Below are 71,227 nucleotides of genomic sequence, written 5' to 3'. Positions count from 1 at the left end.
TCAGTGAGGCGATGAGCCAACTTAACGACTTGCTGTATAGTGCCAAGGTTAGCTGAGGTTACGTGGCTTTGAATTTCTGGCACCAAGCCCTTAAGGTATAGCTCAATGCGTTTGTAGGGAGGGTCCACCATAGTAGGACACAGGATGGCCAGCTCGTTCGACCTCTTCGTGTATGCCTCGATCTCAGACCCCGTCATCTTCAGATTGAAAAATTCCACTTCCAGCTTGTGGATGTCGTCACGACTGCAGTACTCTTCTCTAATCAGTTCTTTGAAACCGTTCCACGGGATGGCATTAGCAACCGCCAACCCAAGCAGTTGAACCTGTGCTTTCCACCAGGTTAACGCAGCACCCTCGAGTGTTCCAGTAGCATACTTCACCCTGCGATCTTCAGGGCATTCACACATTTCGAAAACAGACTCGAGCTTCTCAAACCAGTGAAGAAGGCCTACAGCTCCTTCTGTGCCACTGAAAGTGCTAGGTCGACAATCCATGAAGGTTTTGAATGTGCACACAGGAGGCTGAGCATGTTGACTTCCTGCAGGAACAGCTGCGAGTGCCTCAGCAACTCGTTCGTTGATCAAAGCCGTCAACTGGGCTTGAGTGAGGTTGATACGTCCTCCGCGTCCGCTCACGATCTTCATAATGAAGCAACGTAAGTGAGGAAGTGTCGTGAAAGTGCATAAGTGTGGGACGACAATAGAGAGTAAGCACACAAGGTTCAAATAGCAATTATCACATTATCCAATGCACAGTGTGAACTATCTAACCGAAAGTATAACATATATCATACCACCTATGGTGTCGAGTCTTGCACGTGGAGCGATGCGTCGTTGTGGATCGTTGAGCACTGTACAGGTTATAGTCTGGTTTTATCAAAAAGCTTTTCCCCTTTTTAAAACCAAGTTCACTATAACCAATGGCTCTGATACCAATCTGTCACACCCCCAAAATCCACCATGCGGAGAACCACCGCTTGGAGATGTGACGTGACCAGGATCGAGCCACCAATCATATTGAACAACATAATCAAGTAAATAAAACCAAACACAATACGATTGGTGACCAATAGGAAGTAATCCGATTTTAGTTTAACAGCGGAAGCATAAAACATAAAGTTCAAAACATAAGTTCGCAGTTCATAAGTTTAAAGTCCAAAACGTAGGTTTAATAAGTTCATAAAGTTTATTTATTAAATACGAGACATATCAGTTCGCATCCCACAACAACCACCTCCATATGCAAGCTCCATAGCATTTAATGACCTGCAAAGCATGTAATAACGAGTCAACAACAAAGTTGAGTGAGTTCACGGTTGGTTGTCCATTTTAGCGTTGTTTCCAAAAACATAGTTTAATCTCATTCGGCTATCCAGCCGTGGGGGTTACCCCATAGTTCGAAAACGTTTATTTGTTAACCATCCCATGTCCACCTTCCCTGGCTATCCAGCCCGGCTCTTTGGCCGTGGGGAGCTACCCCAGTATTTTAAACTACCAGACTCGTTTATCATATCGACTACTAACAAAAATCAGTTGTGCCCTAGCGTCGGTGTTCTATCACCACCGACGTGCCATAGTCCATTAGTACACGCCCGTCCGACTGGCACGGTGTGAGTTTTGTTAAACCTAATAGCGCTATTAACTAATGACCCGCTCGCCATAGCCTCGGCGATTAAGTCGATACAGAAAGGGAGGGACTTCGCAGATAGAGTTCTAGTCCAGTAAGTCTAATACATCCCAACAGGACGAGGAATTTACATTCCTGAACACGTCTCAAGGACGAGGAATTCACATTCCTGAACGCGTCCCAAAGGACGAGGAATCCCTATTCCTATACCCATTCCCATTCCCACCGGGAAATTACCATGCTTTGTAGAAAAGTGTGAACTCACCTCGGTTTGCTCGGTTAGATTCTCAAATATCGCTAACAGTCAAGGTTGGTCAATCACGTCCTAATTAGGTACGGATAACAATCAGTTTCTCATGCATAACACGTATCCTACGTATGGTTTATTTGCACATTACTTCGACCACATAACAGGTACACACTTTAACGATTTGTGCTTATATAAACTTCCCATCCATTCCCCACTCATAAACAAACATAGGATATTGCACGTAACACATATAACATGTTAGATCATTCACCGATAGCATACTCGACATTTAGACACGCAAGTCACAACTTATGTCAATTCAGCATTAATATTCAAAACCGGCTGTTTTCGGACATTTTAATAAAATAGTTAAATTATTCCAAAAATTCCCAAATTTTTACAGGATATCTTAAAAGTTCCATATTTTATTTTGTAAAAATATAGGGGTCCGGTTAATTACCAATATTTTATAAAAATTCATGTTCCGGACTGAACTCAGATTTGTGTATTTCTGACCACAGTCCACGGAACAATTTATTAAAAATTCATCGAGTGTCCGATTTACGAAATTCCAGTGGGGTAATTACAATTGCATCGGTTGTCATCTACTGTACAAATTTCATGGTCCGATTCATCACAAAACTCAGGTTATGACTGAAAGTATGACACCCATTTATTGCTGTCAAAATTCAGCTTAAGTTGCTGTTACAAATTAACACTTTAAAAATAGTAAACGGAGTCCAAAAATTACGATTCCGGTGCCATTAGAACCGTATTTCATAATAACATATTTTAGATTCAAAATATCGGTTTTTCGTTAAGTTTATGACCTGTTTACAGCCAACTGAAGTTGGCTGTAAAGTATGGACAAATTGCTGTTTTTGGTCTCTAGCTTACTAGTTTGTGTTCGGTTGATCCCGTTGATCATGTTTAGTGATCATAACAACATCACACATCAATAATAATCAGAAAAACATCAAATAATCCACCAATAATCATAATCACACAAGATCTACATGAGTTACACACCTATCTTCCCTTTATTCATCTTATTCATCTTTTATCCAAGACTAATGTAAGTTCTTTTAGAGTTTCATAAGTTTTTAACCATTAATCATCTATTAACCATCATAAATATGTAGATCAAGAGTGTTAGAGTGTCTTACTACTAGCACAAGGCTAGGGAAGAAACAAGTCGGAAATGTGGAGGATAATAGCACACAAGAGAGGTCCTTCGAGTTCCAAGCACACCGGGCTTCCTACTTCACCTCCTAGCACCTTGCTATCACCTTGGATTGGATTGAAGTTGCAAGAAAATGGGTGATGTGTGGGTGGTGTATGGTGGCCGGTTGTGGGTGGCCGAGAGGAGAGAGGAGAGAGGTGAGGGAGTTGGTTTTTGTGAAGATATGATGGAGTGATCTAGTGTGCATACTTATAGAATCTTTCAAATATCATGTCCAAGATTACAAGTAAGAAATCCAATAAAATATAGGATGTAATATTTAAGAGATATGGTGATGATTTTGTGGGATTTTATAATGATTGCACCATACTTTTCAAGATTTCTATAATATCTTGGCAAAGATATCAAACAACATATCTAATCATATCTACACAAAATATATGGGGAAATCTAGTAGGATTTATGGAGTATGGAGGTGATGATTTGTGGGTCCCTTGGGGACGGTTGCACATGGGGGGGGGGTCTTGATGTAAGTTTTTGTAACTAAATTGCAAAGGTTAGTTTATTGTCAAGTATAAACTTACATATACTAGTTAGTTGATATTTAACGGGTGTTATGGTAAACAAGGATCATGACTAGCCAAAAATAATTAAACAATGGGTTTGACAAATATCTGGTGTCCCGGGTAATGTCTGGTTGTTCGGTTGGATACTGTTCCGTTTGTGACAACCGGTAATTAACGCATCTTAATTTCGCGATTAACAAACGTTTAAGGCGATAATAAGTAGTGTTTAAGGCACAAATTAACTTAATTAGGCTCTTGGAATGCCTCAGAACGCTGATCGGACGTTCAATGCGCGCATGGTGATTTTTGGGAAATCTGCTGAGCTTTAAACGATAACGAACTGAAACCGTACAAAATACTGACAACGCCGACAAATACGAAGTTTATACGTATAACTTATAGCTATGAATGTAGTTTTGCAAAATATTATCCTATCGAAAGACACAAAGTGCAAATATGAACGGATAACACGAAAACAGTAACGCACCAACAATCAACGACGAAACGAAGTACCTGACTCGAATTCCGTCACGATATTAATATATTATGATATATTTAGCTTCGTTTTTAAATTTAATTACATGTAGTTGAAAACAGATCGAAAACCGAGTTAGAAACGACAGACGGAACATTTTATGCGTTTTAACGTGACAACGATCAAACGCACCTAAATACGATATACAACACAATTTTTAGCGCTTCGGTTGCAAAAACTCTATTTTACGACACTCGGGTGTGGAAACGGGCTTCGGAGATACGATCGGGCCTTTCAAAACATTGGTAACGGGCTTGTGGGCCTGGGGCCCAAGCCCATTTAAAATCCCTAAATATAAATACCCTTGTGATAAGAAGTTCAAAACCCTAGTCTCATTTCTCTCATTTTCAGCGCACACCACACACCAGACCCCTTCACCTCTGCTCTTCCCCTCGACATCCTGATCGGAGACCGGAACCGGAGATGCCGGCCGGTGCTGGCCGTTCTTGTTCCTGCAATCACACCCACGCACCCCCCCCTCCACAACCATCCCTCTCTCTCTCGGCTCTGGAGGGTCTCCGGCGAATCGACAGTGAATCGATGCATCAGCGGCTGAGAGATGTTTCCGCTGATGTGATAAGATGAATGTGATGACGATGTGATGATGTTGTGGTCATTTTTCAGGCAACGACGTGTCGACAACGACATACTTTTCCGTTTCCTGTATTAAATGATGAGCGATGATGATTAAGCTGCCACCGTTACTGATGATGTTGATAATGGGGATGGCTGACGAGGATGTCGGTGGTGGCGGTGGTGTGCTGACGGCGGTAGGGCCGTCGGAGCTTCACTTACCGGCCGGCGACGGCGGCAGAACCAGTGATGGCACAACTTCAGTTGGGTTCTTAGTTCGATTCATATGTAGTTTTGGTTTGGTTCAGTTCGATTCATGATTGGTGCAAGTCAGGTCTCGGCTCGGGTTCGAGTCGACTCAGTCAACGGGTCAGCCGGGTCAACCCGATTGACTTGGTCAACACCCGAGTCAACTCGGGTCAACAGCGGTCAAACAGGTCAACTGTCGGGCAAGTCAACACTGGTCAACACAAGACCCGGTAAAGTTTTAACGATGCGTTAAACTTTATATAAAGATCCGTTAGAATTATAGTTATACGCGACCGAGCTCGACCCACTTTGACTAGATATTAGTTACGTTTTGGATACGTTTGACGAAAACTTATTATATATTGGTTTGTTTGATTGAATTATTGTTGCGTTTTGATTTAAAACATCGACACTTTTATTGTCGGGACCGTCCAAAAACAGACGAAACTCTGCCCGATTTTCGTTAAAAATCGGTTTACAAAACGTATATTGTTATAAAGACGACACTTTATAACTCACAAATAGCGTTTATAACCTTTCGAAAAAAATTACAAGTCAACGAAAAGACATTGAAACTCATAACACTTTTATAAAATAAATATAATTAGTCATATTTATTTAGAACGTCGAAAAATATATTTTATAAAATAAATATAATGTCTTATATTTATTCCTAACGTCAACGACTCGGAAATCGTATTTCAAAAGTCTAGTATTCAGAAAATATATAAGATAAATATAATTATTTATATTTATTTCGAGTGTCGAAACTTCGAATACTCTTATAAGATTATTCGTTTCAAACATCTAACCGATCACGGCACGTATCGCACAATTATAACAACTTACTAACCGAGTTCGTTGATAACAAGTATATATATTATATATGCTTACACGTTACGAAAACTACGACTAGTCGTATTACTATATCATATACGCCTTCTATTCGCGACTACTAGCACGACTTCGTAAGTATTATATTTTTATATATATAAATATATATCTTAAATCTTTTGGAAAACTAAGTCATTTATTATCCCGATTATAAACGGGATCAAACAACCATAGACTGGTAAATCTAAGTCAAGATAACACTACCATAGAGTCGTTTAGTTAACGACTCGGTAGAGCTCGGACACGTAGTTTAGCTACGTCAATTTAGTTAGAAACTTATAATTATTCCTTGATTAGGAATGCTTTAGTTGCACGCTAGCGAGTTCACATTCGTGGGATGACACTACGGAATCACATTTAGCTAGCTATGCACAGGAATATACAGGTGAGTTCATAACCCCCACTTTTTACTGTTTTACATTTTTATAAAATGTTTTCGGGGGTGGAAAGACATGCAAGTTTTGCAAAATCACACAAGGTTTCGATAAATGAATATTGCATATTTATAAACCATTTTGCGACATGATTTTAACAAACTCAAATGGTTTACGAAAAGATTATGCTAAACATACCGGTTTATAAAAACATTAGTGTTTTTCGAAACATGCATGAGTTTTAATAACGCGAATGGCGTGGGCAAAGGCCCAAGGACATGGGCAGAGGCCCAAGGACATGAATAACTCTCACATTATACGTTAACTAGGGTATGGTTAAGCTAGGGAATGAACTGTTAGATCAGGTGAGCGAATAGTAATCTCTCTTAAGTGCCATTAATCTTGTATAAGACCGAGGGCAAAAGTGGTAGATCTATCAGGTGTAGCGAGCCCCACTCTTGGGTCCTTGTGTGGCCCATGTAGTGCTTTTGTTGTTCTAACCGGGTGGACCGGGGGAAATCCGCTAGGGTTGAGTGCTTCCTATGTCGCCACACATATTAATGTCCTTGCAAAACATTAATGATCTGTTCATAGACGCTTACATACCAGTTTTAATACTCAGATTTTCAAATGTTTTTAAGATTCATTTGAAGTAAACTCACAAATACATGGATTTACAAACTTTGGTAACGTTTTTCAAACTATACCTAAGTAAGAGGACACGCTGATCCTGCTTACAAAGGTTCGTTTGGGCTCGGCCCATTCTCTCTCGTGCAATGCACAAAGACTCTCGTGGGCTAGACTCACAGTTTTCATATATCATGCCAAGAAAATGATTTTACTATATTTTCTCAGCAACTTCAAAACCGGTTATCAAAAAGATTTATTTTAAATCTTTTCAAAACAAACTATGAACTCGCTCAACTTTATGTGGACTTTTTCGCATGTTCTTTCTCAGGTTGCATTTTCAAAACTATGGAACGGTTGGAATAGGAGAACCCATGGGAATTCAAGTACTTAGCGGCGTTCATTTTCTAGAAGTCTTAGCTAATTGCTTCCGCTGTGCAATGAAGATACCGGTCCAGTCACGCCAAGCTCTGATATTTCGGGGTGTGACAGATTGGTATCAGAGCTATAGGTTTCAGCGAATTAGGTTTCTGTAGAGATACCTAGGCTCTAACCTCACTTTCCTCGGGGACATAGATTTCTAAGACTATGAACATATACAGAACGCCTAGGACTTGAATATGGGTTCCAACCGTTGCCGAAAACAATGAGTCCACAATATTGGTTTAAACATACACAAGTGTTGTGTTGATAGACGGTTCATGAAACAAATTCATACATTAAGCAAAACTTTGAGAGTTTTGAATAACATGCATTTAGGACCTTTGGGAACCTATTTCGAAACTCATTAAAAGTCCTCACTTAGAAACCGTGACTAACAACTCGAGCAAACACCATTATGTTATGTCTTCTATGCTATTTCACTTACCCGAGCAGGTAACCTACGTGGAACGAAACGCTAGTGCACAATGATACATGAAACTCAAACTATACGTCAACGGATGTCAGAGCACATCACATTCTACGCGGAACGAAACGCAAGTGCGCGAATATACGTGAAACTTAAACTATACGTCAGCGGACGTCGAAGTACATCACACACGACTTTCGAGGCAAGGCCTTGGGAAAACACAAACGATCACGACAACAACGATGCTAATCTCGATAGCGAGAGAACAACAACCGAAATGCAGTACTTTGCCACGTGATCCTGCAAATGACACGAGTCACGCTGAGGTACGTTAAAACAAGATTTCACAACAATCGATGCTTAGTCTAAAGAGACTCACAACTATTGGCGCTGCAAAAGAAGTCACATGTCTTCGCATTCCCCCTATTTCATTTATGGCGATTAGGCTATGTTCGACATTCCATGGTAATGTCATTCAACAACCGGTCATCGCACCAAAATTCCAGGTAAAGTCCTTAAATTTCTTTTGTTGAAATTTCAACTTCTTGCATATAGTGAGTAGATTTTTGCATTTATACTCCCCCTAATGATCGTTGCACCACAAAGATTTTCTTGCATGATAGCAAACACTCAATTGTTTTATTTTTGATGAATTCATAACTTACACATGCGTTGTTTGTTACGCATGTGGTTTCACTTAAAATTGTTGTTTTATCAAAGCTCAAATATCATTTCGCTATACTTGATCTTTGCATTGTAATCTAGACGACCCGCCTTATTGCAAAGTGTTGACTTTTTGATATCGAGTCAACGAACTAGTTGAAACTCTTTTATTTTGAATACATTACATGGTTTGTTCATTGTAGCCATGTCGAAATCTCTCTTTAACACATGCATTCATCGTTGGAATGTGACTAAACCAAGTTCAATTGTTGAACTTGCTCGTAATATATATTTGATTCAAGATTCCATATGATTGATTGAGGCCATCATATTTGAAATAATCCCAACAAGCACTTCATTTGCTTTGAACCATAACATGCTTGTTTGGTCTTCGACTTCATTGAATCGTTTCCTTGATCACGATCACCTTGTGGTGATGTGCTCACAAGTTTGAAGCTTGCGCTAATCTTGTTGCTCACATCACGTATGGATTTAATTATTTATTTATTTGTTTGTTGATATTAAATCCATTTTGTTGAATTGTCACATTAAAGCAATCTTAACACAATCGTGTGTTAAGATAATGGTACACAAATTCATGTCATATTCTGGTGTACCTCTTAACGGTTCTTTCATCATCGATCAAACATTCTGTGATATTTATTGCTTTCCAACTTTGATCGAAAACATTATTTATTTGTTTCATTTTCAATTAAAAATCCTATGAGATTTGTTTGAAATAAACATTCAGATTTACTTCGTTGAACCTTCATTTGATTTCAAACATGGTGATATTTGTTTGATCACCGCTATTATTGAAATATTTCAATCACTACGACACCTTGTGGTGTCGGTATAAACTTGTAGCTTGGGCTAATCATAATGGAACGTTTCACGCAAAACACAGGTGATACTTGTTCGATCACCGCTATTATTGAATTGTTTCACTCACTACGACACCTTGTGGCGTCGGTATAAACTTGAAGCTTGTGCTAATCACGTTCAGTCGTCTCATGCGAAATTGTATATGCTTTTCGTTTGACACATCATTTAAGTAGTCTTAATGCAACTATGTATTAAGATGATGATACACCAGGTTCGGTTGTATTTCATTTTGGTGTATCCTTGCAACTCAACAATGTCAACACGTTAATTTTATTCATTTAATGGTTCGATTGATGAACATTTTCATGTCTCTATGTCAAATGATTTTGTTGAATTCGAGTTTCATTCATACAACAACCAACGCTAGATTCCGTTGGTAGTAAATTCTATTGTTTCAAAAATTGATTTGCAGTTAGTGAACGTTCATTTGGAATTCCACTGGTTGAATTTCCTCTTTTGTTGAACCCAGTAAACCTAGTCACATTGGTGATAGTATCACAACATCTCGTTCACTTGACATCGATTTATGGAACAAACTCAGTTGAACCGTTGGGTTCTTATTGATGCAAAACGACCTTGAATTCACAATAATTCGAATAAGTCTTGATTCGATTACGGTCATTCACTTTGTTATTATTCGGATTTACCTGCGAACAACACAACTTTGAGGAGATAACATAGACTAAATTTCGAGGACGAAATTTCTGCAACAGGGGGAGAATGTGACAACCGGTAATTAACGCATCTTAATTTCGCGATTAACAAACGTTTAAGGCGATAATAAGTAGTGTTTAAGGCACAAATTAACTTAATTAGGCTCTTGGAATGCCTCAGAACGCTGATCGGACGTTCAATGCGCGCATGGTGATTTTTGGGAAATCTGCTGAGCTTTAAACGATAACGAACTGAAACCGTACAAAATACTGACAGCGCCGACAAATACGAAGTTTATACGTATAACTTATAGCTATGAATGTAGTTTTGCAAAATATTATCCTATCGAACGACACAAAGCGCAAATATGAACGGATAACACGAAAACAGTAACGCACCAACAATCAACGACGAAACGAAGTACCTGACTCGGATTCCGTCCCGATATTAATATATTATGATATATTTAGCTTCGTTTTTAAATTTAATTACATGTAGTTGAAAACAGATCGAAAACCGAGTTAGAAACGACAGACGGAACATTTTACGCGTTTTAACGTGACGACGATCAGACGCACCTAAATACGATATACAACACAATTTTTAGCGCTTCGGTTGCAAAAACTCTATTTTACGACACTCGGGTGTGGAAACGGGCTTCGGAGATACGATCGGGCCTTTCAAAACATTGGTAACGGGCTTGTGGGCCTGGGGCCCAAGCCCATTTAAAATCCCTAAATATAAATACCCTTGTTATAAGAAGTTCAAAACCCTAGTCTCATTTCTCTCATTTTCAGCGCACACCACACACCAGACCCTTTCACCTCTGCTCTTCCCCTCGACATCCTGATCGGAGACCGGAACCGGAGATGCCGTCCGGTGCTGGCCGTTCTTGTTCCTGCAATCACACCCACGCACCCCCCACTCCACAACCATCCCTCTCTCTCTCGGCTCTGGAGGGTCTCCGGCGAATCGACAGTGAATCGATGCATCAGCGGCTGAGAGATGTTTCCGCTGATGTGATAAGATGAATGTGATGACGATGTGATGATGTTGTGGTCATTTTTCAGGCAACGACGTGTCGACAACGACATACTTTTCCGTTTCCTGTATTAAATGATGAGCGATGATGATTAAGCTGCCACCGTTACTGATGATGTTGATAATGGGGATGGCTGACGAGGATGTCGGTGGTGGCGGTGGTGTGCTGACTGCGGTAGAGGCCGTCGGAGCTTCACTTACCGGCCGGCGACGGCGGCAGAACCAGTGATGGCACAACTTCAGTTGGGTTCTTAGTTCGATTCATATGTAGTTTTGGTTTGGTTCAGTTCGATTCATGATTGGTGCAAGTCAGGTCTCGGCTCGGGTTCGAGTCGACTCAGTCAACGGGTCAGCCGGGTCAACCCGATTGACTCGGTCAACACCCGAGTCAACTCGGGTCAACAGCGGTCAAACAGGTCAACTGTCGGGCAAGTCAACACTGGTCAACACAAGACCCGGTAAAGTTTTAACGATGCGTTAAACTTTATATAAAGATCCGTTAGAATTATAGTTATACGCGACCGAGCTCGACCCACTTTGACTAGATATTAGTTACGTTTTGGATACGTTTGACGAAAACTTATTATATATTGGTTTGTTTGATTGAATTATTGTTGCGTTTTGATTTAAAACATCGACACTTTTATTGTCGGGACCGTCCAAAAACAGACGAAACTCTGCCCGATTTTCGTTAAAAACCGGTTTACAAAACGTATATTGTTATAAAGACGACACTTTATAACTCACAAATAGCGTTTATAACCTTTCGAAAAAAATTACAAGTCAACGAAAAGACATTGAAACTCATAACACTTTTATAAAATAAATATAATTAGTCATATTTATTTAGAACGTCGAAAAATATATTTTATAAAATAAATATAATGTCTTATATTTATTCCTAACGTCAACGACTCGGAAATCGTATTTCAAAAGTCTAGTATTCGGAAAATATATAAGATAAATATAATTATTTATATTTATTTCGAGTGTCGAAACTTCGAATACTCTTATAAGATTATTCGTTTCAAACATCTAACCGATCACGGCACGTATCGCACAATTATAACAACTTACTAACCGAGTTCGTTGATAACAAGTATATATATTATATATGCTTACACGTTACGAAAACTACGACTAGTCGTATTACTATATCATATACGCCTTCTATTCGCGACTACTAGCACGACTTCGTAAGTATTATATTTTTATATATATAAATATATATCTTAAATCTTTTGGAAAACTAAGTCATTTATTATCCCGATTATAAACGAGATCAAACAACCATAGACTGGTAAATCTAAGTCAAGATAACACTACCATAGAGTCGTTTAGTTAACGACTCGGTAGAGCTCGGACACGTAGTTTAGCTACGTCAATTTAGTTAGAAACTTATAATTATTCCTTGATTAGGAATGCTTTAGTTGCACGCTAGCGAGTTCATATTCGTGGGATGACACTACGGAATCACATTTAGCTAGCTATGCACAGGAATATACAGGTGAGTTCATAACCCCCACTTTTTACTGTTTTACATTTTTATAAAATGTTTTCGGGGGTGGAAAGACATGCAAGTTTTGCAAAATCACACAAGGTTTCGATAAATGAATATTGCATATTTATAAACCATTTTGCGACATGATTTTAACAAACTCAAATGGTTTACGAAAAGATTATGCTAAACATACCGGTTTATAAAAACATTAGTGTTTTTCGAAACATGCATGAGTTTTAATAACGCGAATGGCGTGGGCAAAGGCCCAAGGACATGGGCAGAGGCCCAAGGACATGAATAACTCTCACATTATACGTTAACTAAGGTATGGTTAAGCTAGGGAATGAACTGTTAGATTAGGTGAGCGAATAGTAATCTCTCTTAAGTGCCATTAATCTTGTATAAGACCGAGGGCAAAAGTGGTAGATCTATCGGGTGTAGCGAGCCCCACTCTTGGGTCCTTGTGTGGCCCATGTAGTGCTTTTGTTGTTCTAACCGGGTGGACCGGGGGAAATCCGCTAGGGTTGAGTGCTTCCTATGTCGCCACACATATTAATGTCCTTGCAAAACATTAATGATCTGTTCATAGACGCTTACATACCAGTTTTAATACTCAGATTTTCAAATGTTTTTAAGATTCATTTGAAGTAAACTCACAAATACATGGATTTACAAACTTTGGTAACGTTTTTCAAACTATACCTAAGTAAGAGGACACGTTGATCCTGCTTACAAAGGTTCGTTTGGGCTCGGCCCATTCTCTCTCGTGCAATGCACAAAGACTCTCGTGGGCTAGACTCACAGTTTTCATATATCATGCCAAGAAAATGATTTTACTATATTTTCTCAGCAACTTCAAAACCGGTTATCAAAAAGATTTATTTTAAATCTTTTCAAAACAAACTATGAACTCGCTCAACTTTATGTGGACTTTTTCGCATGTTCTTTCTCAGGTTGCATTTTCAAAACTATGGAACGGTTGGAATAGGAGAACCCATGGGAATTCAAGTACTTAGCGGCGTTCATTTTCTAGAAGTCTTAGCTAATTGCTTCCGCTGTGCAATGAAGATACCGGTCCAGTCACGCCAAGCTCTGATATTTCGGGGTGTGACACCGTTAAGTTGTTTAATTGTTCCGTAAGGCGTCTTATACATATATTTTTGTAATGAAATTTATTCCTAACACATAGGAAAACATACCGGACTATTTAGTAACTTTTCTGTATACTACTAGTATGCTAACACGCACATGTACGTATAACACAGTAATCAGAGAGCAGTTAAATGATTCAGCACAGTCATCAAGCACTTTAATTAACACTAATAAATTGTACGGAATACATGTAAATTGAGGGTTGTCACATTTTATTGGTTCTGTATATCCATATTTTAATTTTAGCCAGCTTTCAGGAGCGAAAGCTTTTACCCAACCCTCAAACTGATTTTCCACCAGTTATAATCTTCAATCTTCATTAGTTTCGGTGGTTTCTGTTGGCTTCCATACAGATTATCATACTTCAAATGATCAGAAATCTCTTTCGAATAATTTCTTGTTTCAGATCTTCTCTCGGATGAGTCTGAAGTGAAAGCATTGTAAAACGTGTTGTAGAATTCTTCGCTGCTACTCGACATCTTCAGATAATTTCTTGGAATTTGTGCTTTGTAAATCTTCTGCAAAAATTCACACAAATGATCAGATAATTTTGAAAATATTGCTTCAATTATAGGTGCAATGATTTTTGATTAAACGAGAAATGGATGAACTAATGATAAACCCAAACGGATGGACCAGATATACTAGAATCGGTTGGGATTAATCTGTTCGAACGGTTAGCCTTATTCTTGTTCGATCGGTTAGGACTTCCTGGCCGATCGGGTGTGTTGTTCGATCGAACAGACCTTATGCTGGCCCATCGAGTGAATTGTTCGATCGAACAGGATTTATGCTAGCCGAACGAGTAGGTAATTCGATCGAACGGGAGAATGCTAGCCGATTGAGTAGGTAGTTCGATCGAGTGGTATTTATGCTGTTCGATTGGACATAACTTTTCTAGCCGATCGGGTGAGAAGTTCCTGTTCGATTGAATGAAACAAATGCTAGCCGATCGAGTGAGATATATGCGCCGATCGATCGAAATTAGCGCGCCGATCGAGTGAGACAAATGCATCGATCGATCGAGATTAGCGCGCCGATCGATTGAACCTTTGCTAGCCGAACGACTTTGTTGTTCGATCGGACAGCACCAGAAGCTGTTCGATTGGACAGGTGCTAGCCGAACGCTTTGGACCCAGACGCTGTCCGATCGGTTAGCCAATGTTAGCCGATCGGTTGGAATGCTACTGTTCGATCGGTTAGCCTATGCTAGCCGATCGGTTACCCTGTTCGATCGGACTAGTCCGATCGGCTGGTGACGAACAGTTTCATCAACGACGATCATAAAAATGCAGATTTCTCCCAAACGGCTTTGAATTTTGACCTGAAAATTTGTAGGGTTATAGATCAGCTAATTCTGCACAACATATCAAAAAATTAGCTAATTTGAACCGTAAAAACCCTGTCAATTTCGCAAAATTCATAGAAAAACGTGAAGAACAAGAAAAATAAGAAAAAATTGACAAATTTGGATGTTTTTGGCTCTGAATCTGATCGGATCTTGTACGAATCTATGCGTTTGATCTTCGCAACCGAGCTGCTGCTCTGATACCACTTGTAGGTCCCGGTTTTCACTCTGAATCGATTGCGAAACGACCGTGCGACATGCGGAATCCGTGCACGAACGAGACCGAAACACACGAAACGTAATATAATCGGTGATTCTATTGATAATATGAAAACGTACAATGAACCGTGAATCACCTTGCCACTTTCTCTCTCTAGTTTCTCTATCTAACCTTCAAAGCTCCAAGTTTCACAAATGGCAAAAGTCTTTAATCCTAACCCTAAGGATTCTATTTATAGGCACAAGGAATAAGAGATTTCCCCTTATTTACAATAATGTAACCTTGCCATTTTTCTCTAATTATTACATTATAAAGTCTATTTTACTTCTGAATCTGCTACGAACTTCATTGACGGAGGTGATAGACATACTCACTAACATAAAACAATAAAAAGAAATTTTTGGTGTTATATAAAAAAAACTAACGTAAAGTAAACTAAAAGAAATGACTATCATTTTAACCTAAAGAAATAAGTTTAGAAATTAAAATATATATTAAATACTAAGGGTATAAAATATAGCTATACAAATAGAATAAGACAGCAAGTAGGATGACTTGTGTTTACTTTCACTTACATATAAAAGTAAAAAGTTCAATTAGGAAAGGGCAAGAAAGAAGACCCTCCACAACTCATAGGTACATGTGCACTGCTTTATTTATCAATTGTCAAAAATGCCCCTATTAACTAACAAAACTACAAAAATACCCATCATCTTGTTCCTATGGTTTCTCTAATTGTCGCTGCAACAACGATCCTCGCCGGAAAAAAATCAGTTAACAGAGCAGCTTTGTCCTAAATGTTTTTTGGCAGGAAAATTTTCCGGTGATGTAACTTTGCACTGCTTTTCTTGCTGCAACTACTCTACACTAGCGATAAAAAGTTGAGCCGTATAATGCTAGGTCCGCCCCTGCCTCAGATTCTCACAAGGCCCGTGAAGTCAACTCCATTGTTCATTTTGTTGAAAGGGTTGTTGACTTTTTCTTTTGAATTCGTTGTTGATCTGATGATTGATTTGATGGGTACTGGTGAATGTAGCAAGAAGAATGGAGATGAGAGGAGTGATCAGTGGGTTGAAGTTATTTCATGGGAGCCTAGAGCTGTTGTTTAGTACTTTTCATTGACTCAAAATTAAACGAACCGAGATGTACTGATTTTTTTAAAAATTAAACCAAACCGGCTGGGTCAGCTGGACCGACCCAAATGGTTCGGATATCCAAACGGATATCCGAAAACCGGATAATCCAAATTTTCGGATTCAGATATTAATTTCAAAAATTTCGGATAATCAGATTATCCGATATCCGAAAACTATTTTTTTTTATAAATACATATAGTATATGAGCATTATATTTAGTTTGAAATATACTAAAAAATAGTAAATAATCAGATTCAGGTGTGGATTTATGAATGTTTTTAGTTTTCAATGTTGGAAATTTGGAAAATCGGATATAAGTTTAGTTTTAATCTATGCCCAATTTTTTTTATAAATTCGGATATCCGTTTGGATATCCGAAATTTCGGATACGGATTCGGATATCAATATTCACTTTCCGAAATTTTCGGGTATCCGGTTTTCAGATATCCGAAAACTGGATAATCCGATCTTGAACACCCCTAAGGTCTTCAATGCTTGTTCAAATTACCGATATGCAAAATCTAATCTTTGGAATTGATTGGAAAAACATCGCGGTTGCAATGTTGTTTTCATGGCGTCTTTGTTACTTTGTTTATTAGCCTCCAAGGCTCCATGGACGTTAAAGATCACGTGCATATAGATGGCCCAAATTGTGTGGTTTGTAGACAAAAGCATTAGACATGGGAACAATGTTGGATTAGTTTCCTTGGCTGTCGCATGTTGTGTTGACGTCTCCACCATCCTCGATTTACCTTTCTTGCGGCTATATGTTGTTGTAGTAGAGGACTTGAGACACAACCTTTGAACTCGACTGGATTTATCACCGGTTCCAGTCGGTGATTTGGTGAGTATTAGTTTCGACAAGTTGCTACTGAACCCTTTTTCATGGCAAGTCTGCAGCTTCCTTTTTGGTCCCTTCTCAAAGCTATGATACCTTAAAGTTATAAATGATTAACACAATTTATATTGGCTTAACTCTCAATTCTCACTAATTAGAAAATCTTAACACAAAAAACTAATTACATTAAGTATATCTATAGTGGAGGGTTCAAATGAGAAGAAATTCTTTGTAAGAAGAAAAAAGAAGAAATTTCAACCAATAGAAATGCTTCATTAGACTTCATTTAATATTTGTACTTAATGTAACTATAAGGGTATATTAGCAAACTTACATACATCATTAATTGGTAGTTTCATCTTTAATAACTAACTATATTAAATTTGTAACTTATTTTTAAGATATATATTTTTCACAAAATATAAAAATAAAAATTCATTTATAGTGTAGGATAAATACGAGGCGTGTAGGATAAATTACGAGTTGTGTAGGATAAATTTCAATATGTGTATGATAAATTTCGAAATGTGTAGGATAACTTTTGATGTGTGTAGGCAAAAATATTTAGTGTAGAGGATTATAGTCTTAATGACTAATTAATTAGTCAAACATAATAATAAATGAGATGAAAAAAAAATATTTAATGTTTTACAATTATACCCTTTTATTCTTTTTCTTCTCAATAAAATTTTCTTCTCAAATGAACCTTCCCCTATATCTATAATACTATAAAAAGGAGAAGTGATGTACAGAAATGTAATTTTACATTACGTCCAACTCTTAAAGCAATATATACAACTAATAAATGCATGTTTTGTGAGGGTAAAATGATAAACAAATAAATATTTTAAGACACTGTGGGGTAGAATAGTAAATTACACCTGCACCCATACTGACAACCTCAAAATCCTTTCCATCCCTGCCCTTTAGGCCATCCGTAGTCATAAAGCCCCTTGTGGGGCGTTATGCGACACGTGTCGTGCCACGTCACACGGGGGCTTTATGGGGCGTTATATCACTAGAGCCCGTAGTCATAAAGCCCCTACCCATCATTACCTTGAAACTAACCACACGCCTCTTCATCTTCCTGCTCAGTTAAACCCTTTATGAAGCCAGTTAAAGCAAAATTGATTGCAATCATCCTACCAGTTTTCATAAATCATGGATTCTTCATTCCTTCCGGTTCCGTTCAATACACAACAACCAAACCACTGCTGCTCTATTCCTTGTTGCGACGCAGGAGACCGGGTGCGAACCAACGAGCCACCGCCGGCCTCCTCTGCCGCGAACCAACCACCTTCCGGAGCCGCCGCCAGCTTCACTCTTCAATTGCCTTCACTTTCGGTGAGTTTTCTTTGTTTCAGTTCATCTAATTTCTTTATTTTTGTTTGTCGATCCTTTCCAAATTCAGACGAGGAACGATAATCGGTAGTTCTATTCTGATTTTATTTTAGCATTTGCTGCCTCATGACGTTTTGCTTTGTTGATTGCTTATACCTTTAGATCCCCAATTTTAAATTTTCTTTTGTTGAAATTGTAGGGTGGCTTGGAATTCCTGAAGAAGAAGTCTGCCATTGAAAATCATCAATTGAAACGACCAGAAACCGCTGTGTCCATTCAAATTCCCATCATCACCTCAATTGTTTTGGAAATTCATCAATTGAAGACGCAAATTCAAGGTATCTTCTGTTTCGATTACCCACAATTGATGGCCTTTGGAAAGAAATTCATCAGTCAAGGCTTTATGGTACCTGGTCTCTCTATCTAACAACGTGGCTCCATGAAGGTATTTTCCTGGCATAAGGTTATTATCATATTTCATTTTTAACTTTTTTAAAAATTTATAATATATGTTGCTTTGACACATATGACATTTGCAGGATCCTTGTAGGCCGAGAGATGCAGTTGAGTTGTGCAAAAAGGCTTGTGTGAAGGTAAGAAACAAGGGTTAAGTAATACCCTTGTTATTATTATATTAGATGTCGTATATATAATTTGGTGTTTCTAGATTGTAGTCTGACATTGGTCTAGCTATGGAAATCCAAGGAACTGAAGTTGCGAAAGAAAACAGTGATATTATCATATTGGATGATAACGGGTCCACATATGAGGAAGCAAGCACCTTTATTAAACACATTGGAATATCATATTTGTCAAGAGGAAGGTTCAACTGATACTTTAGAGATACCATGTTCCTACAATAAGGTAATCCACATCGTCTAATTCAAATAAGATAAGATATTGTGTAGTAAATGGATGTGGTTTAAATGCTTAAAGTTGTAATAATCACTTTTGATGGTGTTGAGTTTTTAAGATTTTTTTGGAAGTAATAATGAAATAAGGGTCAAAAAGCAATTTTACTCTAAATTAATATATGAAGTTACAGGTGATTAATAAATTAATAAATGCTTTACATCTAACTGTTTTATTTCTTTGATTGGAAGGTCTGAGAAGGGTTGGAGACTCTCAAGTAGATTATGCCCTTGTAAAGGTATTATTTTTAATTTCTCAATTCTTCTTTTGATGATTTTTTTTTTTGGGTTTTACAGCTTTGCTGGCCCTTGTTCTATAATCATAGAATCTCCGGTGTTCAAAAAAAAAAAAAAACAGTTACAATGGATTCTTAAGCTGCAATACAAAAACCCAATATGCAGAGCCTTTGTCTATATTAAAGAAACGATCATGCAGTTGGAGTGATTATTATGAATGGAGAGGCATCCCTTTAGATTCGTCCGTTGCTCTTCTTCTTCACTGGGTACTATTACTTCTTGTGAAGAATAAAAATATATTTTATAAAATGTAGAGATGTAGGTGCTAGACGTATATGGTTATATTTATGTATTTAGCCGCCTTTGGTGACAACTATTGCTAATACTTCTGACTTTTCTTTCAGCCGTTGACCATATATCAAGCCATTCAACTTGCTTTTGCTAAACAGCCGATCATTGAAACTACAGATAAACTTTGCATACACTACCTAGGTATTTTCCGCAAGGTTTATTTAGTTAATTTCCAAACATCCCTTTTGAGCTACTGGTTTTTCATTTTATTTAGTAAATTTCCGTTTTGAAGGGCCAGAGAGGGAACTTTATCAAACCGCTGTCTTTGGGGAGTTGCATGCTCTTCTTCCTGGAGTCCAACTGCATATAGATTTTGTGGGGCCCGCAGTTCCACATGACAGGTCAGCATTACATGTTGCTAAGAAATATGATTTGTTGATAAGAAAAAGGTAAAACGTACATATAGTGGCCTGGCTTGCAAGTTCAAGACAACCTATCATTGTTATGGTCTGTGCAGTTAATAGTGGTGGGATAGCGGCATAGTTATTAATAGTGAATAGCGGACGATAGTGACAAGCTACCTATAGGTGTTAAATAAGGTTTTTTGTGCTGGAAATTTTGTGTAGATTAGGAACTGAGGTTGGTTGGTAGTTTGAGAAAAGTGATTGTAATATTGGTTGAAAGATGGAGTTGTTGAATGTGTGTTTGGTACGGGTAGTAAAAAGGTTTGGTAATGTTTAAAGTAAGGGAAAGAGTAGCTGGAAAAGCCGCAGTTTGGAAATGGAAGGTGTAATTTGTGCTTATGTAATTTGTTGCTCTTGATAAGGATAACTGGATAAGTAGGTGGTTGCTGTTAGTTCTGATATCTTGATATACTGTGTTAAATTCAGGGAATTATGTGTTTTAATTACTTGACTGGATCTTGAAAATCTAATTTTGTAACTGCTTTCGTCTTTGCCTAAAATACGGATGATTAAGAACCGAGAATTGGCTGCTCGATCACAACCTTGAAACTGGGTTTTTATAAAGTTCGCCTAAGGCGCGATTAGGCGCGAGGCGCACTAAGCCGCATGCCTCAGCGCCTCATGTCACCCAAGGCGCGCCTTTCTAACAAAGCGCAAAAAACACAATTTTTGGATTTTTTTTTTTGGGTCTAAGGCGCGCTTTGAGTACTTTGGGGTGTTTTTATGCATCAAAGAGTTGTACAATAGGTTTTTTGGCTTGCAAATGTAGGTAATATATAAATCTTATTTATAAAAGTAACATATGTTTGCATGTACTTGAATGTAATCCTGAACTTGAAATGTTGTCTATTATCTCTTTTGAAAATTTGAACTGTGTACTAAAGTTTTGGAAGGTGAGTTGTCCAATCACAAATGCCCTAAATATTGTTTAGTTAAAAGCTCCCAAGGTGCATGTCAGATGCTCAAGCAAGGCGAGAAGCTTCAAAGGTGCGACTGAGGTGCACGCCTTAAACAAGGCGCAGGCAAGGCAACAACACATGATTTTGATTGTTTCAACTTTTTTCATCTAAGATATGACCATTTGGTTGATGATGAACAACAAATCTTCCTTATTTTTTTGTGAATTGTTATCTTTCTCTAATTCTATTGTATTCTTTATTTTACTTGTGCCTTGTAAAATGGTACTATTTTTTTGTTTATTGTATAGTAGATTTATTTTACTAAATAAGAGATAGTTTTTTTATTGATATTTTGAAATCATAAATTGACAACCAAAAGTTCGACTGTATATAAAATAGTTACCCATAAATTATAAAATAAAATATTATTTTCCTTTTATAGTCTACATTTTGACATATATTAGAACGCTGGCGTGACTTTTACGTCTATACGAATTTTTTATGTTTTTAGGTTTGAATTATGTTCTCGACCCATATTGCCTACTCTGCTGCAACGCGCGGGTTCCCCACTAGTATAAGACTATATAACTTCTTCCTACTCGAATAGCCATAATTAATTACCTAACTACCTTACTACATAATTACAAATTATTTCTAATTACAAAACAACATTTAACTTTATCTTCTTAGCAATCCAAGCCCTGCTCGCATGGATAATCTCTAAGCCATTAAAGATAACCTGGTCATCAACTTGCATACTAAGTAACAGAAATCCGCCAACACCATTAATCGAAAACAAAATCCACAACTAGAAGATTAAAGGTGCAAGTTCTAGAGGTATCAAGTAATGAAAAAAAGAAATAAGAACTCGAACATTAGAAAACGCAGAATGGAAGAAAAATGTACGAGGCGGTAAATGAAAAAAGATAGAAACAAAAATAAGCCAGAAAACTATGCCTAGACATCCTATACCCGCAAGAGAAGACCAAGAATCCAGAAAATGACAATATTAGCCGAATTGATATTCGAAAGGATATATAACATAATACAAAATTATAAAATCCAAAATGTAATATAGAAAGCCAGAAACTAGTCAAGCGCCAATGTGGTTGGTGACCCATTAATAAAGACAAAACCTATAGGAACACCTAAGATCAGACATAGTGGTACATGGTTTGGCCAACCACGCAGGACACGCCACCCCAACATCTCGTGATTGTGCAAAAACTCGTTTAACTCGTGTTTCAGACCACAAGATGGTCGTTGTTAAATTCAAGGAAAACCAAAAAAGAGCTAATGGCATGTGAATGTTTAACCTGTTGTTGTTGTTATTATTATTATTATTATTATTATTATTATTATTATTATTATTATTATTATTATTATTATTATTATTATTATTATTATTATATTTTCAATTCCAAACCAAATGGTTTCATACTTTCACATACCTCATCACTACACCTTTTCATCAAATGGTTTGGTTAAGATGACATGGACGCCACGTATCAAAAAAGACCAAACTATATACATCACCATTACAAATGGTCTAAGTTAAGAGTTCTTGAGCAGGGATGAGCGTGGTACCGGTACTGAAAATACTGGTACCGCATTTCATCAAAACTGAGTACCGTTACTGAAAATGTTTGGTACGGTACAGTTACTGAAAATGTTTGGTACCAGTACAGACAAATATTTGAAGGTTAAAATCGATATTTTACCGATACCCTACCGAAAGTATCAGTACCAAAAATACCAAAAAAGTAGGTACCAAATTGATACTGAAAAAACCAGTATGACAAATTCAATATCTGTATTCATATTCAGTACCACATCTTCATCCCTAGTCTTGAGTTTATGTCCGCAAGTAGCAAGAGAGATAGGATTAAAGTTTTGAATAAACAATAAGAAAAAAACAAGTCGGGTATCCGGACCCAAATATTGTCCGCAAGTAGCAAGCGAGATAGGATTAAAGTTTTGAATAAACAATAAGAAAAAAACAAGTCGGGTATCCGGATCCAAACAAATCACACTACGGGCAATCAGGCTGATGGTCTTCATCCTGAAGCAAACGAGGTCATCTTCAGTCACAGTTTTTTCTTTCCGTCACTAATGACAAATCCCCCGGCGGCTCTGAATCTACTTCCGGTGATCCTCCTCATCTTCTTATCATTTTCAATCCAATCGGTGCGTTCCGACTCCGGCAGCAGCATAGAAGAATGGCAGATTCTCACCAAATACAATTTCTCATCTCAAATTCGCCTAAATCCTCATTTGATCCTCATCGTCACCGTGCCATGTAATCATTCCTTTACTTAAATCTCTACTGAAATTGTTTATGTTATAAAGTTAACGCTTGAAATTTCTAGGTAAATTGATATGTTAGGTGTTTATATATTGATTGCTGTACTGGAAATAAAATTGAGCTTTGAGTTATATCAATTGTCAGATTTGAAGAGGAATGTTAGAATTTATATGGAGTGTGAAGTTGAATATAAACATATGCAACATATACAACATATACTTTAGAGTGTTGTTGTAAGGATGGATCAGTGATTTATGAAAGTGTTTTGCCCAGGGTTTATGTTGAAATGTGGAAGGACAAAGGTTTAGTCTTGTTTTACTAATATGATTTGATATGAGGACCGGTTGTATGAGCGGTTAACTCGATGCAATGTGCTTTACAACATATGAGTTGTCTGCTTAATGTCTTTGGCGAAAGATAATGTGTGTATTGTTATTGTTGGTAAGTTAAGCAGTGATGAGGATCTGGATTAGGTTGAGATAGGGCTGGTTTAACTTGATTGTATAAAGGTCGCAAGGAGTGAATAAGCTCAGTCAGATATAGACTAAATTAGACTGGAAGCAACACATTATGACTGTCATATAATAATTTCACTTTATAACTAATTAGGCTGGTGTTGGCAAGTTTGGAACGCAACCACGAATGCTTATAGAGGCGGAAGAGAATTTGTTTAATCTCATATTTGAGTTAGCACACGGCAATGCGTTAACTTAACATGACTAGTTGTATTCACGTGTGTTGAAATGTTTGTACATAAATGCACGTCTGACGTGTGTGTTTGAAATTTGGATATTAAAAAGATTAGTTTAAATTATTCAATGCTAAATGCTATCACAAATCTGATAGGTCTCACTTTAATGCCCAGGGTCTGGTGAGGCACGATCTCTTATGAAAGAATTAGCCCACACGGTCACTAAAAAGAAAGAGGAATTTGATACTCTAAAGTTGATGCTCGTTCATAAAAATCATGATAAGACGTTGGCAAATGCTCTGGGTGCTAAAATGGAAATTAATATTATATGTTACCGCCATTCTTTTCCATACAAGTATCAAGGAACACTGCGGGTTCAGAACATATTATCATCTGTTCGTTATCTTATGTCACTTTCGCCTGAAGATACCCCCCTTAAGCCTTTATCAACCACAGAGGACCTAACAACATTCCTTAAGTCAACCGACAAAGCTTTACTTGTTCTTGAGTTTTGTGGATGGACACCCAAACTGATGGCCAAAGTCATGAATAATGGATCTGATCACTCATCTGGTATTAGTTCCCTACTGTTTTCACTTTTTTTTGTAGAGTAAAACTAAATTAACAACACAAATTGTGACGGTTGGAGGTTTAATATGGCATCTCTTATATTTCTGTTGACATCTGTGTTATATGAATGTTTAATATGGCATCTCTTATATTTCTGTATGCATAAATCGGAGGTGCCAGATTTGGATTATGTTTTAACTCTCACGCACAAAAAGAATAGCTTCAACGAAACGGGTCAAATGGGTCAAAGTTCTCCCGAAGTGTTTTTTTTGATGCATAAAACCTCCTACATCGTTTTATTATTAGTACGTTGGTAAAAAAGAACATATATTTCTTAATCATATTTCTCACAATAGAATTTACTTGAAATGATTCTTTTTTCGACTAAAAGTGTTTTGGGACAACCTGACCGACACACACCTATAATTACAGTTTTGAGCCGTTGCCCAACCACTCAGTTTTCCACCTCAAGACATACACACATACACAAGTCTAAGTGATGATGTCTTTTCAAAGTAGCAACTAGAATCCTCTGTATTAGGAGACAAATAACCGGCATATACGTGCAGGTGTTTCTCTTAGAACAACTTTATTTGGAGAACACGATGAAACAAGTGAGATTGACGGGAAGAAGAATCAGGTGGATGGTAGTTTCTAATTCCACATAATTATGCCAAAAAAATAAAATAAAAAGGCACTGATAGTAATATCAAAATATATATATTTTTTGAAACAGGGGATGGAAAATGAAAAGATTACTTGCAACGTTGACGATCAGTTTAATGGGCTTCCTGGGCTTAATGAATTTATTCCTCTCAACGAGAGTGATTTTCTGGAGGCTAAGAAAACGGGATCAAGTGATGGAGATCCATCATCCTGCAGTTTTGAGGAGTTCCAGATGTTTGAGTCTTCGCTATACAATTTTACTAGTTTTGTCGGAGAATTCTTTCTGCCACCTGAACGGTTAAAGTTCGGTTTAGTGTCTGAGAGATCATTACTTTCATCTCTAGGTGTTGCCGATACCGGTTCGTGGTTAATCATGCTATACTCTACTGGATGCCCTAGCTGTACTAAGGTTTTTAAAGGTGGAAGTGATTTAAAAAGAATTATAGAGATTGATTCATCACCGGTTATGGAGGCAAGTTTTTATTCTTTCTCCTTTTATCATTCTCTATATCATCTAGCATGTTTGAAGAGCTATGAATGTTACAAATATTAGTCATTAGGGTTGCAAACGAACCAAATGTTCAGCGAACAGTTCATGAACAGTTCGTTTGTGTTCTTTGTTTAATATATGAACGATCACGAACAAGAAATTTTTTTCGTTTTGTTAAACAAACGAACATGAATAGAGCCGCGTTCATTCAGTTATGTTCGTGTATGTTCGGTAACATGTTCGTTTGTGTTTGATAGTTCATTAGGGTTTTTAACTTTTATTTTTGATTTAAGTACTCCAAAATTCCCACTAATAATTTTTTAATAGATAATAGTGTATTACATACTAATATTACTTCACGTATTTTGATTAACTATTATTTTGAGTGGATTAAACGAAGACTTCAAGTTTATTTTGGGTGGATTAAATGAAGGCTTCAAGTTTAACATGATAATTTTTTGAGACATTATTTTATGATATTATGTGATGAAGATTATGTCAAGCATGTTTGGATAATTGGGTTAGTACATTTTGGATGGATCTACATAATGTTTGTTTGCGTTCGTTTATGTTAAATGAACGCTTATTTATGTACCTTTGCATTCATTTGTGTTCATGAACGATCGTTTGCGTTCGCTGGTACCTAAAATTAACACAAACACGTTCATTTCCTTGATGAACGAACGCTAACAGAAAATCCTGTTAGATAAGTGTTCATGAACAGTTCGTTTGCAGCCCTATTAGCCATCAGATAGGTCATCACCTTGTGCTGATTTTTTGATTTCCGTGCAGCTTAAAGGTGATGAGTATGATTTTGACCCTGGTTTACCATCAGATAGGTCATCGGTACTCCTTTTCATCGACAGATCATCCGATTCATTAGAAATTAGAAGAAAGAGCGAGGAATCTCTTACGGTTTTACGAGAACTAGCACTGCATCATCACGTTCCATCGGATGATCAAAATGTTTTCAATCAAGCTCATCTTTCGAAAACCGTTTTCCACCATCCTAAATTGGAGATGTCAACGTCATCTCAAAAGGTAACTTCGTTGAAAGATAAGATTACTATCATAACCATGAACGAGGGTAAGCATATTACTTTTGATGATATTGCTTCGAATTTGCAAGGTAATTCCTTGCAAGATGTCTTGGCATATGTTCTTCAGCAGAAGAAACAAAGAAAACTGAGTTCACTTGCTAAAGACGTCGGCTTCCAGCTTCTCTCTGATGATATTGATATCACAATGTCGGAAAACGTTCAGTCTGATGATAAACCGACGGAACCATCTATGAAAGAAAACGATCAGGTGTCACATGTGGATGATGAGACGATTTCGGTTGATACAAGTGTTCAGTCAGTTGCCAAATTTGAAAACGAGGAAGTTGAAAAGGGGTCAAAGGGGTCCAACGGGTCATTTTTCTTTATTGATGGACAATTCCGGTTACTCGAAGCGTTAACCGGGGTTACAAACATCCCTTCATTAGTGATTATTGATCCTATTTCACATCAACACTACGTCTATTCTGAAGAGGACGATTTTGGCTATTCTTCTGTATCCGGTTTTTTTCACATGTTTCTTAATGGAAGTCTTCTACCATATCAACGGTCCAAGTCTCTTGTTCATGAATCTAAGGAGGCCTTACGTCCACCGTTTGTCAATCAAGATTTTCATGAGGTTGATCCTATACCGCGTGTTAATTCTCTTAAGTTTATGGAGTTGGTTGTTGGTAACCACTCTGGTTCGGTTAGTGTTGACTCTGCATGGAAGAAAGACGTATTGGTTCTTTTTACTAGTAGCTGGTGTGGATTTTGTCTGAGAACGGAACTTGTTCTTCGTGAAGTTTACCGTGTGTTCAAGGGTTATGGCGATATGGAGAAACGTCAATTTAGGAATAAGCAATCCTCATCAGGAATCGGTAATTCCTAACGAAATATTACCCTTTTACTTCTTTTTTCTTTTCACTCATTTGTTCTTATTCTTCTTTACGGTCTTACCCAGTCTTGTTGATCTTTTTTTGTGTCATTTGTTACAGTAGTTTGATCAATCAAAACAATATACTATGACGAATAAAGGATTGTTTATAGGGCTATTATAGTATTATACTATCGGTCTGTATATTGTTGATTTCCATTTTTAGTTATGTATGACTTCCTATATATAATTGCCATGCCTTTGGCTACATGAACAATGCAATCATGTTGCTAATGAAGTTTAAATCTGCTGCAGATGGTATTAATGACATCATAATGAAGCTCCCGGTGATCTATATGATGGATTGCATTGAAAATGACTGTAGTTTGCTACTGAAATCATTGACTACGGTACTTGTTTTTCCTTAATCTTGTTATATTATACATATTGTATATGTATGTATGTATTACAATAGCCTATTATTAAAATGCATCAATAATTGTATCATTATAAAAGAATTATCCATATTGATGTGCTCTCAATGTGCAGAGGGATCTTTACCCATCTCTGCTGTTGTATCCAGCAGAAAGGAAGGAAGCGATTTTGTACGAGGGAGAATTATCCGTATTTAATATTATTAAATTTATCGCTGATCAAGGTGGCAATTCTCACTGGATTTATAAGGAGCGAGGTAATTAGAAATTATTCGCCAATCTTATTTCTGTTGTTCTATTTTAACTATCAAACCAAACCATTTCCGGAAGACTAACTCAATGTTTAATACCTATGAATTCCTCAGCAAGTTATCATCTTATTGATTATAGGTTATTATAACTCAAAGAGTAAAATGTCATTTTCGTCCCTAAGGTTTGGCCAGTTTTGCGACTTTCGTCCAAAGGTTTGTTTTTCCACATCTATATAAATCCAAATAAAACCTTTTGGATCCGGATGTGGAAAAACAAACCTTTGGACGAAAGTCGCAAAACTGGCCAAACCTTAGGGACAAAAATGGCATTTTACTCTAATTCAAATTTTATTTGGATTTATATATTTTCTTTGCTGATGTAGGTACTTTATGGACTCAAGCTGAGTACGGAGCTTGGGGTGAGGAGCCATTTAAGGATGTATCAGATCATGTTATTCATGAGGAAAAACACGAGATTCTACTAAAAGACCGAACCCAGACCCAGAAGTTAGGAATTGTTAACGAGAACATCGGGCCACGCGTACCATATGATACCAGTGGATCTGGACATGAAATAACACCTGGTTCTATACTTGTTGCAACACAAAAACTTGCTAGTGTATATCCGTTTGCCAGATCGAAAATTCTCATAGTCAAAGTAAATCAAACTACTGGCTTTCAAGGTCTGATAATCAACAGGCGTATCAGTTGGGATTCCATTTCATCACTTGAAGAGGGGTTGGATTCCCTGAAACACGCACCACTATCTTACGGTGGTCCTGTTATAACACGTGAACTGCCTCTTGTTTGTTTAACTCGACAATCATTCAAAGACGAACAACCTGAAGTGCTACCAGATGTCTACTTCCTTGACCAATTAGCCACAATTAGTTTAATCCAAAATATAAAGTTACATAATCGGTCTATGACTGACTACTGGTTTTTTGTGGGGTACTCTACGTGGGATTGGAACCAACTATTTGACGAGATTGCTGATGGATCATGGGATGTAATTAACGGAACAGCGCAGCAGTTTGATTGGCCTACGACATGATGTCACTGGTTTGATTAATTCTCAATTGAGTTTAAACCTACACAATCTTTTAATGGTTAAATCGACAACTTGTTACATCTAAGAGCTGTACATAAGATCAAGTTATTTCATTTTTGTTTTCAGGATCTTTGATTCATTTTAAATAGATAATTTTAAAAGTGTTGGATATTACTTATCATCCTTCTTTCCAGTTTGTTTAAAAATCGTATTTCGTCTTTGTTTATTGTATTTAATTGTTTGGAGATTATGCAAGGTAGATAGACTACTAGCAGATATCCAAATATCCAATTATTTATTGTCTATGGAGTATTTTTGTATATGTGTTGCAGATACAGTAACAAGATGAAAGGGGCCAACCCGAGAAGATTTATACAAATGACAACATTGCATCCTGAAAAGAAATAAATAAACAAAAAGTATTCTCGTGTTCTTGTAGTTTGAAACGATGCTCGGATCAGTTTTAGGGCTTCACATAGATCTTCTGCAGAACTGAAAGGTTAGATAAATGTTATCTGTCTGTAACATCAATTTCATTTGAATATAAGGTTTACTACGATAATGAATGACTAACCATATTGATGTGTTATGTTTATTGATATGAGTTCTTTAGCTCAAGTAACTTGGACCACCTCTTATCCACAGTTGGAGCCTTTGCCTTGCTAATATCTGCAAATGGAAGTTCTCTATAAATATAATGTAGCTTAGGAGTGTTATTGGGCTGTGTTTGTGGGTTGAAGGGCGAACCCGACACGGATCCGAAGTTTAACACGGATCCGAACACGACATGAATCCGAAAATTGTGTCAGACAAATGAACCCGAACATGACACAAGTTTTCATGGGTTGACTTGAACACGAGTACACGACCCATTTGACCCAAAGTTGTATTTCATATTTTATTTTTGCACATTAATACTTGAAAATTCCAAATTTACAACCAAATATACAAGTATATATGTTCATTATGTTTAAACTATAAAACCAAATTCATATTTCTCTTTTAAATGCTGCCATAAATATTGAATCAGTATAAATTATAATACAAAACACTTTTTTTTTTTTTTTTTTTTTTATAAAAATTAACAGGTTGAATGGGCCATTCTGCAAACATGTTAGGCCGACTTGAACACGACCTGTTTAGCTAAACATGTATGCTACTTTGACCCGGAATTGACCCAAACCCGTTTAGACTAATCCAAGCCCACAAATTTCATGTTAGGTTCATGCAGTGTCAGAAATTCACACCCCTAATGTAGCTTTCGCTTATTCAAAATTTCACTGCTAATTACTTACGCTTTAACCCGAGTTCTGATTTCTCACAAACATCTGAACAGGTTTCCTGCAAACACAGAAATAACAAAGATCCTGTTTAAACTCTTTCTTACCTCTCTTGCCTCTCTAAAAATTCCAACTTTAATTTTGTATTCTCAACTAGGTGTTATCTTTTTATTTCATTTTTTATATAATACTTCTTATATGACAATATAGTTATCAAAGTTCCTTAACAACCACAATATTATCTAACACTAAAAAGTCAAACATAGACTATTTTTAGGGCAAACAGTTCTTACATTCACAGAAGTGGTGAGCCTAACTGTGTCCTGTATTAACGAGTCGAGATCTGCTTCACATCCTGGTTTCACATAGATGACCTGCACAATACCAGTGTCTTTAATCTTCTTATACTTACAATCCTATGTATGTATATCTGTATATATATGTGTGTATGTATATCTGTATATTTATAGAAAGAGAAGTACTGATGGATCGTCGCCTCCAATTTCAGGTAGCTGATTAGAGTCACCATCTTTGTTACTCGGTAGGACCCACACATTGAAGTTTGTAGTAATCTGAAAACCGACCGAATCAATATTCAATAACACAAATTTCAAGTGTAACAACAACATGCAAGAAACAGATTAACAGAATACCTGTCTGCAGTAAGGCAAAGAACAGTTGCTACACTTTCTAGTAAAAGCCGTATCAATTTTCCCATCAACAGAAAGCCCAAAGCCTGCATGCTGGTAAAAAACTATATACATATCTTATAACCCATTCCCATAATCATGTTTTCACAATATAATAAAAAAGGAGACTGACCCTATGAATTGTTAGAGACACGAGGACCCGTGAATCGTTAGGATCACCGGCTTCGACTAAATCATCTAACCGTAGGTCTCGAAGCGAGAAGTTATAGTCAGCATTCCAGTTTCCTTGCCATTTCCCTTCTGCGGTTGATATTCGTATCAGCCTTTTTCCTACCTTCTTTCCTATCTGAACACAATAGGTTAGCAAGGTATTGGTGGGCCCGTGAGTTTTCACAGACGGGGAAAGATGAACCCGCTTGAATTAAACATACAAGTAGTAGAAAATAGTCAAATACCAGTGGGATATGGTTTCTTTGGATGGAGGCAGAAAGAGTGTATTTGGAGAAGTTGAGTGATTTGTTGTGTGTTGGATTTGAAGGATGTAATGATGTTAAGCTTCCAGAAATGCAGTATCCCATCTTCTGGTGCACCTGGTCACCTTATCTCCAGGTTTTTATGTAGTTGTATTTTGTGGTTTATATCTTTTGGTTAGATCTATAGAAGCCCATGAAGTTTGGTCAAGTTTGCAAAAAGTGCCCATTTGTCCTCTTCAAGCTCAGATGAACCCTCAAGATAGATATAACAAGAAGCCGAGTTGGGTTAGGGCTGTTTACTTTAGCGAGCAAAGCCGAGCCAACATCAACCTTGGCTTTTTTTTAGTGGTTTTGTATGTTTTCTTTATACAAGTCTCAAATAACAAGTTAACAAGTTAAGAACAATTACAACTTATACAAGTCTTCAATAACACAATGCCAACCTACCAATTATATAAAAGTAAATTAACAATAATGAGTCAACTAGCTTAGCACTTTTACATTGCACGCCGCTCATTGCTCTCTCGCCGATCGCTCTGAAAACGCTTGGAATATGCTTGCTCGGTTTGGTTCGGTTTGCAAACGAGCCAAGCATGAGCAAAGGTCTGCTCGGCTCGGTTCGGCTCGAATTAAATTTAATTAATTTATTACATATATAATTACATATGCACAAACAAATTACATATATATTCATATTTTATACATACCGTTCTATTAGATTTGGACCACTATACTCAAATATACAATTATATTTACCCATACTAACTAATCAAACCAATAAAAAAATTGACATCTTTCTCTGATCAATCGTCTCTCGCTCTCATCATACGCCACAATGCGACAATTGTTCTTTGTTGTATATTCATTGCCTCATCTGCCTCAACCAGAGCTTCATCGTCGCAAGATCCAATCTCAATCTTAGTGTCATCCTCGGACAGTTGGACCTTATTCGTGACCCGATAGCGGAGACATCGAAGGAAACATGTTAAATCTATGGTTGTCCAAATTACTCGTCACTCACCGCTCGCTGGGAAAATTACACGCTCGAATATGCTCGGTTTGGATTTCGCTCGGTTGTAAACGAGCCAAGCACGAGCAAAGGACCGCTCGGTTTGGATCGGCTCGTGAACATCCCTAAACTAGCTCGAGTTAAATTATGCACCTTGAAAGTTGATATGAGTCAACTAGCTCGAGTTAAATTATAATCGAGTTTTAGCTTAGCTAGCTACGATCACAAAGGTAGTTTGGTGTGGGCACACCTAATTGCCTTTTATCAGCTTGCCAAGAGCTTGTGGCATTTAAAATGACCACAAAATGTTCTAACACATTTATACATAAGATTATATAACAACAATTAAGGTACTTGGGGCACAACCCTAAATACCCTCAATACACTGAATAAAAAAATGCCAACACATTTAACATCACGAGTACCCTATAGGGAGGGGTGCCATCTTTCAACCCACAAATACCCTTGCATGAAAAACCCACAAAACCATCGGCTACATCACACTACCCTCATCATGTAGTTCTACCCGCAACCGCTATCTACACGCCTTGCGGTGGTGTAGCCGCACTACCTGAGCAACCTTAAACCACATAAAAATGTGTAGACGTAAGCAATGTTTTAAAAACAGGAACATTAATCAAACCAACCGTTTTACTGGTTCACTGATCGGATCAGTTTTAAAACTGTTCATCGGTTTTATAAAACCTAGTGCGTCATACTGACATAAAACCTGTCAAAACACTGAGAAACAAGTAAAAGTAAAAAATATAATATAATCAAACAAAAATTAGAGTTAAATGCCATTTTAGTCCCTGTGGTTTGAGTCATTTTGCCAGTTTGGTCCAAATGTTTCATTTTTCACATGTGGGTCAAAAAAGGTTTCACTGTTCCCATTTTAGTTCACTGAGTTAATTTCATCAATTATTTCTATTAACGAGAATGGCGATTCGGTCATTTTATATGACCGGATTGTCTTTCTAGTTAACAGAATTACATATAAAATGACCGAATTGTCCTTCTGGTTAATAGAAAAAATGAATAAAGTTAATTCAGTGGACTAAAATGGCAACGGTGAAATCTTTTTGGACTCACAGGAGAAAAGTGAAACCTTTGGACTAAACTGGCAAAATGATCCAACCGACTGGGCCTAAAATGGCATTTAACTCTAAAAATTAAAAAAAAGTAAACTGCAATTTTACCCCCTGGGGTTTAGGCCAATTGGCACTCTGACCCCCCTAAGGAAATAATTGCAATTTTACCCCCCAACGTTTGGTGTTATGTCGCAAGTTTACCCCTCGGCGTCAGTCAACGGTAGTGTGACCCTTATAGGTAAGGGTATTTTGGTAATCTTACCCTATATTTATTATTATTATTATTATTATTATTATTATTATTATTATTATTATTTATAAAATAAAATTATCATCATCATCATCATCTTCAAATAACTCACAATCCATCATCATCATCTTCAAATTATCATCATCATCTTCAAGTAACAGATCTGAACCTCCATCGGCGTTTTACCGCTCCTCCACCACTAGCCGCCGCTCCTCCCCCACCGCAACCACCCACCCCCTTCTTCCTTCAACCCACAAGAACAGATCTGAACCTCATCATCTTCTCTGCATCTCACTCATATATCTATCACAGTAACAGATCTGAAGATCCACAAGAACCTCCATTGGCGAACAGATCTGAACCTCATCATCTTCACAGTAACAGATCTGAAGATCCACAAGCACCTCCATCGGCGTTATCACTTTCTCTGCACCTCACTCATATATCTATCACAAACAAATCAGATCTACAGTAAGTGCCTTCCTTCACTCTGCAATCACAAACAATGTTAATTAACGCGTAACGTTTTTCCGTTAGAATCATTGTATGTTATAATTTAGGGATTTTCTTGATTAATTTCTGTTGATTTTAATGTAATATGGAGACAACTGAGTTTAATTTTACTTGTATGTTGAAATAATTTGGGGATTTTGTTGATTAATTTCGATGATTTGGTTGATTTTGATGTAATTTTTTAATTTCGGTGGTGCAGTTGACGGCGGCGGTGGTCAGAAGGGGGAAGAAGTTGGTGGTGCAGTTGACGGTGTTGGGGGAACCGATGATGATGAACTGAACTGATGAACTTGATGAAGAATCTGGGAACTTGATGATGAATCTGGGAACTTGATGATGATGTAAATATTGTTTTTGAGATATTGATACATATCAATTTGTTTTTCATTTGCTAGTAGATTTGAGTTGTTTGTTTGTTTTGAGAGTATGAATCTGGGAATGATTTACATTGGAATGAAGAATGAACTGATGATGATGATGAACTTGAATCTAGGAATGAATTATATTGATTCTTGATTTTTTATATAATTAATAAGATAGGGGTAAAAACGACTTTTCACACATTATTAACAGTCAAACAAACGTTGACTGTTAACAGGGGGTAATATTGTGACATAACACCAAATGTTGGGGGGGTAAAATTGCAATTATTTTTTTAGAGAGGGGGGGTCAGAGTGCCAATTGGCCTAAGCACCAGGGGGTAAAATTGCAGTTTACTCTAAAAAAAAAAAAAAAAGAAAAAAGAAAAACGATGATCTCCAATTTCTAGTGTTGTCGGAGCTGCTGCTGCTGCTTCTGTTGAAACTTGAAACGATGATCTCTCATGGCTAGCGGCCCACCAAATCAATGAGGAAAGACCACTACAGTCTGCTATCATCACTACTACACAACCACCACTCCAATCGCCGATCAATTCAACAAATCCACTCTCACTTGGTCACTACAACCGCCACAATCCACCCACCACCACCCACTACCCTCTGGACCACCATCCTCCGTCACTACTCACTTGGGTATTCCCCCAAAGAAGCCATTTTGCTCTACAAACACCACCTCCACCCCACCACTCTGTTTCATGGCGACAGTTTTACCTATGCGTTCGTAATCAAATCCTGTGCTAATTCAGAGCTACCCATCTCTGGTTCTCAGCTCCATTCTATCGTCTTCAAGACCGGGTTTCAGAGTCATGTATACGTGCAAACTGCTTTGGTTAATATGTATGTTGTTTGTGGGTGTTTAAGGGAATGTCGTAAGGTGTTCGATGAAATGCCTTTGAGAAATTTGGTCACTTGGAATGTTTTGGTAACTGGGTTAGCGAAACGGGGGGAAGTTACATTAGCAAGATCGTTTTTTGATGTAATGCCGGTCAAGAATGTTGTTTCTTGGAGTGGTATGATTGATGGGTATACACGAGCGAATCAACCTAAAGAAGCCGTTTCATTGTTTCGACACATGGTTGCACTAGCCTGTAATAATAACAAACCAACCGAAATAACTGTTTTGGCACTTTACCCTGCCATTTGGAATCTTGGGTCTTTGGAGTTATGCCAATGTGTTCATGCATATGGAGAGAAGAACGGGTTTTATACGACTGATATACGTGTGACAAACGCTCTTATTGATGTGTATGCAAGATGCGGTAGCGTGCATAATGCATTGCGCGTTTTTGAGTTAATACCAAGTGACGAAAAGAATCTAGTGTCATGGACATCGATCATCACTGTGTTTGCAATGCACGGTATGGCAAAAGAAGCCGTGGATAGTTTCAAAAGAATGGAGGAAGTAGGCATGAAGCCGAATAGGGTTACTTTCTTGAGCGTTATAAGTGCTTGTAGTCATGGCGGATTAGTTGAAGAAGGGTTAGTTTTTTTCAAAAAAATGGTTAACGAGTCGTGTATTGTGCCTGACATCAAGCATTATGGGTGCTTGATCGACATGTTGGCTAGAGCAGGGAGGCTTGAAGACGCGGAGAAAATGGCTTTAGAGGTGCCAAAAGATATGGCTAATGATGTCATTTGGAGAACACTTCTAGGGGCATGTAGCTACTATGATAATGTTGAGATGGGGAAGAGGATCACAAGTAGAATATTTGAAATGGAGAGACGATATTCGGGTGATTATGTGCTTTTGTCGAACATATTTTCGGGGGTAGGTGATTATGTTGATTCGGAGAATGTTAGGAGAAGAATGGATCAAATGGATGTTTGTAAACTACCCGGTTGTAGTTCCATTTAAATCCTACATTATAGTGTTTCATTATATTATAATATAGAGTAAATACTTTTTGAGTCTCTTATTGTTTTTAACTACTTAAATAAAAAATCAAAAAGTTTAACACATTGAGTACCTGTTTTTTTTTTAATTTGTAACCATCTGAGTCCAATTTATTAACAATTGCAACAATTTAAGTCCAACTAACTCTGTTAAATTTACTCACTTTAATTTTTTATGAAATGACCAAAATACGCTTATCACCGTCGTCAACCCCACTTCACCACTGTTAGCTTTGCAATAACAGGGTTGACCTTTTCTGAAGCTAAATACAAAGTTGACTTTTCTGACTTTTTGGTTGAACCGCATGAAAATAAATTGTTCTTTTGGAATAGTTGGGCGACTCCTAAGGCGAACTTTCTAGCTTGGAGGGCGTTACAAGGGCGGGTTGCGTCGAAGATCGGGTTAGCGGCCAGAGGAGTTCACCTCGCAAATCTGATGTGCGATATTAGAGCATAATTGTAGGCTCATATTAAGTAGAGAATATATGGCAATGGCATAATTCTTGTGATTTATATTTCCTTATTTACTGATGTATTAGCATTATATATTCTCTTCCATTGTAATCATCAACTCATACAGAATACAATTACCTTTACCTAATATGGTATCAGAGCAAGGTTAATACCTGCTCAACTTTTCTGGCCCTTTTACTGCCGCCAGCAACAACCAAACAGCAACCACAGATCAGTACCCGCCATTCAAATACTCCTCCTATCCACTGATTTCAATGGCTACTCTTCCCCTTTTTACCACTCAAGAAAAGACCAACCATAATTCCCATAAATTTGCCTTCACCCTTAATCGTAACAACTATGGGTATTGGAAGGCCATGGTTGAGCCGTTTCTTCTCTCCAACTCCCTATTCGGCTACATCGATGGCACAATCCCTTGCCCCTCACCCAAACTTTCAACAGGAAATGATGCTGCTGATAACCCTAACTATGCACGCTGGATTGCCAATGACGCTCATGTCCGAATGCTTATCATCTCCACTGTTTCAGAAGCATCTTTTCAGCACATTCAGGGAACTACTTCCAGAGAAGTCTGGAAGTCCCTTGAACGAGCCTATGCACCACAAACCGCCTCTCATGAATACACCCTAAAACAACAGCTGTTGAAGCTATCTATGAAAGGAGATGAGACCCCGGCTGATTATCTGAGTCGTGCTCAAGAGTACGCCACAGCCCTTGCAAATATCGGTGAACCACAAAAGGACAAAGACGTGGTCATGCTTGCTATCGCAGGTCTTCGCGAGGAGTACAACGGACTGAAAGGTAACCTTCTTGCTCGTTCCCCACCGGTACAGTTTTCAGAACTTCATGGTCTCTTAACTGATCATGATTATATGATTCATAAAAACACTGAAACCCAAAACTCTGCTGTCCCGCAAGCCCTTAACACAATCACTGGAAACCCTGCCTCCTCCGTAGCCAACATACAGTCCCAACTCCAAAGCCTCCAACTTCTTGCAACCCAACTCGGATATCAACTAAACCCAATATCAAACCCCATCCAACCAAATCACTCAAATACATCACAGCCACAGGCTTACTACGCTCCCCGAACCTCCAACAACCGTGGTAATAGACGGGGAAACTCTCGTGGAGGTCCACGTGGGAACTCAAACAATTACCGAGGCCGTGACATGAATAGTAACACTCGTCAGTTCTCTTGGGCTTCCACTCAGAATACCGTATTTGGGCATTGTAACAGGTGCGGTATTGGTCACATACCTTCTCAATGCCCAAATCAGCCAGGTCCATCTAAACAGCCTCATCAGGCAAATTATGCTAATTTTTCAGAGGTCGGATCACAGTATGAAGCCATTTGGAAACCTGACACGGGGGCTAACAGTCATGCCTCTCCAGACTTATCCAGTCTTGACAACTCTGAGGCATATCAAGGTAATGATTCTCTCCATGTTGGCGACGGTACACCCCTTCCTATTTTTCATATTGGCTCATCTAACATTTTTACACCACACAAAACCTTTAATCTTTCCAATATCCTTCATGTTCCCGAACTTAAACAAAACCTACTTTCTGTACAAAAATTTTGCTCAGACAATGATGTGTTCTTTGAATTTCACTCTTCTTTTTTTGTTGTGAAGGACGAGTCTACACACACTACCCTTCTTATGGGTCCAAGTGAACAGGGTCTCTACACCATTCGTCTTCCCCAACTCAAGTCCATTCCTAAAGTTGCTTTCACTGCTACCAAAGAGTCCTCCACCATCTGGCATCATCGCCTCGGGCATCCACACCGTCGTGTCTTACAGTATCTTATTTCTAGTTGTTCCTTACCTGTTTCAACAAAATTATCGTCTTGTCTTTGTTCTTCCTGTCAAATGGGAAAGTCATGCAAACTACCTTTAAAACTTTCTGCTTTTCATAGTAATCATGTTTTGGACTTAGTTTATTGTGATGTTTGGGGTCCTTCACCCACATTATCTATTGATGGCTATCGTTTTTTTCTATTATGTGTTGATCATCACTCTCGTTACATGTGGCTTTATCCATTAAAACAAAAATCTGATGTCTATACAATTTTTAAAAATTTTGTATCAATGGCTGAAAGACAATTTAGCACAAAACTAAAAAATGTTCAAACTGATTGGGGAGGAGAATTCCGAAACCTTACACCATTCTTCACCTCTCTAGGCATTGTTCATCGCCGCTCATGCCCTCATACCAGTGAGCAAAACGGCACTGTTGAACGACGACATCGCCATGTTGTGGAAACCGGACTTGCTCTTCTTGCCCACTCTAATCTTCCACAACGCTTTTGGCACTTTGCCTTTGACACCGCCACCTATCTCATTAATCGTCTACCATCCCGGACTTCATCCAACAAATCTCCTTACCAACACCTTTTTAACCGAAAACCAGACTATTCCTTTCTTCGAGTCTTTGGGTGTCAATGCTTCCCGTTCCTTCGTCCTTACAACCGTCACAAAATGGACTTCCGTTCCGCACCCTGTGTCTTCCTTGGTTACAGTCCTGATCATCATGGTTATCGGTGCTTTGACCCAGCAACCGAACGTGTCTATGTTGCACGTCACGTCCGATTCAATGAACACATCTTGCCCTTTCGCGCTCCGCCACCACCAGCTACACCCCCACCAGCCTATACCTCAATTTTTCCTGACCCGCCACCATATACTACACCAGAAACCACACCTGAATCCTGCCCAGCTGCCCAAACAGCCCATTCTGATCATCAAACAGCCTCTACCAGCTCAACTGCAGCCTTCCCAGCCCACTCCAGCCCAACCGCAACCTCTTCAGCCCACTCTGACCCAACCGCAACCTCTTCAGCCCATTCTGACCCAACCGAAACCCTTCAACAGCATGTCCCAGACCAAGTACACAATACCCAAACCAACTCCATACCCACAGCTTCCCAAAATATCACCCAACCTGCCCGACCGCGTCCTGCAAACTTACGCCCCAACCCAAAACGTACAGATCATTACAATCCTTCAGCCTACTTTACCACCACTTTCCCTGGTCAACCTACTGAACCTACCTCTTTTACTATCGCCAACAAATCACCGGAGTGGCGTCATGCCATGGCCGAAGAGTTTCATGCACTTCATAAGAATGGAACATGGTCTTTAGTCCCCTATGTTAAAAATACTAATCTGGTTGATTGTAAGTGGGTGTACAGGTTAAAAACAGATGCACAGGGAAAACTTACTCGCTACAAAGCTCGTCTTGTAGCCAAAGGGTTTCATCAACAACCTGGTATCGACTATCATGAGACTTTCAGCCCTGTTGTGAAAGCCACTACCATTAGGGTGGTTCTCTCTCTTGCGGTTACTCATAAGTGGTCGCTTAGGCAGCTGGATGTACAAAACGCTTTTCTTCATGGTGACTTACAGGAAACGGTGTACATGAAACAACCACCAGGCTTTGTTGATCCCAGCAAACCTAATCACGTTTGCCTTCTTCACAAGTCCTTGTACGGGCTGAAGCAAGCTCCTAGGGCTTGGTTTAATAGGTTGACAACTGCACTCCAGCAACTTGGCTTTCACGGCTCAAAGACGGACCCCTCACTGTTTATACTCAATTCTCGTGGTCATCTTGTCTATGCTCTTATCTATGTTGATGACATTATAATTACCGGCAATAATGACCAGACTGTCAGTCACATTATTCAGCGTCTCAGCTCCATGTTTGCCATCAAGGATCTTGGTCCTCTACATTATTTTCTGGGCATTGAGGTTGTTCGTAATGACCTTGACCTCATCTTGTCTCAGCAAAAATACATATCTGATCTCATGCAGAAGTCCGGTTTGTCAGACTGCAAACCAGTCAACTCACCAATGAGCACCTCTCAGATTCTAATGCCTAATGACAGCCCTCTCTTATCTGATCCAACTAAATATCGCCAGATTGTTGGGGCATTACAATATGCCACCTTATCTCGCCCAGACATTGCTTTCTCAGTCAACAAGGTTTGCCAATTCATGCATGCACCCACAGAAAATCATTGGACAGCAGTAAAGCGCATCTTACGATACCTGAAGGGGACAACAGATTTGGGTCTACGCATACGCCATAACTCAGGTTCCCTTCTCCATGCGTTCACTGATGCTGACTGGAACAGCTCCATATCCTCTTCGGTACAAGCATACTCAGACTCTGATTGGGCTGGCTGCCCTATCGATCGTCGATCCACGGGGGGATTTGCTGTATATCTTGGATCGAACCTTATCTCTTGGACAGCACGGAAACAACGAACTGTGTCACGTTCCTCTACCGAGTCAGAATATAAAGCTCTTGCTGATACCGTTGCAGAATTAATTTGGTTGAAGGCTCTTCTTCAAGAACTCGGTGTTAATATACAGCCGTCACCAACTCTTTGGTGTGACAATTTGGGAGCGACCTATCTCTCTGCCAATCCAGTATTCCATGCACGCACGAAACATGTTGAAGTTGACTATCACTTCGTTCGTGAGCAGGTATCTCAGGGTAATCTACATGTCAAGTTCATCTCCACAAGTGATCAGATTGCTGATGTGTTCACTAAGCCGTTATCTTCACAACGCTTCCAGTCTTTACGGTCCAAGTTGCAGGTCGTTCCCCGTCCTCAACTTGCGGGGGGATATTAGAGCATAATTGTAGGCTCATATTAAGTAGAGAATATATGGCAATGGCATAATTCTTGTGATTTATATTTCCTTATTTACTGATGTATTAGCATTATATATTCTCTTCCATTGTAATCATCAACTCATACAGAATACAATTACCTTTACCTAATATGCGATAGGTGCGGGTATGAATTGGAGAGCCCAGACCATATTTTTGTTTCATGTCTCTTTGCGCGATGTATTTGGTGGAATATTTTCCGCTGGATAAAAGTTCCGATGCCGCCGGAATGCATCTCGCTAGGCGATCTGCTCGAGTCCTTGCAGAATACCCCCGGTTCGCAGAAATGGAAAAGAATCGTCCACAAGGTAGCTCTAGCCTCGATATGGAGAATTTGGATTGCTCGTAACAAAAAGGTGTTCGACGGCAACTTCATCACGGTTCAAAAGACTGTGGAAGATATCAAGGAAGATGTGTTCGTCTGGATCTCCCACAGAGCCAACACGGTCCCGTCTTGGGATGACTGGATCAATTCCGATGTTTCAATTATGTTGCAACTGTTTCTGTTCTGTTTTCGTTTGCCTTTGTACTTCTCCCAGTTTCTTGCTGGCTCTATATCTATATATAGATGGTTTGCCGTTCAAAAAAAAAAGAATTTAACAAACACGTTTTAAAAATCATAAATGATGTATATAAACTATAAAACACTGAAATGATACAAAAATCATACAGTTACTGATATCTCTAGTATACAATCACCTTTTAGTCCAACAACATAAAACAAAAATGTCACACTCCTCTACATTCACTTCTTGTGGCTTTTCTTAAAATTCCAGAAACTAAGCAAATATCTTGTTGCAGGGTTAGAACAACCAAAAAACCTAACAATATTTTGGCAATCTTTTTCCTCAACTTCATCATTTCCATTTGAATTTGAACTTAGAGAACTTAAATACGTCTTCCCTTCGTATATAAAGCAAATTTGCTGCCATAAAAGCACCGCCAAACCGATTTCTACAGAAACGCTTGCGAAGAAAAGGTAAATCAGTAAAAAACCTCTGATCGATAGAGACTCTACGGATATGAGGAAAGGGAGTGCACTTTCTGCGAGGTATGTGAAGATGGTTGACCAAGTCAATGTAACTGAAGGAATGTGTCGTAATGGTGGCCAGATTTGATATAGTATGTTTGCAGATATGATTGAAACGTAGAAAGTACTGGTGACTGCTGACATGAGGAAGAGAATGAAGCTTCTATGATTTCCAGCACCCACACAATTACCAATCTGTATTATAAAATGGTAATAATATTAGTCAAACGGGTTGAACACATCGAGTGTGGTACAAATTGTATTGTTAATGCGTACGACCTACTAAACCAGTTTATGATCATATTTGTCATGTTGAAAGTTTTGGACAAAAAGCGTATCGTGTCAAGTAGGGGTGAAAACGAGCCGAGCTCGAGTTCGACCAGACTCGAGCCCGTTTAACTTACGAAAGCCAGAGCTCGAGCTCTGCTCGATTCGAGCTTTGTTTCCAAAGCCCAAGCTCGAGCTCCTAGGTAGTTTTTAAAGCTTGAGCTCGTTTTTTATTTATTAATTATAATTATTATTTTATATAAAATTTAGTTTTTATATAACTTAATAAATAATAACTATTAGTATTTAAATATATATGTAAAAATAATGAAAAATTAAATAAACATTGGGCTCGTTTAGGCACGCGAGCCGGCTCGAGCTCGTTTAAGCTCGGCTCGTTCAAGCTCGGCTCGTTCAAGCTTTTTTTCGAGCTGCGCTGAGTAGCTCGGCTTGTTTGCACCCCTAGTGTCAACTTGACCCGTTCAAAAATTACATGTTTTGACCTCTTGCCCAACCCACCCATTTTGAACAAATGTAGATGTGATTATGAAAATTTCTAAATGGCGAAAATACGTGTTTTCAATATCATAAGTTAATAAATCACTTACAAATGGGCAATGATGATCCATGTCCAATACACACATCCCACATGACCGGCAATGATGAGTGTTAGGTGACTTCGGGTTTGAACACACATTACAAAAGGTGTAATCCATGAGTCCATTTCTACCCATGGCTGGGTAGCTGCCCCAATATATACGCGGTGGTGCACCAGGTGACCGAGATGAAGCAAGAACATAAGTTGAAAGCGTGGCTATTGACAAAATACCCGTGACAGTCATATGAAATATACCGTAAAAATAACCCGTTGAAAAGATAGTCGGATATATAGCCCAAACACCACTACCTGCAAAAGGAAGCCAATATGATATATGATGCATCGAGGCAGTTATTAAGAAAATCACATATGGGTTAAAAAAAAGTTACCTATAATGAAAAGCATAAATAGCAAGAGAATAACGACAAAGCATCGGTCTCGCAAACGTCTTAACCAAAAGTACTTGTTATCGTATTTACGGGCATTGTGGTTAGTGATGGCCCCACACCAACCGCACTTGAAAATGGGTGCATAAGGTGAAATAATTAGCCGCAATCCACATCCCCAACAAGTTGTCTCGTGTTCCTCGGTTATGGATGTCACATGATCATCCTCCTAAATGTAATTGAGCTTGTAAGTAGTGAATATTATTAACAAAATGTTAGTAACACGTTAGGGTGAGCAGAAAAACCGAATAACCAAACCATGACTGAAATAACCAAAACCCCAAACCCGAATTAACTGAACCAATTGAGATACCATGGTTCAGTTACGATTATTTTAGAAAAAAGAACTTTACAGTTCGGTTATGTTATATGTAACCGAATTAACCAAACCGACATCAAAACCAACCTTTATATTCTTGGTTTTAAAAAGCGAGAGGCGCACAAAAGCGACGAGGTCTAAAACCGAGGCGCAAAGCGCAAAAGCGGCAGGTTTTTTGTACCCGAGGCGCAAGCTAATTATATATCCCATAGGTTTTTAGCTTTCCCTACCTATAAGTAAGGTTTTTGTATGATTTTAGCTGCATGTACAAGCCATTAAACCCAAGGTACAACAGTTAGATGCATAAAAATGCCTCAGGTACAATAGGTGCACGCCTCAGGCCCAAAAAGCCCAAAAAAAATCCCAAAAAAGACGCCTTTTTGGGGCTTCTTGTAATTACTCTAGGCTTTGAGCGAAAAAGCCCTAGAGTGTGAGCCTTGTTGCACCTGAGGTGCGCTTTTTAAAGCCAAGTTTATATTTATAAGTGACACGTAATATGTCGGAAAACCATTGTTAAATTTTTTACAAGTAACATATCAGTTGTCACTTATTCTCTTTTATAAATTAAGAGGATTGCTATATTTTCTTTACCTAACATATAAATGAATTTATTGATTGAAACTAGCTTGATCCACCTACTTCCAAAGCCAAAAATAAACCAAACCATCTTTCCAAATAACCTACCAAACATTTACAACCGAAACCGGTTAAGAAAATCTAAAAACCAAAATATCAGTTATAGGTTCGGAACCGAAATGAACCGAACCATGCTCACCCCGAAATTCGAACCTTTGAATCTTGTTTCCTTCTACAGTAATAGATTTCCCATTAACAAATATCAGTAAATTTTGCTATACTATAATTTTACTTGGTTAACAAGACATCATCTAATTAGGTCAAATAGATCCACACAATCCAACCAACAAACATCAAACAATGTGAAGATATTTTAAGCTATGTTCAATCGCCCAAACAGAACATTTAAATCCAAAATTACCCAAAAAAAAAAAAATAATAATAAATCATCAAAACAACAAAATGTTTGATAACAACTTATTCTAAATGTCTTCTCGTTGACCTACCTCACAAAACATAAAAATCTGAAACAAACACACATAGAAATAGACAGACAAAACAAAACTGATAATCAAATTTAACTGTTTTGGTGAGGAAGATTACCTGTTTTGTAGGTGAAACAGAGGACGGTGAAGCCGAATCCATGATAAAGGCCGAAACTTTCAGAGTGGTGTGGATTTAATTGCAACAAGAAGAAGGGTATGATAATCTGCCAATGAAACCGCGTTGAAAGATTCAAGAAATCTTTTGGAGTCAGCCGTTGACAACTGGGGTTGGATTAATCTATCTGGTCTGGTGAAACAATTTGAAATAGAGCAGCAGCAGCAGGGGTATAAAGAAAAGAAGAAGGATTTATTGCAAGTGTGTGTAGTTTTGATGTTTTGTTGGGAGGGTTTACAAGAATTCATGTGGGTCTTTGGATGCGCCGCACAAACCGGGTGTTTTGCAGGAGTTTTTACTTTCCACAAAAATTTATTTCTGTGATTAATTAAATATAAGTAGAACAATTAATTTTAAATAAGTAGTTCTTTTAACTACCAATAAAAGCCCGAAAGCAGACCGAAAGCAGACGAACCTATATTATCTGTGATAAAACCTCTGGCTCAACCACTTAACTTAGAGTAATTTTGCCCTAGATGAGACTGGAACTCATGACCTCTAATTTGAAAGGTCACAAGGCTGCTAATACACCAGAAGGTTATCGGCTTAGATAAGTGATTTTAAATTGGTTATTTTGGATAAAACTCATAAAAGTAACCAAATCATGAAGATGAAGACGAATATGAGAGTTTGTTTACTCAAACATGTTATTACAATTTGTATACATAGATTACTATTTTTACTTTAGTAGTAAAAGTACCAAACTGTAAAGAAAACCGTGGGTCCATAACGTTTACGAGAATACTGATACGACTTAGTCAAAATAAATACACAAGTTAAATAATTCCGATTACAATCCTTATTAAACAAAAAAGTGAGACAACGAGGCTCTTCAATTTGTAGAGTGCGGTTAGGAAACTAGTTGTTTCAAAAAAAAAAAAAAAAAAAAAGAAAATATAAATAAGAGAAACAAAAAAATATATAATTCCATTGTACAGAACACATGTAAGCTACCAAGTGGACCTGGACCGTACATAATCAGGATAACCTTCCTCCACTCTCCCTGTTTCTTATCATCATCATCCTTCGATTAATCGAATTTGGATTCAATGGCTGTTTCTTCCTTTTCACTTCAGACCAAAGGTATGGTGTGATTAGGGCTTGCATCTTCCTCTGTAATTCTTGCATTAGTTAAGCAAATTCATCTCCCGTTTAACGCAAATCTTCTGTGTCTTATTTACTTTTCTATGTTGATTTGCAGGTTATACAGTACCAATGCAATTAAATGCGTCTCCAGTCGGATCACATTTGTTCTTCCCTGTAAGCATATTTGTTGTTTTTCTTTTTCGATTTTTGGTTTCAGTGAAGCAACCAAGTGCAGGTTTCTGTTTGTTTATGTGTGTTGATTAAGCAACCAGTTTCCAGTTTGTTTATTTGTTTTAGTGGCAAATATTTGAATTGACTAGGGAACAGGATTTGTTTGTTGGGTGATTGACCTGAGTTTAAGAAAGGAATGCTGATGGGATCTTAGTATTCAGTTTCTATGCATCAGACAAACATTGGGCAGTTTATAGTTCAAAATTTTACTTTAGGAATAAAAATTCTAACAAATTGTTCAATGCTTCTCGCAAAAAAGCTATATTAACATGTAATTTTGCTGCAAGTTTATGACTTTATTCACATTTTTCAACTTATCGTATTTCCTAAAGATTTAATGAAGTCAGAAATTTTTAATGCCATATCTATTTTGGAGTAAAAACGGAGTTCCTGAGCTGAAACGTAGCATCGATGATGTAGAAAGTTTTGTACTCTCGTTCTTACTTTGCTTATGTTATATAGTCTTGGAATTTACTGATGTAGTGATTGATACACACTTACAAGCAGTTGTGAATTGTGATTTATTCATCTCTTTTCTTCGCAGAAAAGATTCATATGTCCAACAAAACGGGTCCCACACCAGCGGGTCCGAAGATATCAAGCATTTTGTTCTTTAGATGTTGCAGTTCCTAACATTGATATCCCTCTATCAGCTTCAATCAATTCCCGAGAACTTATGTATGTAGTTTTTTCTTTCTGTCACCTATTTTTTTTCTTGTAATTATTACTCCCTCCATCCTACTCAGAAATTGCAACACTTAGGCCAGGAGGTGTGGCTTAACGCCACCCCGCCACCTCACCTTTTATAGCGCCCCGGGGCGCCATACATCATCCCGCGTCAGTTAAAGGGGGGGGGGGGGGGCTATAGCCCTTCCGCCAGCGTGTTAACGAGCAGAATTGAGGGTTAAAGGTGTGTGCAGGTGGGGGCCACCTCTTTTCAACCAATAAAATCTTTTTTTTTTTAATTTTGTTTAATAGGGGGCTTTAAACCATTGCATGCAAGTTAAAGGGAGGGGCTTTAAAGCCCCCCATATGACGTGGCGCCTAGGTGGATCTGACGTGGCGTGATAAAGCCCCTAGGGGCTTTATACCACACCCTCCAGCCTTAGAAGTTATATACATACTTCAACTGATGTGTTAAAATGCCTAAAGTACCCTCCGATGACTAGTAGTAATAGGGGCAAGAAGGTAATCTTAGCTTGGTATTATGCCAACACTCTAAAGGTTGAAATTTCCAGGCATGGAGGGAGTACCATTAATAGAGGTGGCCATTTTGACCCATTTACTTGTATGTTGGTTGGTTTTTTTATTTTTAAATCAGGACAAACATTTTGTTTGTTTAGCTAAAAGGGGTTGAAAATAAGTCTGTTTGTAATACATAAAACCTTCTTTATCATTTTTGTTCATGTAATCATAAGCAACACGTTGTCTATTTATAAAAAGGACACGGAAGTGTTTGCTGGTCAACCCATACTAACCCGGCCCATTTCAACCAGCACCAAAAATGACATGTTTCAACCCAAACGAATTTTGGTCCATTACCCAACACACCCTTCTTGCCAAGTTTAACTTTTATTATATTCATTATGGCTGATTTCTGCATTAATTCTAAACAGAAGACACATATCAGATGTCGTCATACCAGAGAATACGCAAAGGTTGGTTTTGATGGATCTGGACCCGGGCTCAGCTAAGTTGGCGATAACCATTTTGGGGCCATTTTTATCAGTATTTTCGTTCCTCTTCATTATACGAATCGTGATGTCATGGTATCCAAAGCTTCCAGTTGGGAAGTTTCCTTATGTAATAGCATACGCCCCTACAGAGCCGATTTTGACAGTTACACGGAAGGTGATTCCACCCCTTGGTGGGGTCGATGTAACACCTGTGGTTTGGTTTGGGTTGATTAGTTTTCTTAATGAAATATTAGTTGGTCCTCAAGGCTTGCTTGTCCTCTTGTCTCAACAGGTTTAGATTATTATGTATTGAGTTGTAAAGAAAATCTACAATTTTTGAATATGACCAAAATGATATGAATATATTCTATCTTTGTCGTGTGTATATTTGTGATTCTAAACAATTTAGCTCCAATTGCAGTAGTACTATTCTGTTTATTACTTCGAATATAAGAGATAATTCGTCATTTTCATTCCCTAAAATGGATAAACAGCTTAAATTTTCAACGTGAAAGTTGTAACGAGTTCTGCAACTTTGCTTATATAATTGGAGTCGGCTTTTAGATTGAAATATTATGTTGATACAAGCCTGTGATGCAATCCATCTGTAGTTTTTGTTTTAGAACTAATAATTTGACTTCAAAAGCTTCACCATATTCAATTTTGAGTTCTGAATTTAGAAAGTAACTGCTGATGCAATTGGATCATAAACTTGTTAATAAAAATCGCTAGGTGCTAGTTGTTCGGCCGTGGGGGTACTGGCTAGGGATTAATTGGGACTAATCGGACTGGAATTTGGATTTTTTCTATGTGATTTTTCAAACTTATACACACGCATGAATATAATAACAAGAGAATCATTAAACTCCAACTACGAGCTCGCCAGTGATGCAAACATTACGGAAGATGATTGGAAGGATCTAGAAGACGTTGACGATATAGATTTACCTTGGGAAGGAGCAATATTGTACCCCTTCAATCTCTCACATCAAGATTATCATTAAACTAAACGAACGAATTTTTTTGTTTGTGTTTGTTCATTTATTAAACAAACGAACTTCCCACCGTACTGTTCGCTAAACGTTTGGTTCGTTGCAGCCCTACTTGAAATGATGTTTATTGGATATTAAAACTTGTATTTGGGATGGAAGGATTTATTGACTGGTGGTTATTTTGTGTTCAATTAAGGTGTGGTGGACCGGCTGCCGATTGTGTTTTTTTTCTACTTTCTCGCTTCTACTAACTGAAGAACCGATAGAAGAGCCTGAAATCATAAACATGGGAGTAATATATGTTCAAAGTCAACAAGACGAAGATGATGAACCGTCTGTTGACTTAGATGACTGGCTGTATTTCCCTCCTTAAGAGAAAGTGATACATATCTAAGCATGTAAGAGACATGATCCATCTGGAAATAAAGATCAACGCCCTATGCGACCCGATGTGCAAAGGTTTGTGTCAAAATCTTAATAACAGTAGCTGTAATTGTAGTCAACAGGAGTCAAAGTCAAAAGTTTATGGGCCTCTTGAAAGAGGAAATGCAACAATAGGGCTGCCAAAGATTCTTTGATGTGTTGAATTGGTACATATTCTTGTAGGATTGTAACCGGGGGCGAAGCCACGTAGTGATGAACATCGGTGAGGTGTCATGCGACTCCATAGTTTTTATCGTGTTATACGGTAATATTTGTTACCGAAACTCGGTTGACCCCATTGATTTCCAAAAATTGACCTCAAAGAATATATGCGTGCACTGGTTGAGGACTATATGTGGTTAAACAAACGGGTTAACAATATATTGTTAACGGGTCAAAATAGGTGCTTGTCGATATGAAACAAGTTTTGAAGGGGGAGGGGGTCACATTACTTTTGTGAAATGTAGCTACCAAATATACTTATTTTAACAATAATAATATTATATTATTATATATATTAACTAGGTTAGAACCCCGTGTATTACACGGGTTGAATAAATGTAATTTTATATATTAAATAATAAAAACTTATATCTTTATGAACTTTGTATATTGTACGGTTTAAATAAATGTAATTTTATATATCAAATAATAAAAAAGTTATATCTTTAAAAATCATGTGTATTACACAGATTAAATAAATGTAATTTTGTATACTAAATACTAAAACGTCGTATCTTTAAGAAACCCGTGTATAACCGGGTTGAATAAATCTACCAAATAATAAAAAATTACATCCTTAAAAACCCCGTATATTACACGTGTTGAATAGATATAAAAAAGAGTTATATCTTTAAAAACCGTGTGTATTACATAGATCAAATAAATATGTTTTTGTATATTAAATACTAAAAACGTCGTATCTTTAAAAAACCCGTGTATAGTCGGGTTGAAAAATCTACCAAATAATAAAAAATTATATCCTAAATAAATGTAATTTTGTATATTAAATACTAAAAACGTCGTATCTTAAAAAAAACTGTGTATAGTCGGGTTGAAAAATCTACACAATAATAAAAAAAATTATATCCTTAAAAGCCTCGCGTTTTACTCGAGTTGAATAAACATAATTTTGTATACCAAATAATAAAAAAAGTTATGTTTTTAATAATTAGAATAACATTTAATATTAATTTATTATTTATATATTTAATATAAGATAAGTAGATAAGAGAGGTATTTGTTTTAAAAATATATTAAATTAACAATTTAGATTTGAGTATAATATTTTATTAAAGTATGATAAAATTTAATATTAATTTATTATTTATTTATTTAGATAAATATAAATTTGAGAATACCTTCAATAAATGACACGTTTCCAAAAGTTGGTTTCTTTTATTATAGTAGTTAGATTAGATTCAAATTCAAAGTCGTCATGAATAGTTAATATATTTTTTAAATAGATTATTAAACATTTTAATTATATATTATTTACCATGTAATTTTATTTTTTTAGTAAATTGCATTCTATGTTTATTTTTTCTTCAATTTCGCAATATAAATTTTTATTAAAAACGTATATTGTGTCGTATCGTACCAAACTGAAACTGGTTTTTTTCAACAATGTGATATATTTTTTTTGAAAACGACTATTGTACCAAATCGATCGGTAATCGACCGAACAATATATGTATTAGTACCGTATTTATTTATATTGTTTTTGTTTTTGATAAACTGACATCATATCGCTACCATACCCTAACGAACAACATTGATACCGGTATCTGTATTTATTTTTTAAACTTTTTAATTATATTTTATTTACCATGTAATTTGATTTTTTAGTAAATTGCATTCTATGTTTATTTTTTCTTCAATTCCGCGATATAAAATTTTATCTAAAATGTATATTGTGTCGTATCGTATCAAACTGAACCGAAACTTTTTATTTTCAACATTGTGATATAAATTTTATTGAAAACGGCTATCGTACCAAGCCGATCGGTAATCGACCAAACAATATATGTATTAGTACCGTATTTATTTATATTGTTTTTGTTTTCGATAAATGGGCACCATATCGCTACCATACCCTAACAAACAACATCGATACGGGTATCTGTATTCATTTTTATGTTTTCCCGTTTCGATAAATACAACTCTATATGCGACCATAGACGAATATCAGTACGAGTACCTGACGATCTGAACCGATCGGTACCATTCGAACAACATCGGCGTCGGTACCGGTGTTCGTTTTTATCGTTTTCGGTCGATGTAAAACACATATTGATTTCTATACCGACTACATGTATCATACCAAGACTGTAACGAACCAAACCGACATTGATCGAATGCCCACAATAACGTACCGCCGCAACGCGAAGACATATAACCTAGTTTGAATAGTTCATGAGCTGGTTTATAAGAAAATTGGTTCTCGTTCAATAACAAATGCTTAGATTTATAAATATGCGTCTGGAGAATTTATTAATGAATATGAATCTGTGTTCTTGGGGTGCGTTGACGGGTTTGTAGGTTGATGGGTTAAATTGTTCAATCCGAATATAAACCATATTTCTATTCTTCTAATAAGCATCAACCTTAACCTACACGCACTTAAACACGTGTAACCTGTCCACAGCCCCGTTTAACTCATTTATCTAAACCTGTTAAACGGGTAGATATGTAGTAATCAAGTTATAAACACGTTAATCAGGTTGGTGGGTTGTAAATAAATGGGTGAATCGGGTTAGCATGTTGATATGTTTGACTAAAAGGGTTAACATGCCAACCTGGACACTGCCCGCTAAATAAATGAGTTAGATAAGGCAACCCAAAACTTAATTATTTATTTATCATGTTCGTCTTGTGTAAGGAATTACCACCCTAGTATTTGTTATCGATAGATATTTTTTACAATTTTACCATAAGCTTTGAGACCGTGCATTTTGTTGGTGTCTATATTTGCAATTGTTCATAATCCATGGGTGAATTATGAAGTTTTATAAATCCCATGAAACCTCATAACGATCATGGACACGAGATGTTCATTTCTTATCTCAAAAATCATTAACGCATTCGACACTTTGGCAATAGATGAGAGGAAAAGTCAACATATAAGTGTGCTTAAGTTTGAGAAATTTTGAAACGGGTGACCTTTTAGGAAGTATCTGCTTGCTAGGGTAATCATTTGAGTATCCCACGTGGACAAGACAAACGATACTGATTGGTTGATAAAAGACCGTACCTGAATGACCCGTCAACATATTACTGTTCATTTCTTTTCCAAATTTTAGTACTACATTACTTGCTGTACAAAAAGTACTAGTACACGTCTAAAATGATTGTAACAGTCGTCGGTTAGGAAACAAAACTCAAAGGGGGTGTGTTGCCAATCATAGATAGTGGTGGAGTTATTGTGAACAATCTATTTGAAATCTGAAAACAGTGGTCTGGGTTAAGAAGGTTTGTACTTTGTACTGTTCGATGGGTCCGATGTGAAGGGGATACAAAATACAAAAGGGTTGCAGGCTGGCTGGGCCGGACGCTGCTGGGCCAAAGGAAGAAACCAGAGGCAGGCCTGACCCCTGACCTGGGGGTCCAGGCAGTTCCAGCCACAAGACTTCTAAAATCTGACTTTTAAAGTAATTATATATATTTTGGAATATATTGCTCAACTTTTAAAACTTAGTAGAAATGTAAAATCAATATATAAGGTTATATGTTATGGTGCGTGCGTGGAAAGGGGCAGGACGCTAACATCGCCCCCTTGGGCAAGATCAGGGTGCCCTTAGTGGATCAGTGAAGGTTACCATGGACGCGCGGGGGGGGGGGGGGTGTTGTGGGCGAGATGTTGTTTAATATACAGACCAATCATTTAGCTTCACCTCATTATTTCTTTTTAATTTTTATTACCCATGTCACCACATTTCACATTACCATAACACACCTTAATGAAATATGAAAGGTGAAACCACTCCTCCTTACATTACAATAACATGACATCACTTTTTTTTTCTTTTCATATTTCACCTCAACGTAACACAGTCTGATGCATGTTTGTGTTAATTATGATTGGGATTTATTCAATATATTTTTTTGTATGAATTCCATACTTACGAATGAGAAGTGAGAAGGTCAAGTAAACGTTTGTGAAGTTTGAATATTCATATTCAAACTGTACAAAAAAAGATAATGGTATTTCCATTAAGGGCATGTTTGGCAACAAGCTTTTAGGAGCTTCAGGCTTTAAACAAAAAGCTCCAGGCCCAATAAAAGCTTTGTTTAGGAGCTTTTTTTGAAACGCTGGTGGAAGTAGCGTTTAAAAAACCTACAAGCTTTTAGGGTTTAAATTACTTAAATAACCTACAATCCTCATTATTCCATATTGAAGAAAGGTTCGATCGTAATCAAAAGATAGGTACGCATGTTTTTACTTAATTGAATTTAATATCATCTTTTGTCTTCTTGTGTGTTGCAATTTTCAAACTGGAATATGAATTATCAAAGGATCGATCGAAGCAAAAGCCTGGATAATGGTCTCTGTGTGTGTTTACTTCAATTAGGCACTTAGTTTGACTGCTCATAGTATGATCTTATGATCTGATGCAGATGCATATATTAAATAGGTAGATTGAAGGTTACCATGGCACTTTAATTGAAATAATATGATCTGAGTTGAACAAATTGGGATAACAAACAAATTAATAAAAAAAATTTCCCTGTCCATCTTTATGATATGCATACATGGAGTGTTTTGATTTTCAGTCATAATATGCCTCTTTAATATAGTATTATGATTTTAAAAACCTTGTTTCTGTCGTTGTGCTTTTGTTGGGTGGATTATTTTCAAAGTTATATGTTTTCATAAGGAAGCCATCGAAGGCTTTCCACAAATCGAGATTTCGCCCGAAGAACATGGAATACAAAAAAGTAATAAGAGAGGCGCACATACCAATCAATCGTATCGGTCGTATTCTTGAATTTGGTTACTAAGAAACACAAACTGCATTGCTATAACTTTTTGTTGGATTCAACCTATACATGTGATCTAGTTGCTGCATACTATTATAAGCATATGTACAAGGAACCATGCATGACATCACCTCAAACGGGACTGGCTTGGATGATGGAAGTTTTAAATGGCAATCCTATACGATGTGTAAATGCATTCAGAATGCATCCAAACGTGTTTACAAAATTATGTAGAGAGCTCGAATCAAACTATGGATTGCAATCGAGTGATAGAATGTCAACTTGTGAGAAGGTGGGGATATTTTTGTATACATTGGCATTGGGTTTATCTAACAGGGATGTTGGGGAGCGTTTTCAACGTTCTGGGGAGACTATTAGTAGAGCCTTTCAAATTATATACAGGATTGTATTGGATGTATTGATGGTACACACATAGGGGCCTGCATCCCAGAGAGTCAGCAACTACCTTATATTGGTAGAAAAGGGGTACCAACTTTCAACGTAATGGCAACATGTGATTTCGATATGTGTTTCACATTCGTATCGATCGGATGGGAGGGATCAGCACATGACACGCGTGTTTTCATTAACGCGACCCAAAGTAGTAAATTCAACTTCCCACAACCACCTGAAGGTAATATTTCGAATTACTTACATATATATTTGGAATTGTTTCATGTTACTTTTAATAAATTCTAACGCCTTTTGTTTTTCAACTCCTTTATTAGGTAGATATTATTTGGTTGATAAAGGATATCCAGATAGAAAAGGATACCTTGTTCCATATTCCAAGACAAGATACCATCAATCTCAATTTCAAAGAGAGCCCCCGAATAATATGCAAGAAGCTTTCAACCGTTCGCATTCATCTTTACGAAGTCATATTGAGAGGTCATTTGGAATTTTAAAGAAATGATTTAAGATACTTGGTAAAATGCCCAAGTATAGCGTGCAAACACAAATTGATGTTATCATGGCTACATTTGCATTGCATAACTATATACGTAATTCTCAAGAAGATTTCATGTTTACCGCAATGGAGCAACATCCAAACTACATACCACAAGATGAACTGCATGATGTTCGTAATAATGACACAAGCACTAGCGGTCTATTTGAAGGAACATCGAATGAGATGAAACATGTTCGTAACGAAATTGCTACTTTGATATGGAATGCACGACATTAATGATTTAATAGTATTATATTATGTTATGATTGTTTGTCAATAACTATGTTTTATTTAATTGAAAATGATCATGTTTTATTCATTTGAGAAATAACTTATATATATATATATGTATATGTGTGTGTGTGTGTGTGAGAGAGAGAGATTACATTTAGTATTATGTTTTTTTTTATTTATGCCCATTTTGGTCATTTTATACATTTTATTAAAAGCTCCAGCTACTCTGCCAAACAACTTAGTATCTAAAAAGTTACAGCTACCAGCCACCAGCTTCCAGCTTACAGCTAACAGCTTCCAGCCATCAGCTATCAGCTACTTTTGCCAAACATACCCTAAGTGAAATGAAAAGATTTTCATTTTGAAGTTATGATTTCGTAATGTTGGTGATTTCAGTGTCATCTATCTATTATGTTATTAAATGTAATTGGATTATATTTATCGAATGAAAAATTATAATCAAAGATCAAACAAGTGGAAAGCATGGAGTGAACACTTGTTTGAGAACTTATAATATCAAACCCACAAAACAAGAGGGTTTTGGGGCAACGACCCTGGCTAAACTCAGAGCAGCAGTTGTTCTACAGTACTCAAGCTATTCTCCAACAATGAATACGTTTATTAGTAATGAATATGATTTGCGATACCAAAAAGTGTTATTTATTACTAAAATCGGAGAAATAGTTATAAAACTGAAAGTAACTGCAAATTGACAATTGTAATTGCCAACTGCCATGGCCGATCACCCATAGATTTAATGTTCGTTTTGGTCATTTTCAGGGCCGATCATGGGGAGGATCAAAGTGGGTGACTGTCCAGGGCCCACTTATCTGGAGATCCAAATTTTTTAATTTTCATCAATATTTTTTATAAATATACTTATTTTTTAAAACAAATAGCCTATAATTGAATTAGTTAGGCCTAATATTGTGATGAATCAAATATTAATTTAGTTTAGGCTTAATATTGTGGTGATTCAAATTGAGATTACCAATAGATGGGGTCTGAAAAAAAAATAATATCAAGGCACTGACCCAACTAAACAGTAATAGGTTCAAGGCGGGAAGGAAAAAAAAGAGTGAACGATGATTTAGTGAATCACGATTGAAAATCTATATCTATATATATATATATATAAACATGCTAAATAAGGGCTGAGGTGTCATGTTGTAAGGGCTTGAGAGATGATGTGGCATCACCATAGGGCTTCTTGAAAATGGTTTTGGCTCCAAAAAAATCCTTCTTATGTAAATGGGTTAGGCGGGATCCGGAATAGTTATTTTCGACCCGATATGCAAACAAATTCGGATCCATATATATAGCAGATTTGGTTCGTAATATTCACTTAAAATATCATTCTTGATCTTTCTCCTACACGCCAACCAAGAAACCCTTTCTTCTTCTACCAGTAAAACATTGTTCGTCGGAGATCTTCATCGGTAATCTGAATCTATTCGAAATCTAATATCATTCTTCTCTATGTTGTTTAAGTAATGCATTTTCAATGATTTTGTTTCCGTTTCATATATTGTTGATTTATTTATTAGCAGTATTATAAATGGATTTTGTTGTTGTTCTTTATTCCTTTGTTTTTGATTAAACCGGAAACGCAAACTATGTTCGTTTGTTTTGTTCTTCTGTGTTTGTGCTGTTATTGGTATGAGCAGATTGTTTTTGAAAAATTGTGTGTTTTACGAGATTACTTTTAGTGTTTGATTCCGTTCCGATTTTTTTATATATATTCAATGTTATACAACGAACTGTTTTTGTTCTTGATCTTTTATTTATTATTCAACGGGAACCGGCAACCATTGTGGAGATTATTTGTTGTTTATTGTTGATGTTAGTGGGTATGATATAAATTGGGATTTTGTTAATGTATTCAACTTTTTTCTTAATTCTAGATATTATTTTAACTATCATTCTTGAACTACTTATGTGTTGATGATCTAATTATATATTTTATCGTGTCATTTTCCAGGCATCAGTCGAAAGCTAAAATGGTTTATGGATTCGCTGCGTGTATCCGTGACAACATCAGGAAATCGTTGGTTAGTGTTAATCCTATAACAATGTTTGTCCTGGATAATTATTCTTTAAAAATGTTGTCTGTGATTATACATCTTATAATTACTATTAACATTAGCTTCTGTGTTTGTGTGTAGACACTTCCGGCATTGTATGGTGATTGGATTAAAAAATTTGACTACCCAGAAAAGGAAGCTTGTATCCGCACTTTAGATGGTAGGATTTTTAACGTAAAAATTATTAAGCTCGCGTACAACTACTATCTTTATAACGGTTGGTTTGATATGGTAACTTCTTTGAAGCTACCATCCAATTCCTGGTTGGTTTTTCAATTTGAAGAAGCTTTATCTTCTTTTCGCCTCATCTACTTTTATCAAGATATATCTCTTGCGTCGTCTGATTTTTTCCACTACCAACCTGGACATCTAAAGGACAGAGATAATTGCATGGTACTTTTCCAATTTAAAGAACATTTGTTTCACATTTTATTTTATGTATGGACATCATCTGACTTTCTTTATGTGTTTTGCATATCACGTGTAGTATGTGGATAGGATGTTTGTTCATCACAAAATGTTCAATACTATTCCGAGATATCCTGCTGTGGTACGATCGTCAGGTAATCGTAAATGGTTGGTCCGTATGGAGGTTTTTGACGATGAAGTTTATATCACAACTGGTTGGAGTCGTATCAAAAAGGAGATGTCTATTACTGATCATCATTTGGTTGTAATTGAGATGGTTGATTTGAGGAACTATGATTTGAGTGTTTTCTGTTGCAAGCCTACCCTATTAACTCTACCACCAGAACTACATGATACAAAAATAGAACCTATCGATGAGTTGATTGAAGTTTCTGATGATGATTTGCCCAAACCCATTCCTGTAGTTGGTGTTGAAGAAAATATGGATGACGAAGTACCGGTTGTATTTCGTGTGGACAATCATTACGTAAGTTATATATTTTTACATTTTCATAGTACTAATGTATGTTATGTTTTAATATATTTTATAATTTTTTATTCCTTTTTAATTACTTTAATTTTTACTTTGTTTTATTGGCATTCGTAGCGTCTGAAAAAGAAGTGGGCACAAGCCCATGGTTTGGATCGTAAGATGGAATTGATTATACAGGACTCCGCTGGTTTGACTTGGAACGTATCCATTGGTGTCGAGCACTCTCAAGGATGTCCGAGGTACAACGTTTGTGGCATGAATCAGTTCGTTCGAGACAAGCAGTTGGGATGGGATGAAGAGTTTAATATGGTTTATGTCAAGAGTAAAGGTATGTTGATTTACCGTTGAGGTGGTGAAGTTAGATGGTATGTGTTAGTGGTTAAATTCCGTATAACGCTATTTTGGTGATTACAAAATAATGGATTTATGTTTTTGTCTTTGGTTATTTTGTGAACTACGTGTGTTTATGTTGCTACGGTACTTTTGTTTTACTAACGATAGGGCAGATTACTACGGTTTTTTTGTATTGTACATTTGTTTTTATCTTCGCTTATTAACGTGTTGGATGATGTTTTCTTAATTGTTTAATGCTACTAATTTGGTTATTTGTATGATAATGGTACAAATCATAAGTTTTTATTAATTGATATGTTGTAAGGATTTTATATCATATTATATGTAACACGTTTTATAGATTATTTATAACAAATTCAATCTTTAATTAACTTGATATTGAATACCGAATAAATTCACCAGACGAATATTAACTTCCTTCCATATTTATTACACACATTTGCAGAAATGTTTTTATCTTTGGAAATATATTGTTTCTATTCATGGATTAACTTTATGATCAAGCTAATCAAATTGACAATTTAATCAAATTTATTTTACCAATCATTAAGAGCTTATATGTTTTAAAAAAACTTCCAAATATAATTTATAATACCGAATAATCATTAAGAGCTTATTAACGTTTTATATATTATTTATAACAAATTCAATCTTTAATTAACTTGATATTGAATACCGAATAAATTCACTAGACGATATTCAAACTTCATTCCATATTTTTTACACACATTTGCAGAAATGTTTTTATCTTTGGAAATATATTGTTTCTATTCATGGATTAACTTTATGATCAAGCTAATCAAATTGACTTTTTAATCAAATTTATTTTACCAATCATTAAGAGCTTATATGTTTTAAAAAAACTTCCAAATATAATTCACAATAATTTCTAAACATATTCTTATCGCATTGAACATCATTCATTGCATTTTAAAAAAAAAACTTCCAAATTTATATTGTGTGTTGGTTTTCTTTGTGCTGAATTTCAATCGAATCTCGATTGAATTCCAATCTAATTTCAACCGAGATATCCATAAAAATCATAATACAAACATTAATAAACAAGTTCACCTAAACCAGAAGTCTTTCGTATTTAGATGAGAATCGCTCTTTTTTTTTTGACTATATGAATACATATTTCATAACTTTCGAATTATTTGATTCAAAATATGTAAATACATAATTTAAATACATTTTCAATGTAAATAAATTTTCATCATCTATTTGTTAAATGTTATTGCAATATTCTATAATATCATAAATACTTTTACATAAAATACGCGTTTTTTAAAAATAATATACCAACATTTAAGTTGATGATATTGTAGTTTTTTGAAATTAACTATATTAATATATATCAAATATATCGTATAGTAAATTGTAATGTTTCCAAAGATATTTTTTTATTAGAACAGAAACATAAATTGATTGTTAATAGTTATTGAAAAAGTTGTTAAAACAAGTAATAAGTAACGACTTTTAATATAATTATTTTTTAAATCCTTTTTTTAGCAACATTTATATATATATGAAACAGATTTGATATATTTTTTTTAATACTAACAGATTTCCAATATATAATTGAAGTCCTATAAATACTAATTTTTTGTGTAATTCTTTCTCATTCTTCAATTCTTATACACAACACCTCCACTTTCACGGTTAGGTATTGTATAATGTATTATTCAAATTTTTATATTCCATTGATAGTTGTCAAGTTGTTCTACAATAACTTTTTATACAATCCTTTTTTTATTTAGGTTTCAGATTATTACGAATCATGGAACGTATTGGGGATGACATGATTTTTGAAGAGATCTTATCGAGACTACCTGCAAAGGCAGTTTGTCGTTTCAAATGTGTTTCTAAACAATGGTGTTATGAGTTATCTACACCAAAGTTTGTTTTAATACATACTCGACGAGTTTCAAACTTACCACAAAAGAAGCTGATCTCATTGAATGAAAATTCCATTGTCGTTGACGACATAGTATCTGGCAACTTGGAAGTCGATACCAGAAAAATCGTCACTTTTCCATATGATGTCGAGCCATCCTTATTAAGCATTATAGGTTCGTTTAACGGACTTATTTTACTTTGCATTAAGAGGACTGATTCCAATGAGCTCGTCCTTTGGAATCCAACGACTAGGCGTTTTAAGTTGATATCGGACGACTATTTTAGTCGTTATTTTGGTCGACACAACGATACGGGTGGGATGTTCGTTGACGAGCACAACGATCTGAAGGTGCTTCATATTAACTGTTACTGGGGGGCAGTTACTGCTCGTGTATATTCACGACATAATGGCTCATGGAGGAAGTTGAATTTCTTGAACGGATCTATGTTAGGTTCAAACTTTTATTCATGGTCTCCTGGAATTTATTCGGGAGAAACAATATACTTCACTGTTTCCAATTACTGGATTCCACCTGGTGAAAGGAACATTGTTGCTTTTGATGTTATATCTGAATCCTTTAGTATACTTCGTTTTCCCGAGCGTATTGAAGTCAATCCTTGCCAAGCACATTTTCTATCAATTTCCAACAAGCTACATGTCATTGTCGTTCAATATACAGGTGAACTAATTGCAGATTTGGTCAAGTATGAGCAGAATAAATGGATCAATGTATTTTCTTTCAATAAGGCTCGCATTGTTGAACATTTGGAGCCGCAGGAAAGGACAAATATAATTCAAGACAACAAGTGGTTTATAACCAGTATTTGGGGAGATACTGTTGAAGTTATCCTTTGCAACGATTCTTTGAAGTATATTCAACATGTTGACTGCTACAACGGACCGAAAGGCGCATTATTTTTCGAGACAATCCTTTCGCCTTTCTGTTAGAAAAATTTAATTAAATTGATACTATTTCATCTTTTGTTTATCGAACTATGTAATTTGTTTCAAGTAACTTGCGTTTTGTCTTTTCCTTAGTTTAATAATAAAATAATTAAGTCTATTATGTGTCATGTTTATTTTTTTAAAAAAATTGCTGTATTAAATTACATATTTTATCATTCATTGTGGTAACATGCCTTCTTTATTACCAAATACCCTAATTGAAATTAAATCAATCCAAAAAAAAAAAATACAAAAGTTGTATAGATATTATCTATATATATTTGATGTTTCTAAATATAGATATTAATTTCTAACACCACAATTATCGTTAACAATAAACATATGTTTTAGAAAGATTTTAAATTATTACTCATAGAACATAATTCTTTCGGCTAACACTTATTATTTTGTATCTGATTTAGTATACATATATATATAGATTCGAATTCGAATTAAATTAATATATATTACTTGGTAGTTGCATAATATCTAACATTGGTAAGGTAAATTAATGATTACCTCTACAATATCTTGTCAAAGTACTTTTACAATTTTCTTTTTTTTTTAAATATTAATCCTACCGGTTATTCAAAGATCCGACCCATCTAAACATGAGATAAAGTTCATCTGGTTTTATATCATCAGTTTTATCCAACACTACACCCAAGAAACCCTTTGTTCTACAACCGCTACTTCCAATCTTCAAGAAATTCGTAATCGGTAAGTTCTTAACTATTGATACGTAGTGTTATTTTGGTTGCATTTGTTCATGAAGATTTTTTTTATAATTTTTCTTCCGTATCAGTTTGTTGTTGCTGTATCTTATTTCTTAATGACGGATCTGGTTTTGATAGAAATATTATTCGTTTTGATATTTTAGTTTTGATTAATCTTGAAACTATCGGCATTATGTAAACACTTTGTTCTTTTGTTTTCACCAAGTTGATTTTACTTTTTAAAGTTGATGGTTGTTTATGGAAGATTTGTTTATCTTACTATGTGCACTAATCTATGTCTTGGATCTTATACAAGGAGATATTTATTTGAAATTTTTTGTGATTTATTTTTTAATATATTGATAATTTTTTTATCAAATTATTTTTTTTTATGCATGTCGTCATATTGATATATAAGGTTCAAAAAACAGACATGGATGTATGTATTTGTCTTTTTTTTTATACAGTTGTGAAATTTATTTTTTTTTTGGTATTCTATCCAAAAGATAAATTCGTATGACATAAGTTAACTATAAGATTTGGTTTTTTTTAATAATATTTTTGTTAAAAGTAATTTGTATGATGAATATGTATTTATATTTAATAATATTTCTAATGCTCTCTTACGCTTAACACTTTTGGCAGTTCAATTTCTGGTTGTGTTGATAATGGGGGACAATTCCGATGATGATGTTCTTGAAATATCTCGTGATGAGTACGTTCATAAAGTAGACGAGGTAAAGTAGTAATATCTATAAACTTGTCTTTCGTTAATTGATATATTACAGTATTTAAGTTACCAAATCTTCCTTTTTAGGCGTTACGTAAAGATTATGGTTTCTTTTTTTCACATGAAGAACGAAATGTCGACCAGGTAATCGTATATTTATATAAAACTATGTGTTTACATAATGTTCATATCATATTTAGCAATAACAGTTCTCATGTACATTTTTGATGTTAATGTAAAATGTCCCATTTTAACAAGATCTTTGCATTCAGCAACAAGATGCTATTGCCATGAAGGAGCGAGTTGGAGAAACAATTAAAGCCAAACAACATGAGTTTGATTGTACTTCCAAAGGAATTATAGATGAAGGATCTCAATCTCTCAAAAATGATGTAAGTTATGAGATTTATACAAATAATATTAATTTGTTAACTATAATATGGTGTCGTTGAGAAGTTAACAAATTTGGTAATCATAAAGGTAAAGGAAAATATAAGGTCTGCTGGTAGTTCCAAGACTAAGAAGCGTATGCATGGAAACAAATCTAGAAAACCCACTATTCATGAAGATCCAGAGTTTTTGAATTTTACACGTAAAGGGGAATACAGGCTGGTATTTTTTTTTCTCAGATAATCTTTACATTTAAATAAATTAATGTTATTATTGGATGTTTAAAGAGTAAAATGTTAGATACACGTTGTTACATGCAGCGTCTTCCTGTCGGGGTATCAAACCGTGCTGGGTTTTCAAAGAAGCGTCATACACTTAAGTTTGAAAACCTGCAGGGGCAGGTTACTGTTTATGAAGTCAAATCGGAAAAAAACGGAAGTGCATTACGCTATTCAGTCATAAACTGGCCTTTATTTATGACGGAAAACAATTTAAATGATGGTGACATGCTTGATTTTACTTATTTGACTTCAAAGAAGACCGTCATCTTAAAAAATGTCCGATATGTCTAAGCGATAGTGCACCTATGTTTGTTAAACTGTCTCAAGAAAAACGGTTTGGTCTTTGTTTTGGTAACCATCTTTTGAACATGTACCTTAATGGACTTTTCTCCTAATAGATTTTTGTATGGGGCGTAAGTGTTGTGTATATTTTGAATGTTTATTTTTATGTTTGTTTATACAACTATAAATGATAAATGATTATTACGACATGCATACATCTAATTTCAAAAAAAATAAGAGAAATACATCTAATTTAATCGACCATTTTTTGAATTATTAAAAATTGGATTAAGTTAGCATTACAAAATTTTTAATTGGTTACTCTTAATTTGATAAAGATGTAGATTTCAATATTTGTCGAATATTAATTATAAAATATGATGGTTTTCTAACTTCCAAATTTAAAGTTAATTATCAATCTATTCCAAATGTAAGTATCATTACACAAGTTAGTATCCATTTTTTTTTAATTATTAAATCCCAGTCAGTGAAAAATATTATTATTGAATACACATCCATTATTTAACTAACACGACATCGAGTAAACGGAAAGTTGGCTATTAAATTAAAGATTAACTTTAATCACTTCTAAATTTAAGTTTGATTCCATAGTTGTTGTTAGGTTTTTTTGGAAAATTGTTAAAAGTCTACAAGGTAGTTTTGTTATTTACGGAAACTAACTATGGTCAACCTTTACAAAATATCATTTTCAAGATTTCGTCCAATCTAAAATTTTTTTTAGAGTTGTTAATTAATGAATTAAAGAGTCATCGTTTTTGAAAATTTCCAAACATAGTTTTCAATAATTTCCAAAGGCAATATTAACATATTCGATATTTGATTTTTATTTTACATGTCAATACACTTTCTTAAAATAACTTTCTGTATACCTGTATGTATCGATTATAAATACACTGTTGTAAACTTTCATTATCACCACATTTTATCACTTTTATTCTCTCTACCAAAATTGATAAACTTAGTTCGCGATGGAAACCAAAAAAATAACCATGTTGTCTAAGGTTAATGCCATGTCGAATAACTATACATTGAGGTTGAAGATAGTTTCGTTGTGGCGGAAGATGATGCATGGACGCCCCAATGTGACATATCGCGTTGACATGATATGCATGGACGAACAGGTTTTTACTGAATATTGTTTTTTATATTGTTAAATTATTTAGTGATTTAGTTACGTTTGATGTGTTTTTTAATAGGTTTTGACATAAAGTTTTATAATTATTTATTTATTTTCAGGGTGATATGATTTTGGCAAATTGTCTTCATAAGATATTGCCAAGGTTTGATCATCATTTTAAACTCGACGAAGTTCTTCTCATTAGCAGGGCATCTATTGCTCCAAATAATGCAACTATCAACTACACCAATGATAAGCGGAAGTTAACATTTACTCTGTTCAGTCAGATTGAAAAAAGTGTTGATTGGTGTGGTCCCAAGTATTCTTTCTCTTTTGTGAATTTCAAAGATGTTGTTGAAAATAAAGTTGATGTTGGTACAACCGTTGGTAAATATTTTAACTCAAGATTTATAATTATGTTTGAAGTATGTTTCGTTTTGATTGTTTTTCCAATTTACCATTATTCCCTTCTATATAGATTTCATAGGGTATGTTGAAGTCTGCTTTAATATGGAAGACACGGATAAAAAAGATGGTTCCAAAGGCAAGAGATTGAACATAAGAGTTAAGGATATTGAGTGAGTATTTTACTTCATCCCTAAAACATCCGTTATATTTTGTTTTTTATAAAGGCCTTTCATATAGATTTATTATTTAACATGTAGGGGTCATCAAGTTATTGCTACTTTGTGGGATTCATTTGCCATAGAAATGCATGATTACTTCAATAATCCAAACAGAGAAAAGCATGTCGTTGTTTTGATTCACTTTGGTGTTGTCAATCTTTACAGAGGTATTAATCAACATCATTTTGATTGAAAACTGTACTGTTTAAATTGTTTTTGTCAATCAACTTTATTAACATCCTATATAATTTATTCATTTGTTTTTTTGTAGATAAGAAAGGTTTGTCAACTTCCTTTGATATCAGTAGAATGTTCATCAATTCTGATCTTGATGAAATAACATCATTCAAGAAGTGGTAAGAAAGAATATTTTAATTTAGTATTTATCAAACATTAGTATTAGATGTTTGTTTAATTTTATAATTTCCTTAACAAGAAGCTTAGCTACCTAATACCTTTTCATTTGTTGAATGTTATAGCTTTGTTGACAAGTTTGCATCTACACCATCTGAAAGTGAGAATGCTGGCTCATATATGATATCATCTGCTGAGGATGAGTTTCTGAACAACACTGGTTTTGTTTTGTCAGCTTATCTCAGTACCATTCAAAAGGTTATATCACCTTATTGATTTTTTTATTTATCATAATAAATAACAGTTTGATTAAATTACATGTATTTTTTCTTTAATTCATTAGCCCAAGAAGGTCATTTTAGTTGGTACAGTAATCGGGATATGCACTGATAAAATCTGGTACTATAATGCATGCAACCACTGCAAATCCAGTGTCGAAGAAACGTATGTGACTGTTGAAAATGAGGATGGTTCTGGTTGTTGTGATGAGAAAAGGATTGTCATGTGTACAAACGCTAAATGCAAAGGAGTTGATATTGTGTCCTTTCCTCGGTATGTTTTTATATAACTTTTTGATCAAAATTTTTTTAAATGTTTTTAATTTTTAGGTTACTAATCCTGAAAATTTATATTTTGTTGTGATTAAACTAAAATAGATACAAGATTCCTATTCGCGTGCAAGACTCATACGGCACCGTGACTCTTACACTATTTGATTTTGAGGCTTTTAAGCTTTTCAAAAAAACTGCAAAAGAGTTGGTTGAAGTGCATAATGAGGTACTTTAGCCTACTAATTATGTTTTTATTAATAATATTTATGAATATTGTATTTATTTTGCGTAATTATTTACAAAAATCCTTATTGATTTTTGTACGTGATAGGAGTTGGCTTCTGGAGGCGTTCCCAAACCTTATCCGGAATTGTTTGACATTTTAGTTGGGAAAAAACTTGGTTTTATCATCAATGTTTTAGAGTTTAACATTATACACCAAGTTGAGAACTACGGAATCTCAATGCTCACCTCTGATCCGAATATTCTTGCTGGTCTCTACTCTAAATTTAAAATACATGAGGTATAAAACCTCGTGTCATTACTAGAAGTTGGGTTTTCGTTAAATGTTGAAAAACCTTTAAAGTTGCAATTCATATTTATTTTGTATTGATACAGTATGAGAACTCTGAATCAACCGAGGCTCAACCTTCTGGAATTCAATCTGTTGCTTGTGAAGTTTCAAAGGTTTTTATTGTTTACAGCTAAATTATTTAATAATTATAATTATACTTAAATGCACGTAGTGTTTGGAATTATTTTAGTCTTACCAATAATTTTATATGTTTCAGGATGAGGTTTCTTTCACTGGTGATAACCAAACACCGTTGTCCAAAGGTTTGGAGAATGATGCAAAGACAACGTCTTCTGGTGAGGTGAAACGTAATCTGCACGATGTTTATGATGTTGATGATACACTTGGATCTTCTTCAACAAAACGTCGTGTTAATGATGGGAAGGATGAATGCCCATATTCTGAAGGGGGTAACATGTTGATTCCAAAAATCGAGAAGTAGTTGATGTCTTTATATGTATGTTTTTATGGTGTTGAACTTAAGACAATTTGTTTTGTTTATGGACATGAGAGTATGGGGGTTTTTTAATGTTATTCTGAATAATCTGAGACAATTACGTGTGTCGGTTTTATCAATTACTTTTTGAAGTTATTTTGTGTTTGTTTTATCAATTACGTATTACGTTGTTATTACATTTTGAAGTTAGTATGTGTTGGTTTTATCAATTTCGTGTATTCTTATATTATTTTGTTTACTAACTTTGATATTTATAATACTTGTACCCAATTAAAATTTTGTATTACAGACCTTTTTGATTTATATTACTAAGTGTGTTATAAAGATGTGTTTTTTATTTTCGTAATAGAACATTATCAATTATAATGTACTTATTTGATTGTGAATGCTCTTATACTAAGTATATTCTACCAGATGTTAATTCTGTGTTTGTAACGTTATTTTTTCTTTGTATATTTCAGTAAACGTTAACTTTTTTTTTGTAATGTCATATCTCTTACTGTATAAAATTTATGTCAGTTATTTTTTCTTAGGTATTTACGTATAAATAATCATTTTGTAAAGCATTCTACTCTCATTTTAAAGCAATTAAAATTTGATTACAAATCTTAAAATATACAATGTCCATTTTTTCTCATGTTCAGAAATCTTATGTTAAATTTTTAGAATTCAAACCTAAAAGAATTTAATAAGTTAGTCTTGATAACCGCTTTATTGGTATGTTTTATTGCAATTACATTTTTTTAAAGCACGTAATTAAACTGACATTATGTTATATGATGGTCAACTATTATAAGCTATTTCTATTTTGAAATAAAATTCGTTGTATTGCAATTATTTGTCTATCAACTTTACAAAAAAAATCGTAATTTATTGTAGATTACATCTTAATTTGGAGGTTGTATTGCAAGTGAATTATTTAAGGTAAGTATTAAAATTATATGTTTCATATGGCATGATTATAAAAATAGTTTGATTTTAATTTAGTAGGTATCGTTTTTAAAACTTTAAATTCGGATTAACATAGTTGTTCACCAAGCGAAATTCTCTGCTAGAAAGTATAAGTTTGGTTGTATAAAAATATTCTTTATTAATTTCCAAATCCTTTCCTTCATTAACCATTTTTTAAAAACTTCAAGATTTTACAAATCGTATTCTATATTTTAGTTGTTTACCAAAAATGTTATCACCTTCTTCTATAAATACGGTTTTTATTTGTCTTCATCCTCATTCTAAATTTCTTTGCTATCCTGTAGATTTCTTCATCAAGGTATTTAGTTAAACATGTTTTTTCGATTATGTCATTATTGAAGATATGTGATACAGCACTTATTAATAATTTTTAGCTATATTTTTGTATTTACAATTATGTCTTCAAATCTGCGCAGTTATCATGTCTGCGAACACAGATATCTCATATGATTTATTTCTTAAAGATACAACCATCACTAATGTTGGGGACGTATGGGAAATATCAAAGGTATACGTGTATCTTCTTAAAGAACTATATTTTTTCTTTATAGTTAACAACTGATATCTTGTGTTACATATTTTCAGCCAAAAAGTGTTGTTATTGTTGGTACTGTTATTAGTGTTAACAAATGTTGGTATCATATGACATGCCCTAAGTGTTCACACGAAGCCACTTTGGAGGTCGAGGAACTTTTTGCACCTGATTGTTTTGATGATTTTCAGCAATTTGATGTTTATTACTGCTCCAATTATCAATGTTCTGAGAATACAGTTGAACCAGTTCCGAAGTTCAAAATTAATCTTGAAGTTGCTGATCAGTCGGATGATGTTGAGCTGATTTTGTTTCACGACCAGGCCGTTCAGCTTTTTAATAAATCGCCAAAACTTTTGATTGAAGAGAACAAAAAGGTTGGTATTAAAATTATATGATATAAAACACCATAGTTTGTTTATCATAACATTTTATACTTTTTATTAATCAAACCAAAATTTGACAGTACTTTCAATCTGACGATAGTATGAGGCTTCCAGAAGAAATAAAGTTAATTGTTGGGAAAGTTTTCGCTTTCAAGATAGAAGTCACGGAGTACAATTTGGTTCATTATGACGAGGTTTATGGAATTAC

General features: G+C 35.9%; 7 protein-coding genes across 28 annotated transcripts; 5 read left to right on the top strand and 2 right to left on the bottom strand.

The window, feature by feature from the left end:
- The first annotated feature begins 18,223 nt into the window (after positions 1-18,223).
- Positions 18,224-21,606, top strand: LOC110921720. 16 transcript variants are annotated; one of them, XM_035986744.1, is made up of 9 exons: positions 18,224-18,509; positions 18,706-18,951; positions 19,046-19,099; positions 19,212-19,367; positions 19,609-19,656; positions 19,744-19,920; positions 20,059-20,146; positions 20,238-20,346; positions 21,368-21,606. In XM_035986744.1, exons 2-9 carry the CDS (start codon positions 18,946-18,948, stop codon positions 21,477-21,479), a joined length of 750 nt encoding a protein of 249 aa, XP_035842637.1. In that variant the 5' UTR covers positions 18,224-18,509; positions 18,706-18,945; the 3' UTR covers positions 21,480-21,606. The 16 variants fall into 16 exon arrangements, 10 of the variants coding, with proteins under 10 accessions (XP_035842637.1, XP_035842636.1, XP_035842642.1 ...); XM_035986743.1 differs by having other exon boundaries at positions 19,197-19,367; XM_035986749.1 differs by having other exon boundaries at positions 19,181-19,367.
- A 1,660-nt stretch (positions 21,607-23,266) lies between these two features.
- LOC110922845 lies at positions 23,267-29,859 on the top strand. 3 transcript variants are annotated; one of them, XM_022167044.2, is made up of 8 exons: positions 23,267-23,607; positions 24,479-24,877; positions 25,444-25,514; positions 25,611-26,012; positions 26,823-27,948; positions 28,260-28,354; positions 28,494-28,635; positions 29,013-29,859. In XM_022167044.2, exons 1-8 carry the CDS (start codon positions 23,421-23,423, stop codon positions 29,681-29,683), a joined length of 3,093 nt encoding a protein of 1,030 aa, XP_022022736.1. In that variant the 5' UTR covers positions 23,267-23,420; the 3' UTR covers positions 29,684-29,859. The 3 variants fall into 3 exon arrangements, with proteins under 3 accessions (XP_022022736.1, XP_022022738.1, XP_022022737.1); XM_022167046.2 differs by having other exon boundaries at positions 23,368-23,607; positions 25,444-25,521; XM_022167045.2 differs by having other exon boundaries at positions 23,477-23,607; positions 24,460-24,877.
- Positions 29,860-29,956: 97 nt separating this feature from the next.
- Positions 29,957-32,226, bottom strand: LOC110922846 (large ribosomal RNA subunit accumulation protein YCED homolog 2, chloroplastic). Of its 2 annotated transcripts, none has more exons than XM_022167048.2 (8): positions 32,066-32,226; positions 31,783-31,956; positions 31,614-31,703; positions 31,443-31,532; positions 31,254-31,334; positions 30,976-31,021; positions 30,255-30,349; positions 29,957-30,164 (listed from the first exon to the last, which is right to left on the bottom strand). In XM_022167048.2, exons 1-7 carry the CDS (start codon positions 32,186-32,188, stop codon positions 30,273-30,275), a joined length of 681 nt encoding a protein of 226 aa, XP_022022740.1. In that variant the 5' UTR covers positions 32,189-32,226; the 3' UTR covers positions 29,957-30,164; positions 30,255-30,272. The 2 variants fall into 2 exon arrangements, with proteins under 2 accessions (XP_022022740.1, XP_022022739.1); XM_022167047.2 differs by having other exon boundaries at positions 29,965-30,172.
- Positions 32,227-35,696: 3,470 nt separating this feature from the next.
- LOC110923317 (pentatricopeptide repeat-containing protein At1g09220, mitochondrial) lies at positions 35,697-37,241 on the top strand. Its single transcript, XM_022167445.2, has one exon. The coding sequence runs from the start codon at positions 35,793-35,795 to the stop codon at positions 37,179-37,181; it is 1,389 nt and encodes a 462-aa protein (XP_022023137.1). The 5' UTR covers positions 35,697-35,792; the 3' UTR covers positions 37,182-37,241.
- Positions 37,242-42,991: 5,750 nt separating this feature from the next.
- Positions 42,992-46,570, bottom strand: LOC110921572 (protein S-acyltransferase 11). The gene is made up of 4 exons (XM_022165922.2): positions 46,216-46,570; positions 44,661-44,886; positions 44,282-44,580; positions 42,992-43,601 (listed from the first exon to the last, which is right to left on the bottom strand). The coding sequence occupies exons 1-4, from the start codon at positions 46,255-46,257 to the stop codon at positions 43,122-43,124; spliced, it is 1,047 nt and encodes a 348-aa protein (XP_022021614.1). The 5' UTR covers positions 46,258-46,570; the 3' UTR covers positions 42,992-43,121.
- A 630-nt stretch (positions 46,571-47,200) lies between these two features.
- Positions 47,201-49,650, top strand: LOC110921993 (protein COFACTOR ASSEMBLY OF COMPLEX C SUBUNIT B CCB3, chloroplastic). Of its 4 annotated transcripts, none has more exons than XM_022166327.2 (4): positions 47,201-47,355; positions 47,474-47,532; positions 48,134-48,267; positions 49,209-49,650. In XM_022166327.2, the coding sequence occupies exons 1-4, from the start codon at positions 47,322-47,324 to the stop codon at positions 49,561-49,563; spliced, it is 582 nt and encodes a 193-aa protein (XP_022022019.1). In that variant the 5' UTR covers positions 47,201-47,321; the 3' UTR covers positions 49,564-49,650. The 4 variants fall into 4 exon arrangements, with proteins under 4 accessions (XP_022022019.1, XP_022022017.1, XP_022022018.1 ...); XM_022166325.2 differs by having other exon boundaries at positions 49,206-49,650; XM_022166326.2 differs by having other exon boundaries at positions 47,204-47,355; positions 47,471-47,532.
- A 16,732-nt stretch (positions 49,651-66,382) lies between these two features.
- Positions 66,383-69,187, top strand: LOC118489120. The gene is made up of 11 exons (XM_035986740.1): positions 66,383-66,571; positions 66,687-66,954; positions 67,046-67,145; positions 67,233-67,360; positions 67,465-67,549; positions 67,673-67,805; positions 67,891-68,099; positions 68,204-68,324; positions 68,430-68,621; positions 68,717-68,785; positions 68,890-69,187. Exons 1-11 carry the CDS (start codon positions 66,419-66,421, stop codon positions 69,112-69,114), a joined length of 1,683 nt encoding a protein of 560 aa, XP_035842633.1. The 5' UTR covers positions 66,383-66,418; the 3' UTR covers positions 69,115-69,187.
- The last annotated feature ends 2,040 nt before the right edge of the window (positions 69,188-71,227 follow it).

Source organism: Helianthus annuus, chromosome 17 (assembly GCF_002127325.2).
Source record: "Helianthus annuus cultivar XRQ/B chromosome 17, HanXRQr2.0-SUNRISE, whole genome shotgun sequence".
Lineage (NCBI taxonomy): Eukaryota > Viridiplantae > Streptophyta > Magnoliopsida > Asterales > Asteraceae > Helianthus > Helianthus annuus.
Note: the sequence above shows the minus strand (reverse complement) of the source record. Positions and strands in the feature narration are given on the sequence as shown.

Bases quoted from the DNA above. Each gene is read 5' to 3' on its own strand.
- LOC110921572 (XM_022165922.2), bottom strand. From the start codon at position 46,257: ATGGATTCGGCTTCACCGTCCTCTGTTTCACCTACAAAACAG. The intron at 44,581-44,660 runs GTAACTTTTTTT...TTCCTTTTGCAG, and splicing joins ATTTATGCTTTTCATTATAG to GTAGTGGTGTTTGGGCTATA. The intron at 43,602-44,281 runs GTAAGTGATTTA...TTTATAATACAG, and splicing joins TGGATCATCATTGCCCATTT to ATTGGTAATTGTGTGGGTGC.
- LOC110921720 (XM_035986741.1), top strand. From the start codon at position 18,946: ATGAAGGTATTTTCCTGGCATAAG. The intron at 18,970-19,045 runs GTTATTATCATA...TGACATTTGCAG, and splicing joins AGGTATTTTCCTGGCATAAG to GATCCTTGTAGGCCGAGAGA. The intron at 19,100-19,196 runs GTAAGAAACAAG...ACATTGGTCTAG, and splicing joins GCAAAAAGGCTTGTGTGAAG to CTATGGAAATCCAAGGAACT.
- LOC110922846 (XM_022167048.2), bottom strand. From the start codon at position 32,188: ATGGGATACTGCATTTCTGGAAGCTTAACATCATTACATCCTTCAAAT. The intron at 31,957-32,065 runs GTATTTGACTAT...TATTGTGTTCAG, and splicing joins AAAGAAACCATATCCCACTG to ATAGGAAAGAAGGTAGGAAA. The intron at 31,533-31,613 runs GTATTCTGTTAA...GTCGGTTTTCAG, and splicing joins CTTTGCCTTACTGCAGACAG to ATTACTACAAACTTCAATGT.
- LOC110923317 (XM_022167445.2), top strand. From the start codon at position 35,793: ATGAGGAAAGACCACTACAGTCTGCTATCATCACTACTACACAACCAC.
- LOC110922845 (XM_022167044.2), top strand. From the start codon at position 23,421: ATGACAAATCCCCCGGCGGCTCTGAATCTACTTCCGGTGATCCTCCTC. The intron at 25,515-25,610 runs GTGGATGGTAGT...TTTTTGAAACAG, and splicing joins TTGACGGGAAGAAGAATCAG to GGGATGGAAAATGAAAAGAT. The intron at 26,013-26,822 runs GCAAGTTTTTAT...ATTTCCGTGCAG, and splicing joins ATTCATCACCGGTTATGGAG to CTTAAAGGTGATGAGTATGA.
- LOC118489120 (XM_035986740.1), top strand. From the start codon at position 66,419: ATGGAAACCAAAAAAATAACCATGTTGTCTAAGGTTAATGCCATGTCG. The intron at 67,361-67,464 runs GTATTAATCAAC...GTTTTTTTGTAG, and splicing joins TGTTGTCAATCTTTACAGAG to ATAAGAAAGGTTTGTCAACT. The intron at 67,550-67,672 runs GTAAGAAAGAAT...TGAATGTTATAG, and splicing joins ATAACATCATTCAAGAAGTG to CTTTGTTGACAAGTTTGCAT.
- LOC110921993 (XM_022166324.2), top strand. From the start codon at position 47,322: ATGGCTGTTTCTTCCTTTTCACTTCAGACCAAAG. The intron at 47,533-48,133 runs GTAAGCATATTT...TTTTCTTCGCAG, and splicing joins GATCACATTTGTTCTTCCCT to AAAAGATTCATATGTCCAAC. The intron at 48,268-49,205 runs GTATGTAGTTTT...AATTCTAAACAG, and splicing joins ATCAATTCCCGAGAACTTAT to AAGACACATATCAGATGTCG.